Raw genomic sequence first — 68,820 nt, forward strand, 5'->3', positions numbered from 1 at the left:
GGCAATCATCAAAATCTATCTCATTACAATCTAAAGCAATGGGATTATCATCCCCAAGGTTGGAAAAAATTTCAGCACTTTTATCACAGGCAGTTTCAGCAGTTTTAGCAGTTTCAGGTAATTTTGCGCGCTTTGCACTAGGAGTAGAAGCATTGCCAACACCAATTATTTTACCATTGATAGTAGAAGGTGCAGCAACATATGAATCATTAGCATTGCTAGTGGTGGTAATGGTCCAAACTTTAGCTACATTTTCCTTTTTAGCTAGTTTTTCATTTTCTTCTCTATCCCACCTAGCACGCAGTTCAGCCATTAATCTTATATTCTCATTAATTCTAACTTGGATGGCATTTGCTGTAGTAACAATTTTATTTTCAATATCCCTATTAGGCATAACTTTCGATTTCAAAAGATCAACATCGGAGGCAAGACTATCAACTCTAGAAACAAGAATATCAATTTTATTGAGCTTTTCCTCAACAGCATTTGTTAAAGGCAGTTTGTGTACTAATAAATTCTTTAAGCATAGCCTCAAGTCCAGGGGGTGTATTCCTATTATTGTTGTAAGAATTCCCATAAGAATTAGCATAACCGTTACCATTATTATAAGGATATGGCCTATAGTTATTACTAGAATTGTTCCGATAAGCATTGTTGTTGAAATTATTATTTTTAATGAAGTTTACATCAACATGTTCTTCTTGGGCAACCAATGAAGCTAATGGAACATTATTAGGATCAACATTAGTCCTATCATTCGCAAGCATAGACATAATAGCATCAATCTTATCATTCAAGGAAGAGGATTCTTCAACAGAATTTACCTTCTTACCTTGTGGAGCTCTTTCCGTGTGCCATTCAGAGTAATTAACCATCATATTATCAAGGAGCTTTATTGCTTCACCAAGAGTGATGGACATAAAGGTACCTCCAGCAGCTAAATCCAATAAATTCCGCGAAGAAAAATTTAGTCCTGCATAGAAGGTTTGGATGATCATCCAAGTAGTCAGTCCATGGGTTGGGCAATTTTTAACCGAGAGATTTCATTCTTTCCCAAGCTTGAGCAACATGTTCATTATCTAATTGTTTAAAATTCATTATGCTACTCCTCAAAGATATAATTTTAGCAGGGGGATAATATCTACCAATAAAAGCATCCTTGCATTTAGTCCATGAATCAATACTATTCTTAGGCGAGAGATAGCAACCAATCTTTAGCTCTTCCTCTTAATGAGAAAGGAAACAATTTTAATTTTATAATGTCACCATCTACATCTTTATACTTTTGCATTTCACATAGTTCAACAAAATTATTGAGATGGGCAGCAGCATCATCGAACTAACACCAGAAAATTGCTCTCTCATGACAAGATTCAGTAAAGCAGGTTTAATTTCAAAGAATTCCGCTGTAGTAGCAGGTGGAGCAATAGGTGTGCATAAGAAATCATTATTATTTGTGCTAGTGAAGTCACACAACTTAGTATTTTCAGGGGTGGCCATTTTAGCAGTAGTAAATAAGACAAACTAGATAAAGTAAATGCAAGTAAACTAATTTTTTTGTGTTTTTGATATAGAGAACAAGACAGTAAATAAAGTAAAGCTAGCAACTAATTTTTTTGTGTTTTGATATAATGCAGCAAACAAAGTAGTAAATAAAATAAAGCAAGACAAAAACAAAGTAAAGAGATTGAGAAGTGGAGACTCCCCTTGCAGCGTGTCTTGATCTCCCCGGCAACGGCGCCAGAAAATATGCTTGGCGCGTAGTTGACGTGGGAGTTAGAAATCTTTGTGGTGTAGCTTTTCTTCGATTCCCCGGCAACGGCGCCAGAAAATATGCTTGATGGCGTGTATTTCACACGTTCGTTGGGCAACCCCAAGAGGAAGGTATGATGCGCACAGCAAGCAAGTTTTCCCTCGGAAAGAAACCAAGGTTTATCGAACCAGGAGGAGCCAAGAAGCACGTTGAAGGTTGATGGCGGCGGGATGTAGTGCGGCGCAACACCGGAGATTCCGGCGCCAACGTGGAACCTGCACAACACAACCAAAGTACTTTGCCCCAACGAAACAGTGAGGTTGTCAATCTCACCGGCTTGATGTAACAAAGGATTAACCGTATTGTGTGGAAGATGATTGTTTGCAGAGAAAATAGTAAAAACAAGTATTGCAGCAGATTTGTATTTCAGTATTAAAAGAATGGACCGGGGTCCACAGTTCACTAGAGGTGTCTCTCCCATAAGATAAAAGCATGTTGGGTGAACAAATTACAGTCGGGCAATTGACAAATAGAGAGGGCATAACAATGCACATACATGGCATGATAAGTATAGTGAGATTTAATTGGGCATTACGACAAAGTACATAGACCGCCATCCAACTGCATCTATGCCTAAAAAGTCCACCTTCAAGTTATCGTCCGAACCCCCTCCAGTATTAAGTTGCTAACAACAGACAATTGCATTAAGTATGGTGCGTAATGTAATCAACAACTACATCCTCGGACATAGCGCCAATGTTTTATCCCTAGTGGCAACAAGCACAACACAACCTTAGAACTTTCTCATCACTGTCCCAGGTGTCAATGCGAGGCATGAACCCACTATCGAGCATAAATACTCCCTCTTGGAGTTAAAAGCAAAAACTTGGCCGAGCCTCTACTAGTAACGGAGAGCATGCAAGATCATAAACAACACATATGTAATAACTTGATAATTAACATGACATGGTATTCTCTATCCATCGGATCCCGATAAACACAACATAGAGTATTACAGATAGATGATCTTGATCATGTTAGGCAGCTCACAAGATCCAACAATGAAGCACAATGAGGAGAAGACAACCATCTAGCTACTGCTATGGACCCATAGTCCAGGGGTGAACTACTCACTCATCACTCCGGAGGCGACCATGGCGGTGTAGAGTCCTCCGGGAGATGAATCCCCTCTCCGGCAGGGTGCCGGAGGAGATCTCCAGAATCCCCCGAGATGGGATCGGCGGCGGCGGCGTCTCAGTAAGGTTTTCCGTATCGTGGTTTTTCGCATCAGGGGTTTCGCGACGGAGGCTTTAAGTAGGCGGAAGGGCAGAGTCGGGGACCAGACGAGGGGGCCACACCATAGGGCGGTGCGGGCCCCCCTAGGCCGCGCCGCCTTGTGGTGTCGCCACCTCGTGGCCCCACTTCGTATGTTCTTCGGTCTTCTGGAAGCTCCGTGGAAAAATAGGCCCCTGGGTCTTCGTTTCGTCCAATTCCGAGAATATTTCGTTACTAGGATTTCGAAACCAAAAACAGCAGAAAACAGGAACCGGCACTTCGGCATCTTGTTAATAGGTTAGTTCCAGAAAATGCACGAATATGACATAAAGTGTGCATAAAACATGTAGGTATCATTAATAATATGGCATAGAACATAAGAAATTATCGATACGTCGGAGACGTATCAGTCCCCTGCTGCTCCGACGCCTGTGTCCCCAGTCTCCCGGACAGCGACACACCTCACCTCCTCGCTAGCGACAGCTACTTCCTCGCCCGAAATTGCACCGCCTGTTTCGTCTGCTGCTCCTGTTCCCCCGCCGACTGGTCCAGTGACACGCCTGCGTCGAGGTATTCAACAGCCTAAGAAGCGCACTGACGGTACAGGTTCTTGGAATTGCATTCTTCAGGCTTATTCTGCATCGAAGCATACTCAGGAACCACGGGATTATAAAGAAGCTTTGCGTATTCCGCACTGGCGTGATGCTATGGAGGCGGAGTTTTCAGCTCTACAGGATACTGGCACTTGGCGACTAGTTCCTCCTATTCCTGGTGTTAATTTGATTGATTCTAGATGGATTTTTAAAGTCAAGCTTCATGCTGATGGCTCTATTGAGCGGTACAAGGCCCGTTTGGTTGCTAAGGGATATAAACAGCGCTATGGTCTGGACTATGATGAGACTTTCAGCCCTGTGGTGAAACCTGCTACCATTCGATTATTACTTGGTATGGCTCTCTCTCACCACTGGTACCTTCGTCGACTCGACATTCGAATGCCTTTCTCCATGGTTATCCGGATGAGGAGGTTTACATGAGGCAACCTCCTGGCTTTGTTGATTCTTCTCGGCCGGATCATTACTGCCGACCGGTCAAATCACTATATGGATCGAAGCAGGCTCCTCGTGCTTGGCATGCTCGTCTCGGCTCCGTCCTTGGCTCCTTGGGCTTCTCTCCATCGGTGGCGTACACGTCTTTGTTCATTCTTCGTCGCCCGGATGTGACCATCTTCCTATTGATTTATGTTGATGATATCATTGTTCTCGGCTCCTTGGAAGGTGCTATTCCCGGATTGATTGGCAAGCTCCGGTCTGAATTTTCCGTGAAGGATCTTGGTGCTCTCCATTATTTTCCGGGTATTGAAGTGTCATCACCTTCAGCTGGTCATCTTCTTCTTCAGCAGCCGTAAGTATGCCTTGGAGCTGCCGGCACGCGCCGGTATGTTGAAGTGTGCTCCCGTGACTACTCCTATGGCATCTTCTCGAACGTCCGTGCAGCTCGGATGGTGATGCGCCTTCTCCCGAGGAGGCCACTCGATATCGCGAGTATTGTTGGAGGTCTTCGCATCTCACGGTGACACGGCCGGATTTATCTTTTGTGGTTAACAATGTCCGCCAATTCCTTCATGAGCCTCGTACACCTCATTGGTCTCGTCGTCAAGCGGATCCTTCGCTATGTGAGTCACACTATTCATTGTGGCTTGCATTTTCGGTCCTCTCCCTCCACACTACTCGTCGGCTTTCTCCGATGCCGACTGGGCCGGCAATATGGATGATCGGCGATCCACGGGGGATATGCTATATTCTATGGAGGAAATTTGATCGCCTCGGAGTGCACGGAAACAATCTACCGTCTCGAGATCGAGCACCGAGTTCGAGTATAAAGCTCTTGCCGATGCTACAGCTCGAGCTTGTTTGGGTCCAATCCTTATTGAGAGAGCTTGGTGTGATCCAACATCGACCTCCAGTCTTGTGGTGTGACAACATTGGTGCAATTTATTTGTCATCCAATCCAGTTTTTCATGCAAGGACGAAGCATATTGAGGTGGATTTTCACTTCGTTCGTGAGCGTGTGTCTCGGAAGCAACTTCGCATTCGGTTTATCTCGTCTAAAGATCAAGTTGTCTGATATCTTTACTAAACCACTCCCTTTACCTTTGTATGAGCATTGTAAGCGCAATCTCAACCTTTCATTAGTTGAGATTGAGGGAGGGTGTTAGAATAGACAAACTGTATACGTATCGTATACGTATAGGACTTGTAATTGTACCCATATATAATGAGAAGAACCCTACCCGACAAGGCATGTCGGGACGCACACATCTTACGATTCTTTCAATTTATGCATAGAGGGAGTATAGTTTCGGTCAAGTGGACGTGACGGTAGCACAGCAGTGCAAGTTGTGGCCTGCATGTACCACACGTACGTGGTCGCTCGCGTGATGGGCACTCACACTACAGTAGGGACAACATGCCCATGAAGCAGCGTTTGCCGTTGCGTGGCGCGTCGGGCGCGACTCCAGGTACCACGTGGCGCCAAGGTGAACGCTGCTCGGTGTGTACGTTTTGATCCCCAAGACAAGAGCGTGCCACATATCGAAAACGGATTTTATATCGCGCCCGCGCGCGGCGACGAGATGATACTGTAGTAAGCAGCTGGTGCGTCTTTCGGAACGCGTCACCGGTGAACGCGCGCGCTCCTCGCGGCCCCGACCGATCTACTCGAGGAAAGGCGCCTGCTCGGTCGACCGCACGGGGAAACGACGACGCCGTTCGCGGAAAGCCGCGCGCGCCGACCGGATCGCTGCTCAGCGGGCAGCCGGAAGCAGCTACAGCGGCCCGCGATTCCGATTTTGGATGGCGATCCATCGTGCGGACTCCGACCAGCCCCGGCCACGTCGGTATCTCGGGACGTCGTCCACGAACCGCGAATAAAACGAATGGACGCGACCGGCGGTGAACGGCGATGGCGCGGGCAGTCCTGGTATCCATGCATCTGTGTATGATCACAAGCGCGCTCGGTAGGGATTCGTCAATCTGCCTGTGTACGTACTGTTATACATTGTAATAGGCTTTACCTTCATACCTCTACGTATATACATATATAATACGTATTAAAAGAAGTGAAAAAGACATGGCGCGGTGATCAAACCCACGTAACAACATCACCCTAGCCACCAGCAAAAACAACTATCGAACTACAAAAAGAATTATTCAAAAGCAATGCCTCTAAAAAGAAAATAATTCACACTCATCGTCGTCGTCTGATTGAAAATCTTAGTTTTTCATTCTGGACGAAGCCCAAGTTTCTAAAAATCAGCAAAATTATTGTCAGGTACAACAATAAAAAGATATAAAAGATAGACTGTATTTTCACTCTAAAATTGCGACTCTGTTGTTAAGGGGCACCAGCATAAAATACAGTCCTCCTATGCTACATCACTCCGGCTTGTTAGGCCAATTATGAATATGATATTTTTTTCCAATTACGACCAGATCCCCTGAGACCAGCAGACAGCCGGACCCACCTGCAGTGGCCACGGTCATCCACGCCCACCGTCCGCGATATACGATCCGAACGGGCGCTCGGCCTCCGGGAGGTCCCACGTCGTCGTCGGTTTCTCGGGACGTATACGATCGAGAAGAAAACGGATGGATGAGGTGAATGGTGATCGCGTCTCTGGACAAGTGGGGCATTTCTTTCTAGCTACATAAAAGTGGAGTATTTGTGTAGGACCCCACGCGCGCTCTGTCGGTCAGCTGTCAAGTGGTGCGGGACGGCCCGCTACGCCGCAAGGCCGCCCCGCGAAATTCGCCGGCGCGGCGCCGCAACTTCGACCGCGTTGGTAGGTGCGGGATAAAGCGGTCAGCCCGCTAGGCCTGCACTGTCCCGCTAGGCCTGCACTGTTTCCTCACGCCTCGCGCTGTACGTCTCCCCACGCCTCGCGCTGTACTTCTCCCTGCGCGTACACGCACGAAAACGATTACATGCAGCAATCAGTACTTGCCTCGCGGTTCAATTATAGCAACCATGCACACATGTATTGTTCATATAAGTACGTGAGTACAAAAATCAAACTACTTTTAAGTGAAAATCCGAGTACACTACAACATACGAATATACTTACAGATCGACTACATAGAGTTACATAGAACACGCGAGTACAGCTACATATAAGAGCATCTCCACCGGCAGCCCTCAAATAGGCGCCGGCAGGACGCTCGGCACCGCAGAGATGGGGGCACCGACAGAGCATGCTCTATTTAGGGATGCTCGCTCCCACACCGGTGCACCCCATACGCCGACCCCGATAGAAAATTAAACTTAGAATGAAATTAAAAACCGAAATTCATACAAAGTTCATACGAAATTTATACAAAAGTTACTCTAATTTAAACCTAAATAAAACTTAAACTTAACTCTAATCTCATCGGCCGTCGCTGAAGCGCGCGACGGGCCTCGCCTCGTCGTCGTTCTTCCCCTTTGCCGCCCGCGTCCGTGCCCACCTCTTCGCCCTTGCTTCACGCATATGGCGGTGGAACATGGCGGCTGGCGACGCTATCCCCGCGCTGCCAGCCTTTGCTGAGAAGCCTCGTTCTGGGCGAGCCTCGCTTACTGCGGGCGAACGCCTCGGCGTGGCGATGAGCGTTCAGCTCGATGAGCTTATGTCGCTCCGTCGCCAAGAGGAGGCGTCCCGCCTCCTCCGTCGCCGCCGGCCGGCGCGAGATCTCGAGGACGTGCTCAAGGTTCGCGTCGTTGAAGAACTCCCGCTCCCCCTCCTTCAACCTTCGAAGCGCCGCACGTTCAACGACGCCAGGATCGCCGCCTGCTTCGGGTCGGCGGGTGCCTGCGGCTGCTCTCCCAACTGCACCGCCTCCTCCACCGCCTCAGCTTTTGCGTCTGCGACGTACGCCTCATCCCACACCGCGAACCGTGGGTCGACTTCGTCGTTGGAGCTGCCGTTGATGTCGTTGTTGCAGACGATGATCACTTGTCGCTTTCAAGTATTTACATTCCTAAAGATGTAATGGTTAAGCATTCGAGTTATTAAGCAATATTAAGTGTGATGTAATATTAAGCATTCGGAATCATTTATATTTATAAAGATCAACCAGCGATCTATCAGCTATTTATGAAGTTTGTACAGCGATCAACCAAGCTATCTGAGCAGTGCTTCCGTTAAATCAGCTAGCTGAGCAGTTTGTACAGCGATCAACCAAATAGCTGAGCAGTGCGTACCGACGCGGGACTAATGCGGGACCACGCGGGCTGCCGCAGTGTACGCACTGTGTACAGCGATCAATTGCGACAAGCCGCCAGATCCCGCTGAATTAGAGCTGTTCCGCGTCGCTGCGTAGCGGGCAGCCGCAACCCGCCCCGCTTGCAACAGCATCTGTCGGGATCAGTGACGCAGGGAGAAGCTCGTTAATTTGAGTGTGTACCTCGAGCTAACTATCAAGGACGTTCCACTTGGACGTGTGTGGCCGCGTATAAATCTGCAATACATTGTGGCTGCTGCTTGAAATTATTAGCTATACCAAGAAAATCAGTGGTCCGCCTTTTGGATCTGAGCTACCAGTATTATACACTCATAATAAGCCTTTCGGTTGGTTGAAAATACGACACGCTTATGGATACAGATGAGATTTCACGTATTGAAAATATATTAATATCTTGAAAATAATAATTACACATAACCTATGCACAACAAGATGCCTGAAAACATCAAGGATGGACACCACCAAAACATAAAATAAAATAGTTGAAAATAAAGAAAGGAAAAAGACTCGGCACGGTGATCAAACACACTTAACAACATCACTCTAACCACCGCCAAAGACAACATTCAGAGTATACAAAAGTTTCTTCAAAAACAATGCCTCTAATAAAAGGAACAGTACGTCATCGTCCGGTCAAAATTCTTAGGTTTTTATTCTAGACGGAGCCCAAGTTTCCAGACAATGTCTAAATTATTGTCAAGTACTACAATAAAAGGTAGACCTTGGATTTTCACTCGATAATTGTGACTCGTATTTAAAGAGTACCAGCAGAAAATACAGTCCTATTGTGCTATTACTCCGGCTTGTCAGGCCAATTATGGATGTGATATTTTTCCAATTAGAACCAAATCCCTGGGACCAGCACACACCGGCCACGGTCATCCACGCCCACTGGGCCGCGTTTCTGATTTTGGTGGCGATATACGATCCGAATGCGCGGCCTTCGGGAGGTCCCACGTCGGTATCTCGGGACGTATACGATCGGGAAGAAAACAGATGGATGCGGTGAATGATGATTCTCGCGCGTCTGGACAAGTGGGGCATTTCTTTCTAGCTAATAGTGGAGTATTTGTGTAGGACCCCACGCGCGCTTTGTCGGGATCAGTGACGCAGAGAGAAGCTCGTTAATCTGAGTGTGTACCTCGAGCTAACAATTAATACATTGCGGCTGCTGCTTGAAATTATTAGCTATACTCAGTGGTCTGCCTTTTGGATCTGAGCTACCAGTATTATACACTCATAATAAGCCTTTCGGTTGGTTGAAAATACGACACACTTATAGATACAGATGAGCTTTCACGTATTAAAAAGGCTGATACATGTAGCTGTTTTCCATTATTTTTGTTAAGAGAGGGGTGATCGGCATCGTATACCCACTCGATCATGTATTTTTGTTATTAAAGGGAAAAAATCTGAATCTGAAAAAAGTATTTGTTCATTTCGTTCATGCAACCCGTCGAATGGACTTTGACAACAGATCCCACAAAAGAGACTATGATCTTATTTTCCTCTGATAGAGGAAAAAAAAATATTTGCCCGCTCAAAGGAACAGATGCATTGTTAAGAATTAGTCGAGATATCAACATGTACACAACTAATCTAGGTTCGAAAAAAAAGCTAAAACGAAACAAAAACCATCAAAGTGATCAATGACTCTTAGAAGTTAGCAGCATGAAACAACCACCGCTAGTGATTGCCCCGAACTGCGAAAGGTGGTTCTCCAACATTAGACTACTCACAATGGGAATATCATGCACTATATGCATGAAAAATCTAACGTGTCACATCAATTAATGATGAAATAGATGATACTAGTATCATAGGTAGATATTGTATTATAGTAATAGAACTAGAAATATTAATTCCAAATAAATCCTGCACACAAATTTGTATTAAGATTCTAAAAATCAATAAATATTACTAGCCTATGATACTACTATATGGTACTATGCATTGTGGAGATAGTATTATACAGCAATATCATATATACGATACTACTATATGATACTTCCCATTGTGATTAGTCTTAACGCCTTCATGGAGGAATTCTATGGGATTCTAGTGTAAGCAATTCGGTTGGACGCGCCACTTCTAAACCATTTGGCACCATGTAACACTAATTTCCACCGTGCATGTAGGTGAGAATAGGGGGCGGCGAATGGGTAGAGGCATCACAGTGCTCACAACACATATGCCTACCATCATCTTCCACATCCCACCCATCATAGAGGAGATCGAGCCATACCTTGAAATCGTCAGTGCATACTACAGATAATTCACCACTCCATCAATAGGACGTAAGGTTTTAATCGGACATTATAATACTCCCTCCGGTTCATATTAATTGACTCTAATATAAATGTATCTAGAACTAAAATGTGTCTAGATACATCCATATTGAAATCAATTAATATGAATCGGAGATAGTAGGAAAATGATACTATGCCTCCGGGGGATGGCACACATCGTAGCCTCCGGCTTCAAGGAACGACGCGTGTCCCTTTGGTGGAGTAGGAAACGACAGATTTCCGGTGGGCCCCACCCACGTGCGGTTTCGCTTCTCAATCCCCGTCCCCATTCGATTTGAGATACCGAGCGCCGCCGCCGTAGTCCCGCTGTGGCCAGCCACCGAATTCCCGATGCGCGCCGGCGACCTTGGCACCCGCCGCCGCACCTCCTGCCGGATTCCGCAGCGCGCTCGCGTTAGAGACGAGCATGGCGAGGCGGCAGCTGGGAGAGCTCGTCCCCTCCGAGACTCCCACGCTGGATCCCGGCACGCAGAGCACGGTGACGCGGCAGCCGCCGAGCTCATACCCTCCGACCACGGCCGCTGCTAGCCGGCCATGCGATTCGCCGACATCCCAGATCCCCTCGCCAGCGAACCCGGTCGCAGCCATGCGTCCATGGCGGTACTCCTAGGCGAGGTCGCCGACGTGCGTGCTCCGGGGATATCCGGTCGTCCCACACCACACCTCGACGTCCTCTGCCGCCCCAATACATGCGTTGTTGTGAGAGGTACCGCCTGTTGGGTGTGAGCCGCGAGCGGCACCATGCGTTGCTGCGTGCGGCGCTTGGTGTTGCTACCCTCCATTAGGTGAAGTGCTACCATACGCCTGCCTAGGGGTGTTGCAAGTTAGTTTTGCTTGATGCTGTTTAGAGTATTTTTCAAATGCTACGACTATTTTGTAGTTTTGCTATAATAATATAAAAGTTTTGCTTCAAAGTCTACGATGAGGTCTCTGTTGATGTCTCTGTTATGTGAATTTTGCATCATGGGAATACTTTTTTCTATCACTTTTTTGTGTTCTTGCTACAATTGCACAATATCTTTGCTACGGGGTCTCCGGCGAGGCGTCCGGTGAGGGTCTCTGGCGAGTTCCCTGTCGATGTCTCCAACGATATCCATTTTTGCTACAATAACACATTTTTTTGCTACATGCTCTTCGGCGAGGTCCCCGACGAGTCTCCGGTGGTCTGTCCGGCGAGCTCAGCCTCTTTCTTTTATTTCGTGGGTGAACCATTTTTTGCTACACTGAAGCAAAAGCGAGATTTTTTTTGCTACCCGGCAGCAAAAAGGACACGTGTCAGCACGGGAAGCAGGAGGCAGGGAAATCAAATCCACGGGGGATTCCTAGCACTGCCCTTATAAGTATATCACCCGAATATGTATAGACCTCTATCTTCAGTGTGCCATTCCAAGCTTTAAGCATGACCTCTCTGAATGAAATATATCGTTGTAAAATACCTCAATAAATAACATTTCCCTCCGATGGATTTTGGATGGCGATCGCCAGTAGAGAACGCGCGGCCTCCCGGCAGTCTCGTGTCGGTATCTCGACGCATACGATCTGAAGAAAACGCATGGATGCGGTGAACGGTCGTTTGTATGGTGGATCATACGCGCTACCTATCGGGATCAGTGACGCACGGAGATGCTCGTTAATCCGGCTGTGTACCTGTAGCTCACAATCAACAACATATATTGAACTTGGACGCGTGCGCTGACTAGTTGTCCTTGCGTGTGTGCTGCATGCATGTACCCTTTACGAAGGCGTATAAATCTGCACTGCATTTTTTTGGCTGCTAGAAATCAGCAACAACAAGCAATCACTGATGTCCCTTTTGGATCTAGCTAAATGAACGCTAACAATAATACGCCATTTGATTGATTGAGGATACGACATAGTTGTAGATACGGATGAGCTTTCACGTATTGAAAAGGCTGCGGGTTTTTGTAAGAGACGCGTAATTGGCATTTTATAACCAGTCGTGTATTCTAATATATAGGAAAAATCAATCGAGAAATGAGAAGATATTCAGCTTGTGGATGCAACCTTCCATTGGACTTTGACAAAGTATCCAAAAATAATGTGCCCCATAAAGATAAAAAAATAATATTTTCTTAAAAATAAATATCAAAGAGATATCATTTACACCCAGCCTTTGCAGCAACATAATGGTAAGAACTACTCGAGACGCAAAGGATACACATAACCAAAAGGAAAAGAAAGAAATAAACAAAACAAGAAAAAACCCGCCGAACTGATCAATGACTCGTCTTAGCATGAAACAACCACCGCCAACGACAACACCCGGACTGCGAAAGCGGTTTCCCAAAAAACTCACAGAAAGCAACTGTCATCACTCGATCAAACCACCATAGTCAAATCATGTGTTTTCGCCTCAAAGAAAGTTACAATCTTTAGACAATACCTTCAACAAGGTACCAACAAAAGCCCCACATTAGCGGATACAACTAATGAAGATAGAACATAGAGTTTTCACCCTCCTGCAAAGTGAGCCTGCGAAGAGCAAAAAAAAAAAAAAAAAAAAAAAGTCATCTTGTGTTGCCAAACACAGTGCCGCAAAGAGCTGGTCGGCAGCCAAACATATGTCATATACGAACTGTTTTGACCGTATTCGCCCAACAATCTTATAGTCCAACCAAATTAAATCCCAAATAGCGTCCCTTTTGGATCTACCTACCTAGAGGAGCACTATTACGCCGTTTCATTGATTGAGAACACACCACACTTGTATAGATAATTAGATATACGGATGAGCTTTCGGGTACTGAAAAGGTTGCCGAGGCTCAAGCAACACATATACGTATGTGTTCTTTCTTTATTCCATTTTCCCAAGGGACGCGTAGCTGGCGTTGTATATTCGCCCGTGTACTGTGGAAAAGGAAAACAATCGAGAGCCGAAAAGTTTAATCAGCTCGTGGATGCAAAGCAATCTTGGAATGCGCCTTGACAAAGTATTCTTGCATAGATAATGCGCCACGGGAAAAGCTCCGTCCGACTTTTCTCGTGTATAGGCAAGAAAAATACTGCCTCTCCGTATCATCATAAAGACGTACAGGATAGGCAGCAGATACTCGAAGGCGTACGACCAAATCTTGATTCCTCGTGATTCGTGGAATTATTATTACTATACGGAGAGAAATGAGAACTTGATGAAGTCCAATCAAGGTCCCCGTTCTCTTCTCTTCTGATAAAAGGGAAGGAAAAACCCGCGCTCTTCACCTAACGTTCTCAGCCTCCAGTCGTCTAGCTCGCTAGCCCACCACGCACGCAGGCACGCGTTCCACCCAGCCCCTGACCTTCCCGTCCGCCGTGCGCCGCCGCTACTTCCGGCGAGCCAGGCATGGAGGCGGCGGAGGGAGCAATGCGGATGGGGAAGTACGAGATGGGGCGGACGCTGGGGGAGGGGCACTTCGGCAAGGTGCGGCTGGCGCGGCACGCCGAGAGCGGCCGCGCCTTCGCCATCAAGATCCTCGACCGCCAGCGCATCCTCGCCATGAAGATCAACGAGCAGGTCCTTTCGCCCACTTCCCTTCCAATCGATCGATTGATTACCTTCCATGTTTCCGTGCTCTTGCTCTGCTTCGCGCGCGAGCTGAAAATGGGGGCTGATTGGTCGTCGTCCTGGTTGCGCGCAGATAAAGACGGAGATCGCGACGCTGAAGCTGCTCAAGCATCCTAACGTCGTCCGGCTCTACGAGGTGAGTCCCACACATCTTCAGTACCTCCGCAGATTCCCTTTTCGTTTCTCTGTTTTCTTCCTGTTCTTGGTGCTTAAATGCTATTGGGCCATGGGTGGGGAATGATTGGGTAGGTCCGTAGCAGGAGCACCAATTGCGCGATCGGGCTCAGCTACACAGTGCCATTCAAGTTGCCGAACAAGCTGCGGCTAACTTCAATTGCTCCATTTTATTTTATTTTTCTACTCCAGGGGCATACGAGGAATTCAACATAAGAGAGGATCATCCTCCAGCCGAGTCCTCTTTGAATAACCGCCCACATGCCTAGTTAAACTGTGATTATCTCCCTTTCTTGACTGCGACATCCTTCTAGACAAATCCAACACCCCAGGCGACCAGCCAAACTAGCATAAGAGCTTTCTACCCAACCCAAGCAGGAGAGGGCAAAAGGACCCCCAGTCTCCTCGCCCTGCACTCCAACATTATCCTTCCATATTCTACCCCTGTGTTTCTTGCTGTATTATACTGCTACTCGCCTGGGAAAGCTAAGTGTATTTTAGTATCAGGACGATGGGTTCGAATTGGCTTAAGATCCAGCATTGTCGCGTGCACCACAAACAAAACTCTCGGCTGTCACACCGAATCCATCTAGTCCCAGTGGCCATTATGATATAGTAGTTGAGATCATGCCAATTTGACCTAGCCATGACGCGTGCGTGCATCTCAGCCGTAGACTCTGAAGATCCGACGACCCCCGATGTCGGCCGACCTCCGTCGACAGGGACATGCATGTTCTGACGGACGCCTGGCCCTGGTTAATTAACAATAATAACCGAGCCAATCCGGAAGCCACCAAATGGATCCTCCCAAGATGAAACGCAATCATTAGGGGCAGCCGTGTACTTATCGTTTACACGTTTCAGGCAACTCTTGGCCCTGCACGCCAAAGAAAACACGGAAGGCTGGACGGCATAGCCCACCGCTCGTATCATAAGTGCCAAACAAGCTATACTAGATGAAAGTAATTCTTGACTTTATAAGGAGTAAGTAACTTGGGTGCAACAAGTAGTTGCGTTAATGGATAAGCTCCACGTTAGGCTTACCTCTTGCAATCAGCAAAGGTTGGAAAGTGATGCCTGCACGCTGAAGGAACCATCTCCAAATTCATGAATGATATAAAAACTTCTATCTATAGAAGACACAGTACCAGCCAAGGTAGCTGAGGCCATCATCCTCCACCGAAATTATGCTTCCCTGAAACGTAAAATCGCGTGAGGAAACAGCAAACCGTATCAAATTTCAGAAAAAACAAAGTTTAGCAGCCAGGCATTTACGCATTCGACTGCTGCACGCGTCCACATTGCCTCTGGCCAGCATGAGTGCGTTACAGTTTCCCCCATCTTCTGCAGGTTTCGGCGAGTAAGACCAAGATATACATGGTCCTTGAGTATGTAAATGGAGGAGAGCTATTCGACAAAATCGTAAGGATTCTTTCTCCTTAGCTCTCACCGAACTAAGCATGCTTCAGGAACTAATGAAGCAGACTCCAGAGTTTTAATGGGCTTTTACATGCATCTCTTACACTCTACAATGCATGGCAGGCGTTAAAGGGCAAGCTGCCAGAGAAAGAAGCGAGGAAACTGTTCCAGCAGCTGATGGATGCTATAAGCTATTGCCACGAGAAGGAAGTTTACCATAGGGATCTTAAGGTAACTAACTGCACAGTGCCAACCGCTACTCTTAATTTCCAAGAGGTTTCATCTTTTGATACTCAAACAACAAGGAATGATCCATTCTTCTCCACCTCCTGTAGCCAGAGAATGTCCTGGTTGATGCAAAAGGGAACATAAAGGTTTCTGATTTCGGGCTAAGTGCCTTTTCACAGCATCAACGGGTACGGTACTTTTTTTCTTTCTTTTGGGTAAAAAGCGAGCTGAATCTTTCTCTGGTGTCTAAGATAAATCCCCATTTTCAGAAAGATGGATTACTGCATACCACATGTGGCAGCCCGAACTACATAGCACCTGAGGTAAGGACTAAACACTATTTCCCATGGGTTCGAATCTACTATTGATTCATGCCATGGAGGATAGAATTTCTGATAATGGTATATGTAGGTCCTTCTCAACAGAGGTTATGATGGCTCCATGTCAGACATTTGGTCCTGTGGTGTTATCCTGTACGTAATGCTTACAGGGAATCTTCCATTTGACGACGACAATATCGTTGTACTTTATCAGAAGGTATGAAGCAGAATCAAGGCTCACGTTAGCAAAATATGTCTTTTTTGCTGCAGCCATATCTCACGGTGTGATATTATTCTCAGATTCTGAAGGGGACTGTCCATATTCCTAAATGGCTTTCGCCAAGCGCCCAAGATATACTGCGGAAAATCCTGGATCCTAACCCCATTACCCGCTTCGGTATAGATGGAATAAGGGCACATGATTGGTTCAATCAAAGTTATACTCCGGCTGTGCCCTTTGATGATGATGACGATAATTACATTGGTGATGACAACCCACAGATGCCTAAGGTAGCATGTGTGATTTGTACTTCTGTACTGTTGTTTGCTCTACAATCTCATGCTTTTAACTTTGTACTGAATGGCAAAGACTGAACTGCATCTGATTTTTCTGAAGCACAATGGCATTCTGGACAACCCTGCGATCAACCAGATCAATGCTTTTCAACTCATTGGGATGTCCTCTTGCCTTGATTTATCTGGATTTTTCGAGAAAGAGGTGAGTCCAATCTTTATTTCTTCATCCCATCTGTTAGTGTCTGTTTGCACATTCCACTCCTCAAAATTAGTACAAAAGGACCTAAGCCCAACCCTCCACATCCAAATGACCTAACTTGGAAGGACCAAACTTGAGATCATAAGAATAGTGAAGAACAAAAATGTTACGAGAATAAAAGAAAACAATAGCATCTAGTAACCAGTGATTGACAAAATCATGAATCATCATCCTATTTATGTGCATGTAGGGGAGTTCATAGGACAGGTTGATCCGAACCCGGCCAAAACCGGTATTGCGATGACAATAGTATAGTTTCTTTTGTTACCCATGACCAAGCATCACGTTCCAGTTCAAACAATTGAACATGTCCGTTTTAACGGTTAAGTGCACCCGTTTTTAACACCCTTGTGTACATGTCCTCTGGACCATTTCTATGTCGAGACTATGGTGCCATGGACATATAAACTTCCTTCATTTCTGTAGTGACCTTCCACTAATGTCAGGTGCACAACTTTGTTGCAGGATGTCTCCGAAAGGAAAATCAGATTTGCATCAAACCATTCTCCTACTTATCTATTTGAGAAGATAGAAAGCAATGTCACAAACATGGGCTTCCAAGTGCAGAGGAACAATGGCAAGGTTAGTGATCTCAGATCTGTCTGACTTCAAACTAGACCTACTCTGCTGAAACTTATTGTTCGAATTGTTGACGTTTAAAATTATATTATCATGTCCTACAGCTAAGAGTGGTCCAAGAACGCAAGGGACCAACAAATCCAAGAGGGCATGGATCATTATTAATTTCTGCTGAGGTACTTATATCATATTAAAGATGCACATACAATACAGATTAGTTCAAAAAAGTAGTAATCCAACACAGCAACCATTCCATGGTGTGCAATGTGTTCCTATTAGACGCTGCTGCTTCTTAACATTGTTGTATTGTGATTCCAGGTGTTTGAGATCAATGAATCTCTTTATGTTGTTGAGCTAAAAAGGTCATCTGGAGATTGTTCCCTATATAGACAGGTATTGCTTCATCCTTGCTGAGTCTGTTCTCAAATCATTTATTCATTTGTTTCTACCATTTCACATTCAGCGCAAAAATCCAAATTTCATTTGTCATTCATCACATATGGCATTATTGCTGCAGGTGTGTGCCACACTCTCAGATGACTTGGGAATATGCAAAAGCCAGCAACTTTTGAAAAAGGATAGTATGAGACAAGAGCTTTATCGATTTAACAGTAGCTTTTGATACCCTACCCCGATCTCTCTGTTTCTTCTTTAGCAAGAGTACTCACTAGGTAAAAGGGCCCTCCCATTTTTAACAAGAGGACCTGGTAGGAACCAAGTACGAACATTTTCGTAAACCTAAGTTGTAAATATATGGTCGGATTGTGACGGCGATGGCTTGAGGAGACACTGCTGCGGAAGAAGTCGGCTTAGTCGTAGGTGTTTTTTCATATCTTGTAATGTTTTGGTTGTGGTTACCTTTGTTATGTACTCTGCTTAATAATTAATAAAAGGATGTGTGCATCACTTTCATGGAGCAGCCGGGGATTTCAATTCCATTTTCAAGAGAAAAAAAAATATATGAAAGCTACATGATACCACAAAGCAATGTATGGCCATTGACAAAAAAAGAAGGTTTTCTTTTCTTGCCTCTTGGGTACTTCATGAGCAATATTTGAAGTTGGATAACTCTATCTCTGTGGAAAATTTGTGCTAGTGACTATGTATTAAATACGATGTAAGCAATTGAGGTGTACATATAAGAGCTACATGGTCTCTGTTTCTCCTTTTGAAGTGATGTACTCACTGGAATGAAGCTCCGGTCATGCTTGTTCAGCTTAAAATGGCTTCCATGAATTAGGAAGAAACGTGATAAGGTGATTGTACTTCCAGTGCACATCTTTCAGATGCATGCTCAACTAAAAGAATATCTAGTAATCTTAAACTTCAGATCACTTGCAGGGCAGGAACGAAACTTTGCTGCACGAGAACTTGATCTGGTAAAAGCTTGTAACTTCACCAGTAATCCTTGCATGAGCACTTCCCTTCACTGAAATGATGGAAACGGTTTCGGTCTCTAACAACCAACTTCCGGTCATATACCAGGGATATAAGCTTAATGGCCGAGTGGCAGTCTTCACAAGCTCTGAGATTCTTTGTTATTCGAAGAGTTGACCTTGCAGGGGTGGTCAGCAGCCCAAAAGCAATTGCTAACTTCTCACTATGTTCAGCCAATGCTTGTGTCTTAGATTGCTCATCCATATCTTGCAATACCAAGCTTGTCATTGGCCTATATCCTGCTTGTCTCAACCGGTCCATCATCTCTTCCAACATTTTGTATATCTCCCCAAACCTCGGATGTGATCTATCACCAGAAACAAACTCGTGAACCGTGTTCTCCCACTCGATCGAGCTTCTTCCAGGAACCCTCTGAATGTTCTCCCTCCTAATCGTCTTTCTCATTTCTGCAACACCTTCCCACGAGTTTGCTTGTGCATATATGTTGGACAGTAACACATAGTGTCCATCAGCAAGAGGATCCAACACCCTCAACCTGGCCATAGCTTCCTCTGCAATCTCCACATTCTTATGGATGCGACAGGCTCCCAGAAGTGCTCTCCAGATAACTGCATCTGGCTCAAACGGCATGCTCCTGATTAGCTCCATTGCCTCCTCAACATGGCCCGCACGCCCCAAAAGATCCACCATGCACCCATAGTGCTCGATCCTTGGCGCCACGCCATGAACGTCGCTCATTGAGCTGAAATGCTTCTTGCCCTCACTCACTAGACCAACATGAGTACACGCGATAAGAACTCCAATGAAGGTGATCTCATTTGGCTGCAGCCCTTCCGATGTCATCTCCGAGAACAAACCGAGAGCATCATGGCCAAGCCCGTGATTGGCCAGCCCGATAACCATTGAGCTCCAAGCGAGCACGTCCTTCACCGGCATGGCACGGAACACCCTCAGCGAGCTCTCGATGTCACCGCACTTGGCATACATGTCGACGAGAGCAGTACCGAGCTTCACGTCCACCTCGACCCTGTCGTCCTCGACGAACTGGTGTACCTCCGCGCCGATGGCCAGCGCGCCCACGTCGCCGCACGCCGAGAGAACGCTCACCATGGTGATGCAGTCCGGCGCGACACGCGCCAGCCGCATCTCCCTCCACAGCTCCAGCGCCTCCTTGGAGCGGCGGCCCTTGGCGTACGCGGAGATCATCGAGCTCCAGGAGAAGGCGTCCCGGTCCGCCGTCCCGTCGAATATCTCCCGCGCCGCGCCGACGTCCCCGCTGACCGCGTAGCCGTGGATCATCGTGTTCCAGGACACCAGGTCCCTGTCCGGCATTCCGTCGAACACCTTCCGCGCCTCCGCGACGTCGCCGCGGGAGACGTAGGCGGCCAGCATGACGTTGCAGAGGAACACGTCCCGCCGCGGCGCCTCGTCGAAGGCGGCGCGCGCGAGCGCCGGGAGGCCCGTCTTGGCGTACATCTCGACGAGCGCGGTGCGGACGAAGATGTCGGCGGCCGCGAAGCCCGACTTGAGCGCGCGCGCGTGGAGCGCGGGGCCGAGCCGGGGCGGGGCTGCGGCGGGGTTTGAGGGGAGTGTGGCGGCGGCGGCGGCGCAGGACTGGAGGGCGAGGGAGAGGGAGAAGGAGTTGGCGAGGAGGCGGGGCGCGAACGGGAGGAAGCCGCGGAGGGCGAGCAGGGAATGCAAGGGGAGGGAGGCGCGGAGGTAGGCGCGCATGAGGGTGGTGACGGCGAACGCGTCGATCTTGGCTGACTTGACGAGCCGCGCGTGCGCCGCCAGGTGCTCCGGCCGCACCGCCGGCGCGGCCGCGCGCGCGCGCATCGGCGGCGAGAGCTTGCTTGTCTCGCGCTCGCTCGCGGCGGCGGCGAAGCGTTCGAGTTTGGTTGTCGCGGCAGAGCGCGCACGGTTTGGGCGGCGGTGCATGAGCACGCTCAGAGGACGCGTGTAAGCCGTCCGATTGGCTGAATCAAGATCCAGCGGCCGAGAGACCGCCACGTGTGCGGCCGCGCGTAGCAAATACGTGGAGCGGCCGTGGCTGCTGCTTCGTTTTCGTCGCTGCGTGCGCCTACCGCGACCAACCTGCCCGCCGCCGCCGCCGTCGCTGCAGCTAGTCCGGCACAACCGCGCAAGAAGGAAGCAGATGAGAAGCAGGGAGGCCATGGAGCTCCTGGGCTTCGCTCCCTACTCCCGGCCGTCCCCTTCCGAGGTATCTCTCTGACTCTCCCCAATTCAGCCCCATCCCCGTGAATCTCCAGCCCCGAGTCATCTCAGGATGCTAGTATTGCTTTGACTGCCTAGTTTCTGCGCCGATTATCGTGAATTTTAGCAGAACGGAGTGCCATCTCCGAGCCGAGTTCATCGTGCTCCTGATTTCCTGATGCAGGTTAAGGCTGCGTATAGAAGAATGGTGATGGAGTCCCACCCTGATCGTGTCCCCATGCATCAGAAGCCCCAAGCTGAGTCCAAATTCAAGCAGGTCAGGTTCAGATTGATCACGGGGTTTGATAATTCTTGTCGTAATTGTAGTTCAAATTTGAACTAAAACCACGACAAGAATTATGGAACGGAGGACTGTTAATTATGAATGTGGTTTGTGGCACGAAGATCGCAATGCATCTTCTGAACTTTCTTATTTCCCACTTGTATAACCCAGAAATACTTAGCTGTGCGTGTTTGTTTGCAGATATCAGAAGCATATTCTTGTTTGAAGGATGGTATGCTACTCTTCACTTTGATAATCAGCCTTCAATTTCAGTTAGCAGTCGGCACATACTTTGGTACTGTCTGGTTTGTCAATAGGATTATGATGATATATATGTGCTCCTTACGGTTTGCAGGCCGAAGATCTGGGAATAGGATGGAAGGTAACTTTGGTTTCACATACGCATACTCCTTCCTCTATCTTATGTAACTGTGAGATAATGAAATGCGGTGCATGATGAAATGCAGTACATGTGATGAGGTATGGTGCTCCAAGGGGATACGGAAGTTCAAATAGGACTTTGGTTAAAGCCCCCTTTCTGCTCATAATTTGTGCGGCGGTTTCCTTTGGTTCCTACAGCGCTTCAAGGTAAACCATACTTCACTTTCTCCATGATGCTTGTAAGATTGACATTCTTATAGCTGACTGAGAAATTCATTTTGGTGTTGTGAAGGGCCTACCAGCGGCAGAAGGAAGTTTGTTCCTCTCAGAACCCTTTTCTACCGTAGCGGTAATGGGATACCGTTATGCTGTGTCTAGAATAGAAGAATTGTTTGTGACATTGTACATATGTTAAGATATCTGCACTGAATAATAGTAACACCAATCACTACTTGTGGTTTCAAAGAAAAAGATGCACACTCCACTGTATGTTCTTAAGTAAAAACTATTTATACAAGGCAAGAAATCTTGGCAAGACCAGCAGCTAGCAACTCACGGTTCAAATAACCGATTTTTTTGTCAGACTGAGGCTATTTTGAATAAAGTTTTGGCTGGACATGTGAGCTTAGATCACCAATAGGTCGTTATGAACAAGGTGCCAACCATACTGGACAATGCAACTTTACAACATCACCCATTACACCATACCCAGCGTCAACTAGCAGAAGGCCAAACTAAAGAGAAATTGCATAGAAGGTAACCGTTATGGTTACAAGATGCACCTCAGCATCTGAGCTTGCAATGATCTGATAAACCTTTCGCAACATATCAAGGCAACAAAAGTAAAGCCTTGCAGCCAAGGCCGAGTACCAAAGCACACACAGCATGACAAGTCTGGCAAGGTTATTACTAAGCTGAAGGTATTTCGAATGCATTTTGTGGTTGGAGAAATAACAAAGAAAGTTTTAGTTCAGTACTCAACACAAAAAGATTCAAACCACCCAGAGCCATTGAACATCACATGATATATCCATCCATGTCTCTTACGAGTGAGAGTTTAGTAATTTACATATAAAGGAGGCTTCATTGAGCACCTTGAACAGCAGCAGCTTCTTGAGTCACTACTGAAGGCTTGACTGAAATCAACTCGTGAGATTTCGAGCATGCCTTTTAGGCCCACAGGGGAAGAGATCATAACTTCTAATATCAGGCACGTTTTTCCTGCCTGAACAAAGGAAATAACCCTTTTGTTTCCCCTTTGAGTCTTTGGTTGCAGAACCAATTGACTGACAGAAGCACCATTCTCGTAACAGTAGCCATAACCTGAGCTGCTCCCTTCGGCGTAATGGGAACAAAACCAGTAGCCTAATGACAGTTTGACTCCCACTAAGACATACGGACACGATATTGCTTTTAAAAGAAATTGTTGGCAGAACGAAGATGAGCCATGGCACTAGATAACCAGAACTCAAAGTGTCCATCCGATTTGGTCTGAGGAATGTGCCAAGGCTAAGGTTTTCCTTTAGCGCCTCGAGTAGCATCAACCACTATTATGTTCATTGATAATGGCTGCCAGCCCGAAGGGTGGGGAACAAACCACTTCATTTTATCAGTTATCGTATACGACAGCTGGATAACTTCACCAAGGGAAAGACGTTTCAAGCATGCGTTCTTTAAGAGAGTTGCAGCTTGATACCTACAAATAAAGAATAATTGAAACATATAAACCATATTCAAGAAAAATACAGAAATAGTTAACACATATTACTGGCTGTTGGACCTCACCTGGACTGGGAGTTCTTTAGCGCGGAACAGCCACCGGCAGAAGATATGTACCTATGAACAGCATCTAGCGTCTCTTTTGGGTAATGTGCGCTGGTATCCAGTACATTCACACACTTCCAGAGATTTTCATTTTTTCCTAGAAAAAATGACATATGCCCTAACTTCTTAGTGACGATGGCTTGATGCTGAATGGCAATTTCAAGAGCCTTCTTAACATCAAAACTTGGTAGATTGGCGCCTCCATAATGTATGCAATCTGATATATACTGTTCTGTTGGTGGAAGCTTCTCGGTCTTCAGTACTTCCAAAGCACTTATGATATTTCTTATCAGAATTTGAGAGTCAGAAGATGGCTGTGGACATCCGGTGTTAACTCCCCATTGTCCAGCATTTTGCATGTTGCTGGATACATTAGGTGGAGTTGGAGGTATGTAACCATAACTATTGTAAGGAGGTTGAGCAGCACCAGACTGGTTTGGGTGGTAGTTCATGTTCAAACCTTGGTAGTTGTGACCTCCTATGGGGTATCCAGCAATATTCAACTGACTCATATCAGGATAATTAACTGGTGGGGCATGATAGGGAGGAGCACTTGGCCAGGACTGCAATGGTGCAGTCGGAACACCATTTTGCCCGGCTTGTGGTGGGCATGAACTGGTTCTATGTAAATTTGATGCGTTAAATTTACCAGGTCCACTGTGAGGATGAGGAGTCACTGGATTTTGTGGGTTTGGTAGCTGAGAGGATTGGTTCTGGTGTTTTGGATGAAGGCCACCAGTACCAATGCCAGAATCAGGAGCACCAGTTTTCAGTGCAGATTCAGTTGACACACCAGACTTCTTACTACCAAAATAGTCATGGGGAGCACTATTTTGATGGGAATGGGAGGGTTTTACAGGCTTTTTAGGCTGGAAAAGGGGTGGGTTTTTTGGTTTACTCATCGGGTTCACCTTTGCCCCACCCTGCGGTTCAGAACTTGATGAAGAAGTTGATGATGATGGTGTAGAAGGCTGACTTGGCTGGTTAGTAGTGCTACCTTTAGAACTATCAGCAACTCCATCAACTGAATCTTCCTTTTTGCTTGCTGGTTTAGATACACTGTCAGTCTGGATTTTTCGAGGTTGCTTCACTTTAAACTGCTTATCTGCCTTTCCATTACCACCATTTTGATGATCACGCTGAGAAGTATTCTGCACTTGAGGGTTAGTGCTTTGAGTCGCGTCTGGAGAATTTGACGCATCCACATCATCCTTATTTCCACTTGGTATGCTGCTTATGTATGGTGACTGTGCTAATGGTGGTTCTCCAGCCACAAGGCTTTTCCAGCGCCAAACACTCTTTGCTGCGGCAGTAAGTGACTGAGACACATTTGGAGGTTGTGCCAATAGAATAGTGTACCGCTTCATCTTAAGCTTATGAAGAGCATTAGAGAAGTCCCGGTCACCAGAGATAAGCAGAAAATTTGCTGGCGGAGGGTTGTCAATAGCCCAGAACAGCATATCAACCAAGATTTTCTTATCACTTGCATCTTTAATGCCTGCAATGGTTGGGAAACAATAAAAAGAAATAAGAAAACATGCAGATCCGACAGATGCAAATGGTAACTAATCATAACAACCCGCCCACTAAATGAAGAAGACAGCTTTCTTTCACTATCTCTCATAAGAATACACATTATGCTATTCTCACATGTATCGCACATGCTCGTAATCAACCCTTGCTTATTTGGATGTCAAGATAAATTCTAAGAAAAACTCCAATAAAAACCTAGTTATGTCACAGAGAAACCAGGTCTACATTTCAGGTATACACAATCCTGCTAAGAATATATGTCATTCAGTCTAAACCCAACGCTGGTCTCAAATTTTTTAAATGCCCATGTTTACAGGCATACTAACGGTCAGGTTACAAAAGTTTGGCTTGCATACATAGACGAAGAGGTTTATATTGTTGGTAGTCTCCAATTAATTTGGAATAATAAATCCCCAAAATGATTTCTCCCAACTGGCCAATATCACCAAAGAGTTACTGTGATGGAGTTCTAGCCAATTCTACACCTTGAGATGGATATGTATTTCGAGGTGTGCAAGAACTAACATGACTCCAGAAAGTCTCCAATGTAGGACCAGATCAAGGATTGACAGAATAAACTAAAAAAAAACTCCCTTTAAATTTATGCAAGGAAACATGTCAAGTATTCCTAACCATTTCAGAACAAACCTTGGGGACACTCAAGGTACCTAAATGTATGTAAATCAAAAGAAAAACGCAGCTATTAAGACTTCCTATACCGTCTAAAAATAGGTGTCTTATTTTTGTCTAGATACGGATGTATCTAGATGCATTTTAGTTGGAGATACATCAGTATTTAGATAAAGTTGAGGCACCTATTTTTAGACGGAGAGGGAGTAGCAAAAACATAAACACAATCATTACAACTGGTGTAGCCAATGCACGCGAATATCACAAGCCCCATCAACAGATGACAAAAGAAAAACCACCAATGCGTCAAACAAACATGCAAAGCCTTAATCGATTGGTCTCTGACCCAGACACCAACACCACGATAATGTCCACAATCCTAACCCATCCGACGAAGACCGCCCTAAACCAGGAAATTCTAGCCCAAATCCTATGATTCGACTATTATCCTGACATGGTGTGACAGATCCATGGACCATACCCACCACCGCACCGGCGCAACACACATGCATTGGCGAGAGGTGAACGGATCACCACTCCGGGGTCGATTAAATAAGGGGGAGGGGTGGGTACCGGCGGGGACGTGGTGGAGGGAGACGCCGGTGCTGGAGAGGGCGTGCAGGACGGGCTGGGCGATGCCGTTGGTGTCCCCGTAGGCGGAGACGGAGATGGGGCCGACGTGGCCGGCGGTGGCGAGGGCGGAGCTGATGTTCTGCACGATGAGGTGGGGGTCGCAGTTGCGGGGCACGGCGCAGTTCTCGATGTCCCACCACACCGACGTCTTCGCCGCCGCGTACTCCCCCATGGCCGCCGCCGACAGTCCTAGTGGAAGTTTCGCCGGCGGAGACCGGGGTGGTGCTGGGGTCTTCGGGGCGGGGCCAGGAGGGTTCGCTTTTTTATGGTTTGCGACGGCGGCGGCGGCGTCGAGGTGGACTCGGGAAACTGCCCCTCCCGCTAGGCACCCAGTTTTTCTTTTCTCCAGGTGAATAAAAGGACCAACATTTGGTTGCACTTTGACACACATGACACGATTTCACGATTTGGGTTATTGACAAGCGGCTGTAGGTCCCACATGTCAGTGAGACAATAGTGCGTCATTTTGTTAAATTCATCTATATTATTGTACTCCCTCTGAACTTAATTAGTATCGAAGATTTAATACTAAGTTGGTATGACTTTTGTACTAAGTTCTGGCATTTGTTATGAATCGGTTGGAGTAGTATTAGTTTGAAAAGAAATTGTTGCATATAATTCTTACATAGAGATTTGTGAGCTACAAAGTGAGAAGCCGCCATCCAATGCTTATGGACATCCACCCAAAAATATTCGTACATAAAGTTAAGGATCCATAACCCAAACCCATGCCCTAAGTAATTACACTGGTTTCTTAGGTATATCACACAAAGTTCGTACAATTAATCCTACAATTGCGTATTGGCATCCAACACAACTAAACAAACACAGTGATAAATCCTATCGTGAGGGGTTCTTGAAACTATTTGATTGTGCATTCGAGCATGGCAAATTCAACTTCTTACCGTAGAGTAAATGCAATTCCCTAACTTAATCAAGTTGAAATTTTAATGGTTTCATATTAAATCTGGGCCGTTGAACAAAGATAGATGTAGTTTAGACTGGAGTTGCACAAACTCAATCGTATTGGTAGGATGATATAAACGCGATGGAGATACATTTTTTATGAATAACAAAAATCTACTACTCCATAACTAAAGAGAAAGAGAAAAAGGGAGACAAGAATGAGCTAAATGGTCCTCCATGACTGAAGAACGAGGACAATCAACCCCATGAAAATGTTTCTTAAGCTATGCCAGCCATTGCTGAGTTGCTTTCTGTTAGCTACTTTTTCTAATATATGCCATGGATAAAGGACATGGCAACCATTCTATCATGTGGATCATAACGCAGGTCTATAAATTTGACAAGTTATTTTCTTAACATGGTAGAAAGCAATACACAACTTTTCTGTATGACTCTATGGTTTCATTTATGCAACGGAACTGAAAAGCATTACACAACACACAGATTTTGTAAAGTTCCTCCAAAGTATGTTAACTGTGTGTAGTGTATTCCTTTGGTTATCCGTTTCTCTCCTTTTCAGCAACATGTTCTCCGGTTTATAGTGAACAAAGTATATGGGCACATTAGTGAAGTGTTGTTTCATAGTTATAACTTTCATGGCAAATGAAAATTATTGTGGCATATGGGACGACCACATGGATTTCCCATCAACAAATGGCAGAATACCATGGGCACATCACAAATGTGATTAAAAAAACAGCACATTAACATTCTCAGATTAAACTTCATTCAAGCCGGGTGCTTAATCTTCAGTTCACGCATGAACCACTTCCAGCTTTTCCACCACCACGATGCTCACCATATTGACCGTAGTATCCTCGTGAAATGCCAAGACGGTACTCGAGGGTGAGTGTGGGAAAAAAACAGCCTTGGTGATGCTCAACATGTTCATGCTTGCCTCTAGAGAAGACACTGATCTTTACAACGATCCACCTCCATAAACATCGCTAGTTTGGTAATCATGCTTGCAATGACAAAGAAATTAAACGGCAAACCTCTGTATATGTGTTTTAGGGCATCTCCAACTGAGCGACCCAAACGGACGCGTTGGGCCGTCCGTTTTGGGCCGTTTGGGTGGCCGCGCGGACGCGCGGACGGAGCCCCGCGTCCGTTTGGGTCGCACCCTGCGCCCAACGCAGCGGCCACTCATTTGGCCATTTGGCATATTTCTTTGAGAAATAGGTCATCTGGCCACGCATACTTATAAATAGTATCTAACAAATATAGAATAATATCTTGAAATTATAGAATAATATCAAATAAACTGTTGCATGATGAAGAAATGAAATGTGGCATAGTTCGAAGAAATATAAAAATTACAAATTGAGATTGTCAACTCAATTTGGGCGCTCTAGGATCTCCTTCTGCCTCTTCTCGAACCAAGCTCTCTTCGCCTCGCTCATGTTGGTCAAATCGGCGTTCATGATCAGGTTGTACTCGGCTTGCCGTTTGAGCTCAACTTCCTTCACCTTCAACTCCACCTCTTGGACCCTTGCCATTGCTATGAGCTCAATTTCTCTCTCTTTAAGCTCAATTTCTCTAGCTTTGGTCTTGGCCTTGACCTCTTCAATCTCAAGCTTCTTCTTTTGGACATCGAAGTAGTTCTTCATGTCCTCATCTTTCTCCCGGCGCCTTCTCTCATCCCTCTTGTCCGTGGACATCTCTCTGTCGGCATGCATCTCCTTCAAAGTGCCAAACAATAGCATGGACGAGGCATCACGCTTCAAGTCGGCTTTGGTTGCCTTGTGGCCGCGAGGACGACTTGCACGAGAAGCGGAGCTACCGCAAGGCTGCCCACCATCAAGGTCAATGACCGTGGGATCTTTGGCGGTCTTGTTGCCAGTCAAGGTCGCCATGTACCCCTCGAACCCCTCCTGGAACTTGGGGGGTGCCTTGGAGTTGCTTCCAACAATGAGGGAAGGCAAAGGTCTTATCTCCATTGTTGCCTTTGTACCATTCCAAAGCTTGCCACACCTAGAGCAAAGCAAGACAACAATGATAAACATATGTGCAAACATTGGATGACTAAGTTGAGGTTAAGAATCATACCAAGTCCTTCACACCCATGCCACTAACGGGGATCCGCTTCACGTGTTCATACGCCGCCTGGAACTTGTTGCATTCCGTTTGAATTGCTCCCCACCTCTTTTGGAGCAATGTCTCGCTGCGGTCGCTCTCAAATGGCTCATGTCCGTATTTGCGATGTTCATGGAAGTAATCATAGATCCGGCGCCAGAATACGGTCCCCTTCTGCTCGGCACCCGTCAATGCATCTTGCCCGATGGTCAACCATCCATCGACGAGCACCTTGACCTCCTTCTCCGTGTAGTTGCTGGTTCTTTTGCTTACGCGGCGACCTCGAGCTTGTGCAGCTGCGGCTTGCGTGAGCTCCTGACCGAACAACGGCTCGTCCTCGATGTTAATGCTCCCGGACGAAGCGCTGCTGTCCTCGTCGTGTGTCAATGGGAGGTGGCCGGGGAGCCTGCTCGGTTGAAGCATACGGCATGGTGGTCGGCATTGTCCGCGTGTAGGACGGAGGGGCCTCGCACGGTGGACGGTGCCGGCATCGGAGGCGGCGCGCGCTCGGCCGACAAATCGTCGAGCAGGTTGCGTGCTCCGGCCTTCGCTGCTGATCCCATGTGCTTGGGGCCTTTGGAGTTCACCGGCGCACGGTTCAGGTCAATGGACGAAGGAGACGGCCCCGTGAAGGACTCGCCCACCTCCGGTGACCCATCCCATGACGGGTACGCGTACCGCGCCGACTGCGCCCCCAATTCCTGCGCGCCGGGCGTGTACCCAAACGGGGCAGTCGGCAGGGATGTCGACCTTGGAGGAAGGGGCCGGGTCACGGCCGAGGCCGAGCTCCCCCCCGAGGCCGTGCCGGCGCCCGGGAGGATCAAGTGCTGAGCGAGCGTTGTGTGGCCGTAAAAGAGCATGGCATGCTCTTGCATGACGTTCGCCTTCGCCTCCGTCTTGAGTTGGAGGAGCTGCTCCGCCGCCCGCTGCCGCTCCTCCGCCGCAGCGACATCCCTCTTCCGTTGCTCGAGCGCCCTCGGCGCCGCCCCGCTTCTTGCTCTCGATCTTCCTCTCGCTCCGCGGCGAGGTCGGGCTTCGCCTTCTTCGTCGCCGCCCGGGCTCCACGACCACCGGAGCATCCGGTGCCGAGAGCCTCCGACACGGGAGGAGCGGCAACGTCCGCGAGCTGTGCCTCGTCTCCGATGGTGGCGGTGCTGGCGGTGGCGGCGGCAGTCGCTTCGTCGGCCATCTCTAGGTTTTGGGAGTGGAGTGGAGTGTTTCTGTTTTGGGAGACAGACAGGCGGGCCAGGGGCGGACAAGGGGTGGACGCGAGCGACCAACATTCGACGTCCGCGGCCACGCAAACTCGTCCCAGATTTGGGCCGGGTTTGGGTCATCCCGGACGCCGTGGCCATCCGTTTTAGGGATGGGTCCGCGCGCTGGGCCGCGTTTTTGTCCGGTTCGACCCATCCGGACGCGCGGGCACGGTTTGGGTCGCCCCGTTGGAGATGCCCTATAGATCCTCGTATCATGCATGATAGGAGGGAATGTAACAAGCCGGCGCATGTGATGGCTACTTTGGGTGTTGGAGATGTTCAGAACACCCACGCTAGTTGACAGTGAACTATCCGTTGGTTGTAACCCGTGCGGTGACTGGTGATCTCACCGTATCTTAATGGAACAGTGTTCCATATCAAAAGAAGAAAAAAAGCCATAGAGGTATAATGTGGTGACTACTGACTCATATAGACTCGACGACTAAACTCCTACACTTTCTCCAATACTTACAGTTTTTTACAAGCTTCTACAAAACTAGAGAGCAGGTGTCTACCCTTTGTCCTTAATGAAATATAAGTATATAACTACCTCTTGTCGGAATGTCGGTGATAAATTTGTCCTCAACATAGCCTACTGGAACCATACTTCCCTCTCGTAGGAACATTGCTGCTCCCTCAGACCCTAAATACTTTTAGCACATCGAGTAATACTTTTAACACATCAAGTCACATACGCAGATACATAGACTTGCGGTTTTCATTACCAACCACCTCTTGTCCTATTTTACATATGGCGCATATGCATGTTAATAAATCCACTTTGAACATAAATTTGACCAACAAAATATGTGTCATATACTAAAAGAACTATATCATTTAATTCATGATAGAAAAAGTCCTAATAGTATGATTTTTATGACACTTATCTCATGTATTACTAGCCAAATTGATGGTCAAATTTACATCATCAACAACAGTGATGCCTGTAGATGAAGACCTAGGGAGTAAATAAACAAACACTATTTGAGCACATTGTTTTTTTTTTGGTATATCATCTAATGTATATCTTTGTCTTGTGACCATGTATGATTTGCTTGGAGGTTCATGCACCTTTACCTTATCTCTCCCCTCCTCTCCTATGTTGCCATTCCCTGCTCTTAAATTATCCCCGGGGCTACAACTCCGTCTCCACCACCACCCAACTCAGCCACGCTTGCACGCCCCTTCAAGCAAATTGACGGCTCCGTGTCATCACCTTGCTTCTCATCAGACCCAGTGAAGATGTAGGCGGTGGGTGCCTACATGACAAAAAAAGAAGCAAGAACAATCAGTCGAAGATGGTGCACTTCTACAGTTCAACAAACTCTGACCATTTTTACGCTATGATAGTTGAAACAGCAATGAAACTTCCGGTCAACATGCATAAATTGTTCAGGTTTCACATCAACTGAAATATCAGCAAATGAAGTGGATATTTTTTCTGACACCCACATCATCTTGCACTAGAATAAGGCATGAAAACAACGAATGTTGTAAGGCCGGAAGAGAAAACTGAAAAGCTGAGCTACAAAGAAAGAAACCGAAACCATAACACAAAGCCAGGCCAAAGACTCGAAGAATACAAAAACTGTCCAGCTATTTTTCTATGCAAATGAAGTTAAACATCAGCACAGCATATCCTTCAATGGATATGATTTGCGAGTAGACACCAAAATGTCCAGTAAAAAAGGCAAACGGTAAAAAGCACATAACCATATCCACCCAATTCAGCCTTCACTAGGGCCATCAATATCAGGTGGATTCTTTGCAAATGTAACTGAAAAATTCTAGGGAGGCAGTTGGTAATCCACTACCTTCAGCCCTGACCTGCATTAGAAAAGCACTGAAGCTGGAATACTTAAACACCGCCTGTGATCGGTGTTTTTACTGAATATGTGACATCATAAATTCACAAAAAAAAGGCAAGTCCCCCAGCCTCTGCATCTCAAGTGAATGCACACAGCCATCATGGCCCTTCATGTTGATTATCTAATATATCTTGACGGGAACATGTCTCAGTCAACACAACCTAACACACTACTAACATAAGAAAGCATTTTCACATAAAAGGAATGACATCGAGAACTTTGGCACCACATCTAATTTTAGTAACAGTAAGTAGATGCTGAGAAACAGGATGCAGCAAGAAATAAACAAATGGAGAACTCATGAATACTGGAGTAGGAATCCATATGTCACAGCTGAGGACATCGACACGAGTGAAGATACTCGGCAATGCTATAATACCCCGGCTATGGACAAGCTGAACTGCTACCACACACTCCAGATCAGAACAACAATATTTCACCGAGAAATTTCGGCAAAACCTTCCGTAAACATGCTTATATTGGCAAACAAATGCAACAACTGATAATATGCAGATCCTAAAAACAATGTGAGAGCAAACATTCCACATAAAGAATTCAATATTAAGTTTAAGACGCATAGGATACTCGAGCATGTGATCACTGCTACCCCCAACAGTAATACGAGTGACACGTGGGGTTCCAGGTAAACATATCTTTCCTACTTCTAAAGATTTGAGTTGGTGATCATCCATCACTCTTTCTTGCCTTTCTTGTCTCAGTACAGATATACTGGGATAATGCAAATCTACAAGCATGGCATCAAACATCATTACATCTGGCGCTACTGATAAAAGAAAGCACCAAAACAAATTAATTTTAGGTTACGTTGACCCCTCCCCGGACCCTGCGCAAAGCGGGACCTTCATGCACCGGGCTGCACTGGCGGAGCTTCGTTGGGGCCGAACTGGGCCATGGCCAGCCCAGGTTTTTGGCAAAAAAGTAAGTAACCCCTGTGCATCCGAGGCCCAGCCCAATAACAAGAACGACCATCCCCTGTATGCTGCCTTCGAGTCAATTGTTCCTCTCGACTTGACGGAAGCCACGGCCGTGAGATCTCCTCGCTAGGTTTAGCAATGTGACAGAAAAGGTTGGGAAGCCATGAAGCAGACCAACGGAGGACCCACAGCAGCGCCGCGCCGCCTCCGGCAGCCAGGGGGTCGCCGCAGCCGGCAAGCATGGCCGCCATACATGGCCACGGGGCCGGCATGAGTTCCAGCAATTTTCTTTCTTTCCCCAAATTCTTAGTTAGCAATTTTATAGCATCTATTGTTTCATTGTTCACTGATTTGTGAACTCCTTCAGTTTTGCAAATTATAGCAGCCAACAGGCAACAGCCATGGAAAGAGCAGTTAGACAAGTTCTCTTTTGCCTTTTTTAAGGCTGGCCCTCCCATGGATTTTCATCAAGCTCCGCTACTGCCGGGATGCCCTTTTTTTCAAGTTGACGTATAAGTATATAACCTGAGCAAACTATGCTCCCAAGCGTACCACCGCGGTATTACTAGTATAAGAACCTAGGCCGAGTGGGGCAACCAGTGACTACTGCCTTGGGCCTTCACCTAAGCATGCAAGATTCGGAAAATAACCTTCAATGGCCTAGCTACTAAATATAGCGTGGTAACAAGGCTTTAAACTAATCACGTCACAAAAAGTACTCTAGCAAATGATCACGTGAGTGGCCTTGTGAGTGTTTGCATGGGCATAGATCATGTGCTATTCTCCTCCAGTAAGTTGCTTGAATAATCACCTAGCCATCGACGGAAACATGGCAAGAATATGTGTTCACAAGACTTCGTAAATACACCAAATGAAAAGACATCATATGGAAGCAGAAGATGTTCTCACAGCAATAGCCCATTTGCAACTAGACTACCACAATTCAATTGTTTTCCAATTTTTGACAACCATTCAATGCTCAAATGTATGCATGTCAAAACATAGATCTTAGCTATCTCAAATAAATAAAAAATCCATAAATAGCATCCATAGCTTATGCCAAGCATAACTATAATGACACCCTTCTATGTCCCACCCTCATCCACACCATGGCATCCGGGTTTTCGAAACTGGTGGACTACCCTCCAGCCTGTAGATGTTCGTAACCAAGGTCTCGAACCGTGGAATGCATATGCAGAAAATTAAAAATTTCTCATTATAGCCATAAGCGTGAACCATAATCTATTTTCCATTAATACGGGTAATTATTTTCAACATAATAAGCATGAACCGTTAGCCATATTCTGTGAACATAGACAACAAAAAGGAACTTCTCAAGAATCCCTATATGACGAATAACAAAGAGCAAAACATAAGCAAATATTCAAAGGTGCCAATGGTGGTGTGCACCCATTGACTGCCAATACACATGTGCTTGCCTCAGTCACAAAGTGCAATGTGTCATTCCAAAGCATTAAAATCAATTAAAAAAAATCTCTAACACTATCGTCCAACCCCTTCTTGTCGACAATCCACCTCAGTCCTCCAAGGTGAAGCCCAACTAAAAGAGTCCTCCAAGGTGAAGCCCAACTAAAAGCATTAGAATCCAAGAAAACATGTTATGAGGTGGGTGACTAACTTACCATGCAACTATATTTGGGATTTATCATGAAGAGTGTGCTTTGAAAGCCTGAGTTTCGCCTCAAGCTACTGTTTGGTTGATCATAATTCTTAGCCAACTTTGGAAACCGATATAAATTTCACATGTTGATGGCGCTTTAAGCATATATGGCCTACGAAGCACCGATACTTCAAACTCCGCTGTGTCCGCGTACAATCCTTCGCTCATACTCCGATACTCTATCCCAGGAGTATCGTATTTTCTGATTTAAAAAGAAAGAAAATAAATGCCGATACTCGGTCGATACGCGTATGCCAGGAGTATCGTCTTTTCCTATTTAAAAAGAAAGAAAAAGATGTTGATATGTCGCTGGGGACATTGTCGACAGGGCTGAGACACGTGAAGCCCAGCCAAAGCTCACTACTAACCCTAATAACCAGTGCACTCTCTATCTATTCGGTCGATTGACCATCACAGCAGATCAGGAGCAGCGCCGTGGCTGTTGTTGCAAGTCTTGCTTGCTCCTAGGTGTGTGTGCTTGCTTGCTGCCAGGCTGTCCTGTGTGGTGTTGCTTGCTGCTGGTGTTGGGCGCTGATGCCATTGATGTATTTTGCAAGCACGAATGGGGCAGTATAATGATTGAGGAAATTGATGAGATAATCATTCGGCCATCAAGGACTTAAAACAGACATGTCGGCAACAAATGGGACATATTTTCATAGAATTCAATTATTCTTTGTCTAAATCATATGGATTTATATTAATTTATATATGTATACTCGCCGTATCGCTGTATTTCTATTTCTAGAAATTGTCGTATCCCGTGTCCCCGTATCCGTATCGTTGTATCTGTCTCGCCGTATCGGTGCTTCGTAGTATATGGCGCTTTAAGCATATACAGACTATAAGCTTCAACTTCCATGTTTTTCCATATTTTTAATCTGATTCTATAATGAGTTATTTTAGTGCTCGCAGTGACAATTGAACAATCAAAATATGACAGAAATCCTGCAGAGGCTGCTATTTTTTAATTTAACTTCAAATTAGGGAAAAAAAACACTTACTGGACAGCTAGTGAAAACCTCCTCCACCCCTTTTTCCTCATATCCCTCCTTCTCTCTTTCCCCTCTTGCCTGGCTGAAGCAAAGAGCATACAAAGGATCAACTGGGAGTATACTTCTCACCATGGCCTGCCGAAGGGGAAGGGGAAGGGCATGGGGTAGGCTCCATAGTGAGCTGGCCTAGGAGAAGCTGCAACGCCTGGTTGTGGCAGCATGGGAGTCACGGGGGGAGCCGGCAGTGGAGACGGCACAACAGGGGCCGCTTGCCAGAAGTACCCTGGGTGCTGTGTCCAAGCTGGAAGCAGCTGAGAGCTACCTACTTGATGATGTTGTCCCAGGACTGGTCGGTAAGCTAGACCAGCCGTAGGAGGACGAAGGGCTGAAGATGTCGGTTGTGGCACTACGTCTGGTTTACCCAACGACACAGCAGTCGGCGTGGCAGAGACTCCAGGCCGAGCTGGGGTAGAAGAATCTGTGACACCCCTGTGTGGCGGTGCAGGAGTCGCAGGAGTTGGAGATGGAGCTGGCACAGCAGGATTCGCCTGCAAGAAGCACCCCAGGGGTGGTGTCCAAGTTTGGTGCAACTGAGAAGCGGGAGCGGTCATGTGGACGGACCCCTGCGAGGACATAGCTAAGGCGTATGCATGCAATTGCTCCCACTTGATGATGCTATCAGGGTTCTCTTTGCACACTCTCTCCATGTGGCCTGCTTGGTGACAACGGCGGCAGGAACCGATATACGTGCACTGAGCAGCACAGTGTCCAACAACACCGCACTTGAAGCAGAGCATGCCCTGCCCTTGGCTTGGTCGGTAAGCTGGAACCGCCATAGGAGGATGAGGCACGGATGTGGTTTGTTGCGCCATGCCTCCCCTACCCACTTGCACAGCTGTTGGCTTGGCGCAGACTCCAGAATGAGCTGGGACAGAAGAAGGTCCCCCACCCATCTTTGGCGGTGCAGGAGCCATGGGAGGAACTGGAGATGGAGATGGAACACCAGGGGACACCTGCTGGGAGCATTCCAAGGGTGATGAGCAAGTTGGGTGCAATTGAGAAGCAGAGTTCATTACATGGACAGACCCCGGAGAGGATGTGGCCAAGTCTTGTGCATGCGCAGGCATCCACTTGACAATGCTGTCAGGATTCTCTTTGCACACTCGGTCCTTGTGGCCAGGTTTGCCACAACGGCAGCAGTCACCGTCAAAAGTGCAGTCTGCAGCACGGTGTCCCTCACCACACCTATAGCAGATCAAGGGCTGCCCAGGGACTGCTTTTACTTGTCCTATCCTTGGTTGCTTGAACTTGGACTGTTCTGTGCTATCAATACCTCCCTTGGACTTCTTGGAAACAGTTTGCTTAGTAAACCCGCTTCCACCAGGGTTACTCCTCTTCTTCGGTAATCTCCTTGTTGGTTTGGACTTGCCTGTCTGCACTTCTCGAGGATGCTTAACTTCATATTTCTTATCTGCATTGCTGTTAGCACCACTTTGATGATCACACAAAATATTCTGCACTGCAGAATTGGTATCTTGAGTCATGTCTGAAGAACTTGAAATTATGTTCTTTGAAGTATCCAAATCATCCTTATTGCCACTTGACGTGCTGCTTATGTATGGTGACTCTGCTAATGGTGGTTCTCCAGCCACAAGGCTTCTCCAGAGCCAAACATTATTTGCTGCAGCAGTAAGGGTTTGAGATACACTTTGAGGTTGTGCCAATAAAATATTGTATCGCCTCATTTTAAGCTTATGAATGGCGTTAGAGAAGTCCCGGTCACCAGAGATAAGCAGATAATTTGCTGGTGGAGGATTGTCAATAGCCCAGAACAGCATGTCAACCAAGATCTTCTTATCGCTTGCATCTTTAATGCCTGCATTCGCTAGGAAATAATAAAAATGAGAAGATCTGTTCAAATATCTAGCATGCTACACATGTAACTCCAAATGCAATGCAATCAGAGCCAGAGCTTTTGCCAAGAGTAATATTTGAGATACAGACCTATAGTGGTAAGTTGGGTTGATCTTCAAACTGGAAGAGGTCCAACACAACTATTTATGTGACTAATTGAAATGACAACAAATCACAAAATCTTCCTAGGTACTTGTTATAATGAAATGAAGAAATTAATTACTCATAAGAATATATGGCATTCACATGCAGGACACATGCTTGCAATTAACCCTCACTTATTTGGATGTCTGGATAAACCTTAGGAAAATACAAAGAAAACCAACATGAAGAATCAATGAGAACCAACATAACTTTCTATCCAGACAAAACAATGCCCGACTGTTTTATAAGATTAGCTAACATTCAAATCAATATAGAATAATATTTAAATAAGGGAGTTATTTAGATAGGAAGAGATGAGATTAGAGATAGAGGTTGAATCTGTATCCTTATGTTTTGGATTATTACTTGGTGGTCAGGTAAGTACTATATAAGTGACCACGTATGTGTCCATCCTCAATCAAGCAATACGAGAATAGTTTACCGATCCATCATCTCTCTGGTTCGTGCTTACATAATTACTTGGGGGTCAGTTAGGAGTCTGTGTCAACCTTGGTTTCTTTCTTCTACAATTACCAACTCCCTGGCAAGCTTCCGCTACCTAGATGGCAAGGGAAAGGTGCCTATGTTTCCCAAGCTAAGGTAAATAAGAAGAAGGTGAAGGAGACGCCAAAGAAAGCTCAAGACAGCGTCCTCTGGATGAAGCTTTGGGCCAAAGTTAATGTTGATGCCAGCTGAGAGGCTAGCTCTGGACAGGCAGGACTCAGGGACATCATCCGTGATCATCAGGAGAAGGTATTCCTTGCTTCTTGGACATTCATACCAACTGAAGGTGCAGAAATCTTGGCTTGCCTCTAAGGTCCCCAGCTTTCTAGCGGTGGCGATGAACTGGCTGGTGGTGCTTGAGTCGGACTATGCCCGTGCGGTGCATGGGGTTACATCCTGTATGATCATTTAGGAAGCTGGTGTCTTAAAAAAGAGGTGAAGGCGTTGATGTTTCTTCTTCTAGAGGTTAATGTGTCTTGTAAAGGAGGCAAAGGCGTTAATGTTTCTTCCTCTGGAGGTCAAGGTGTGTCAGTCCCACGGGTGACAGCAACCAGGGGTCGCAAAATGTTTAACTCATCACTTAGGTGAGCTTGAGCCGAGTTGTGATGTGCTACATGCGTCAGGTCCAATCGGCATGCTGGGATGCCCATGCGTGAATGCAAGAACACTATTTCGTAATCAATTAACCTAACCTATTAGTAACTAAGATAGAAAGCACAAGCCCAAGCCTGAAATCCTGGAGACGAAGCACACCCCTAAAGCATGGAACTTTGACTATTACCGTCCCCCGAAAATTACGCCAGATCCATCAGTCAAATCATACCCACAAGGAAGCATATATCTGGACCAAATAGCGCGGCAATCCCAGAGACGGGCAACCAAAACGGCGCAAATCACTTTGCACTGGCGAGGTAGACCGTTGACCAAGTGATAAGATTAGGGATCAGAGCAGATTTGCTGGCAGGGCGTGGGGTTCCGTACCGGCGGGGACGTGGTTGAGCGAGACGCCGGTGCTGGAGAGGGCGTGCTGCACGTTGTGGGGGATCTGGTGGGTGTCCCCGTAGGCGGAGACGGAGATGGGGCCCCTGTAGCCGGCGGCGGCGAGCGCGGAGCTCATGTTCTGGACGATGAGCTGCGGGTCGCAGCTGCGGGGGACGCAGCAATTCTCGATGTCCCACCACACCGACGTCTTGGCCACCGCGTACTCCCCCATCGCCGGCCGCCGCTGGCCCCCTTAGGATTTCGTCGGCCGGGAGGTGCGAGGAGTCTTGGGGGCGTTTGTGAATTGTGAATTGCGAACCGAATGCGGCGGCGGCGGCGGCCTTCACGTGGGCTCGCGAAAAAGATACGGTTGGTGACAAGACAACACGTCAGATAAGTTTCGGCGATTCAGATACTCACGTCACACTGACTTTGCATGGCCGACGGGTGGATCCTTCCTCAACTAAGGGCATCTCCAACGGGGCGCGCGACGCATTTCGCACCCTCAAAATGTCGGCGAATGTCCGTTTGTGTCGCGTGACGAACGCGCAAATGGTCGCGCGTCCGTTTGCGTCTAGGGCTAGCTCCAGCGGGACGACGCATTTTGGCGCAGGCCAGATTTCAAAAAAGAGATTGTAGCCTCAAATTTGCACGAAATTACAGCCTCAAATTGAGGTCTGCAATATGTTCATCACACTTTGCACAAGGTACGACGCAAAGTGGAGCAAAAGGGGCACAACAAGGACTGAACAGCAATAAAAAAAATTCCAAAAGGAGGTCAAGGTGTTGGGCGCATGGCGATGGCGATCAGGCGTCTCGCGTGCGGATTTCGGCCGCCTCTTCATGAACCATGCCCTGGTGTCGTCGTCGACGCCGCTCAAGTCGGCAAGCATGATCCTTGTGTCTTCTGCACGGGTCTTGACCTTGGCGTCCATCCTCCTCGCCTCGGCGTCACGCAATTTGGCCTCGGCGTCTACCTTTTTGGCCTCAACGTCCATCCTTTGGACCTCACCTTCGCGAGGTTGTGGTAGATGGCAGTTGCGGCCTCTTTTTCCAGACGCCTCTTCTCGTCCCTAGTAGCCAAGATGGCAAGATTCCCGGCCATTAGCTTCTCCATGCTCTGGGTGAACGCAATGGCCTGCGCCTCCCGGGCTAGATCGGCCTTGGTAGCCTTATGTCCTCGGGGACGAGGTGGAAGGGCTGGACGGCCTTGATCGCCGTCGAGGTTGACCGCTGTCCCATTCCTCACATCTTCGTTGTAGGACGCAAAACTTGTCTTCCACTTCTGCGCGTCCTTGAGCACGTCCCAGCAATGGACCATATGGAAGCCCTTCTTATGCGTCGCCCTGAACTTCTCCAAGGCGCGAGATACCTGCAATCATAGCCGCCAATGATGTACATAGAATGATGCAAATAGTGTAGAATGATGATGGTTGTATCGTGTTTACCACTGTCATGACACCGGCGCCGCTTACGGGATGGTTCTTAGCATGTTCGACTGCCGAGCAGAACTTCCTTGTCTCTTGTTTGATGTAGTTCCATCTTTTTCGGAGGGACTCTTCCGTCCGAGGGCTTGGCATATGGTAGGGCGGGTGCATCTTGGTCTCGTTGTACTGCTGCATGACCTTGGCCCAATAGACCTTGCCCTTTTGCTGCGCGTCATTAATACAGTCATGGCTCGTTGCCAGCCACGCTTCGCACAAACACTTGTCCTCGTCATCGATGAAGCCTTGTGTCCTGTGGCTCTCCCCCTTCTTCTTGGTAGCAATGTCCGTGGGGACAGGCTGTGTTGGCGCGTCGTCGAAGTCGTCGACGCACACGGGTGTTGGCTGCGTCTGCTGGGTGGCGAACAGCCGTGCGGCTTCGATGTCCTCCGCATCTTGCGTCGGTGTCCACTCATCATGCGGTCTTGTCCCGGCCCCGGCGTCGCCAACGAAGCCGCCACCGAAGATCATGGCCTCGATGTCTTTGTCATGCCGGTCAATCCAATAGGCCTACGAATGACTGGACGTCAGACGCATGATACACGGCAGTCGCACACATTGAGAGAGCTCACGTACAGGGTCGTCCATTGTCGGGGCAGGCGGCGCCATTTCGTCGAACAGGATGCGGGGAACCGGCATGCTCTCCTCCGGCACCTGGCGTGTCTTGTGTGTCACGCCCGGGCAGGAGTCACCGCTTCTAGGCGTCCGGTTGAGATCGGGAACCGCCGCCCCGGTGAACTGCTCCGACGCCCCGGTCAACTGCACCGGCGGCACGCCGGAGGCGAACCGCGACGCCGGGTGGACCTGCAAGGGAGCGGGAGTTCTAGGATGCAGCTGGGAACTTACCGAGCTCACCGACGAGGCCAGAGGAGCGACGCCGGCGATCCTCTCTCTCTCTCTCTCTCTCTCTCTCTCTCTCTCTCTCTTGACGAGCATGTAGCCCTCCGCTAAGGTCGGATGCAGGGCTACTTGCACGACGCCGGTGTTGATCTGCATCTGTCAGGCGTGCTGGTTGGCGGCCGCGGCATTCTTGTTCTTCTGGTTCTTGCGCCGGTCGCAACGCTTCGCGGCCTCAATGATTTTCTGCTCCGCGGAGAGCACCTTCTTTGCCGCATTCGACTTTACCTCCCGGCCGCCGCCGGTGGCGGCCCTCTTTGCTTCCGCCGGAGCTGCACCCTCCATTGTGGCTATGGTCGTGGCTACGAGGGAGTGTGGGGCGGCGGCGGGTGCGAGGGTTTTCTCCGCATCCATGGTGGTGGTTGCGGCGACGAGGACGTCCATCGCCTCTGGACTGCTCACGCCGGTCTAGTTTGATATTTCGCGTGGGGAATGGCCACTGGCGGGAATAATATCGGCCTCCCTGCCACTGACGCGCGGGTCCTACGTCTTTTTTGGTGGACACTCGGCGCGACCGCGGAGCGTCCGCGGAGACGCAAACCTGGCGCATATTTGGGCCAGGTTTGCGTCTTCGCGGACGGCCCGGTCACTTTGCGTCGCCCCGCTGGAGCAGGGCCGAGACGCATTTCCGGTCATGGCGGACGCAAACGGTCGCTTAGCGTCCGTTTGCGTCGCGCCGTTGTCCGTGGGCGTCCGTTTGCGTCACCTGGTGGACGCGGAAATTGTCGTGCGTCCGTTTGCGTCTCGGGGTGGCTCCAGCGAGGCGACGCATTTTCGGCGCGGGCCAAAATTCAAAAAAGAGGTTGTAGCCTCAAATTTGCACGAAATTACAACCTCAATTTGAGGTCTGAAATTAGTTTATCACACTTTGCACATGGTACGACGCAAAGTGGATTCTAAAAGGGGCAAACAAGGCCTGGACAGCAATAAAAAAAAGTCCAAAAGAAGGCCAAGGTGTTGGGCGCATGGCACCGGCGATCAGGCGTCTCGCGTGCGGATTTCGGCGCGCCTCTTCATGAATCAGGCCCTGGTGTCGGCGTCGACGCCGCTCAATTCGGCTAGCATGATCCTTGTGTCTTCTGCATGGGTCTTGGCCTCGCGTCCATCCTCCTGGCCTCGGCGTCACGCAATTTGGCCTCGGCGTCTGCTTTTTTGGCCTCGACGTCCATCCTTTGGACCTCAATGACCTCTTTCGTGAGGTTGAGGTAGATGACAGCTGCGGTCTCTTTTTCCAGACGCCTCTTCTCGTCCCTAGCAGCCAAGGTGGCATGATTCTCGGCCATCATCTTCTCCAGGCTGCGGTGAACGCAATGGCCTGTGCCTCCCGGGCTAGATCGGCTTTGGTTGCCTTATGGCCTCGGGGACGAGGTGGAAGGGCTTGACGGCCTTGATCGTCGTCTTCGCCGTCGAGATTGACCGATGTCCCATTCTTCACAGCTTCATCGTAGGCCGCAAAGCTTGTCTTCCACTTCTCCGCGTCCTTGAGCTTGTCCCAGCAATGGACCATATGGAAGCCCTTCTTAGAGCATCTCCAACAGCCGCGCTAAATCTTGGCGCTATAAAAGCGCTTTCCAGCGTGCTACATCCATGTTTTGCGCGTGAAGCCATATTCACCTCCAACAGAAGCTCTAAATTTTGGAGATGTAAAAATGGATAGTTGTTTCTGCGCGTGAATTATACCGTGCGCTCTTTCCGGCGCGGTAGATATAGTGCACGACATAGCGCTTTTGCCCCAAGCTATATTTTACAGCGCCGCTTGCAGCATCTATTGGAGCATCAATTTGCGTCCGCGCACTAAACCAGTCACTTTTTTGGATACAGCGCTGGATAGAGCGCCTGTTGGAGATGCTCTTATGCACTGCCTTGAACCTCTCCAAGGCCCGGGGTACCTGCAATCACGCCAAAGCCGCCAATGATTTACATAGAATAATGTAAATAGAATAGAATGATGATGGTTGTATCTTGTTTACCACTGTCATGACACCGGCGCCGCTTACGGGATGGTTCTTAGCATGTTCGACTGCCGAGCAGAACTTGCTTGTCTCTTGTTTGATGTAGTTCCATCTTTTTCGGAGGGACTCTTCCGTCCGAGGGCTTGGGATGTGGTAGGGCGGGTGCATCTTGGTCTCGTTGTACTCCTGCATGACCTTGGCCCAATATACATTGCCCTTTTATTGGTTGCCATTAATACAGTCATGGCTTGTTGCCAGCCACGCGTCGCACAAATACTTGTCCTCGTCGTCGATGAATCCTTGTGTCCTGTGGTTCTCCCCCTTCTTCTTGGTACCATTGTCCGTGGTGAGGGCAGGCTGTGTTGGCGCGTCGTCAAAGTCATCGACGCACACGGGTGTTGGCTACGTGGGCTGGGTGGAGAACAGCCGTGCGTTATCGATATCCTCCGCATCTTGCGTCGGTGCCCACTCATCCAGTGGGCCTGTCCCAGCCCGATCGTCGCCAACGAAGCCGCCGCCGAAGATCATGGCATGGATGTCTGTCTCATGGCGGTCCTTCCAATAGGCCTACGAATGACCGCAAGGCAGACGCATGATACACGGAAGTCGCACACATTGAGAGAGCTCACGTACCGGGTCATCCATCGTCGGGGCAGGCGGTGCCATTTCGTCAAATAGGATGCGGGGGCTCCGGCATGCTCTCCTCTGGCAGCTGGCGCGTCTTGTGTGTCGCGCCCGGGCATGAGTCACCGCTTCTAGGCGTCCGATTGAGGTCGGGAACCGGGGCCCCGTTGAACTGCTACGGCGCCACGCCGGAGGCGAACCGCGACGCCAGGTGGCCCTTCAAGGGAGTGGGAGTTCCAGACGTAGCTGGGAACTTACCGAGCTCATCGACGAGGCCAGAGGAGCGACGCCGGCGATCCCCTCTCGCTTGACGAGCATGTAGCCCTCCGCTAAGCTTGGATGAAGGGCTACTTGCGAGACGCCGGCTTTCATCTGCATCTGCCACGCCTGCTGGTTGGCGGCCGCAGCAGTCTTCTCCTTCAGGTTCCTGCGCCGGTCGTGATGCTTCGCAGCCTCGACGCATTTCTCCTCCTTGGAGAGCACCTTCTTTGCCGCCTTCGGCTTTGCCTCCTGGCCGCCGGTGGCGTCCCTCTTTGCTTCCGCCGGAGCTGCAACCTCCATTGTGGCTATGGTCGTGGCTACGGGGGAGTGTGGGGCGGCGACGGGTGCGAGGGTTTGCTCGGCATCCACGGTGGTGGCTGCGGCAGCGAGGACGTCCATCGCTTCTGGACTGCTCGCGCTGGTCTACTTTGATTTTTCGCGCGGGAAATGGTCACTGGCGGGAATAATATCGGCCTTCCTGCCACTGACGCGTGGGTCCTACGTCTTTTTCGGCGAACACTCTGCGCGACCGCGGAGCGTCCGCGAGACGCAAACCTGGCGCATATCTGGGCCAGGTTTGCGTCGCCGCGGACGGCCCGGTCACTTTGTGTCGCCCCGCTGGAGCAGTGTGCCTAGACGCATTTCCGGTCACGGCGGACACAAACGTTTGCCCAGCGTCCGTTTGCGTCGCGCCGTTGGAGATGCCCTAAGAGCATCTCCACCTGCTGCCCCGATAGCAGCTCCGACAGCATTTTGGAGGCCGGCAGCGAAAATAGGCTCACACCGGTGCGCCCCAAACGGCGCCGGCGGTTTTTGGAGCCCAATAGAAGCGCCATCAACCCCGTGTCGGCCCCTTGGCCAAGGGCGCGAATCGGGCACACCGGCGCCTCGCGGAACGACGGTTTTCGCGGGTGGGGGTGCCTTGTCAGCGAGAGGACGCGGCGGTTCGCATCGAAAACGGCGCGGGGAGGTTGGTCGCCCGCGTTAATGGCCTCCCGCGCGGAAACCCAAGCGGCGAAGAGGGCGGCGACTAGCCACGCGGCGAGCACCTACCATACCCACGGGCCTCCAATGCGCGTCCGCCCCCTCCCTTAAAACCACACCGGCGCGCACTTCTCTCTGGTCCCCACCTTTCAACCCTAGCTGTCGCCGTCCAACCGCCGCGCAAACCTCCCACACACCCACCGACAATGGCGCACATCGACGAGGCCGGCGGCAGCGGCGACGGCGTGCTCCGCTCGTTGCAGCTCAGCCTCGATGAGGCCGACGTATTGTACTAACACCACATCTCGTCCTAGTGCAGTACAAACTGCCGCACGACTGGCACGTCTCCAACAGCGGCTTCGACGTGCCGCCGCCACCCATAGGAGCACAGACGCGAGCCCTCGCGAGGGAACGGCGGAATCGGATGACGCCGGCGGAGAGGAGCTTACCGGGAAACGTCGTCGAAAGCCTGACCTGGCAGCGGCGCTTTGAAGATGAGCGCGTCGTCGAGCTCCCGCTGGCGGCCAACCACTCACGCGATCGTTTCAACAACGCCGGCCGCCGTGCCTGGTGGTACGGCCGCGATGTCGACACCACGCTGCGCGAGTACGGCTACCACCAGCGCGTCCGCGGTGACCCGCCGCGCGACCCACTGCACTTCCCGTAGGCGTCCTGCATGGCGCAGGCGGCGCCGACTCTACAGAGGCTGCCGGAGAGGATCGCGGCGTCAAGAGGCTCGCGCACCGGATCTTCATCGACTGTCGCCCCGCACGCGCTCGGCCGCACCCGTGCCTCCTTCCGGATGCATCGTCATCCGCGATGTGGGGGGGAGGGGCGAGGCGCATGTTCTTGATACGTCTCAAACGTATCTATAATTTTTGATGCTCCATGCTTGTTTTACACCAATTCATATATGTTTTGCTTACACTTCGTTGCCCTTTTACATAATTTCCAGCACTAACCTATTAACAAAATGCCACAGTGCCAGTTCCCTGTTTTCTGTTGTTTTTGTATTTCAAAAAAAGTTATACATGAAATATTCTCAGAATTGGACGAAACAAAAGCCGAAGTCAATATTTTACTGAAACGACCTGCGCGACAACGCCGCCATGGCTATATATGGTGGACACCGGCGGCGGTGACGGGCACACCTCAAGCTAAACCCTAGCATCCATCCATGGCCGAGCACAACCTTAGGTGGGATCAGGTTGTTCAGATGTGCCGCCAGACCCACCCGGAGGAGAACGAGCAGCTAGTCACCGCCGCGTTTCAGGCCGACCAGCTGGACCTGGAGACGGCGGAGGCGGAGGTTGCAGAGGCGGAGGCGGCAGAGCGCGCGCAAGGGCGTGAGCGCCTCGCGGCGGCCAGGACGGAAATCGCCGACGCCAGGGCCGAGCTCGCCGATGCGAGGGCGGCGCTCACGGAGGCGCGAGCGGCGATGGCGGCCCCTCCGTCGGCCCCTCTGGCGGTCCCACCCGTGAACGCCATCATCCATGACATCGCCGCTGACGACGACGTCGTACCCGGCCGCTTCGACTACAACGGCGGCCAGTTCATTCTGGTCGCGTCCTTCGAGACCCTGGCTGGGGACGGCCTGCGCCGTCAGCCTTGGACAGCGGAGGAGGAAGTCCACAGCTATGCGGTCGCCATGGCTCGGGGGTACATGTGCTCCGACCTGGATTCGCTCCAGCGGAGGGCCCCTTCTCCCGCGCGGGTCGAGCAGGAGAACCGAGAGCTAGCGGGCGCCATCGCCGCCAGGGACGAAGCAGTGGCGGAGGTGGCTAGAGACAAGGCCCACTTCCACGCCCAGCTGGTGGGGTTGCAGGCGGCGACGGCCCAGGCGGACGAGGCGGCGGCGTAGGCCAACTCTATGGCCAAGAGAGTCATGTGGGACTCCTCTGGCCGAGGCCGTCGAACGCTGCAAGCGGCAAGATGATATGTCCGATCGCCGGCGTGCGCGCCGCGCGGAGTGCGTGAAGCGCTCCCGCTTCGACGATGGCACTGAACCCTCCGACGGCCAGTAGTAGGCCACGCGACTGCGAGTAACCCAGGTCGTGGTAGGCCGCACGACGTCGAGTAAGGTACGACCGTTGTAGTTTAAGTTAACTCGACTAACCATCTATATAAAGGTGATCCTTTTTAGCCAATCAATAGTAATGAAGAAATATTTTGGTTAGCCGACCGGCCCAGATGCAAACCTGACGCATATTTGAACCTGGTTTGCGTCGCCGCAGAGACGCAAACGTGACGCATATTTGAACCAGATTTGCGTCGCCGCCGCAGACGGCCCGATTACTATGCGTCGGCCCGCCCCTAAAAATAAGTATCTCACCTCTTAATGGAGCAAATAAGTATCTCACCTCTTAATGGAGCGACGCTAATGGAGAGGAACTGCAAACGGTGATTGGCTGCTGATGGAACAATATGGTGTGGCTGGCGCAGCAAGAGTCTGCTTGCCCATCAGCGGGACTGCATACTCAAACTCAAATATCTACTACAACAATGAAAACCCACCGTTCCATCTAGCCGAACTACTCAAAATCAAATAGCTACAATACGTGTATTCACAGGTACAAAATAAATATCAATTTCTCAGCTGGACTGTGAGTATGTCGCAGTTCACTATAGAAATCTAATGTTTTTGTTGTGGCAACATCACTATAAAATCCAAGAGTACTGAATAACCAACCAAAGACCATCGGGAAAGGCAAATCTTTCAATCAAATCTCAAGGCAATTCAGTTTTCAGGAGGCAAGCTAGCCCAAGAAATTGCAGTAGCATTTGGTTTCTCCATAGCTTCGTGTGCTCCATACTCTCCATATATGGTGGATTTCTCTAGCTGGTGGGAGGAGGCGACATGGAATAAAAGGTAAGTTAAGAAGAACTGGATCTGCAATTCATAAGAAAAAAGCCACCAAGAAAAGAAACGGATCTGGATCCAAGAACAACAACAAAAGGTTCTGACATATCTATCTGCATTCTCTCCTTTTGTATCTATCCTGCTTCCTTACTTCCTTGAACTGCTTTACTTTATCGTTAACACTTTCTGAAGATAAGCATGCGGTGTTAATTTGGGAGATATATGTGAATATAATTTACTGATCTAATTAGTTATCAGTAAAAGAAGAACAGAGATATAGTTTATTGATCTAGCTAGCTAGTCACAATAAAAGAAGAACAGAGAGTTGCATTTTCTACATACACATGGTGTCTTCAAAATGGCATCAATCTGTAAGAAGTGAATTGAGCAAAAGTGTTCCAACAATATTTTTTACTACATCTAGAACAACACCACCATTTTGAAGGTGAAATAAAAGGAAATCACTTGGATATAGAAGTTCGGAGTTATACATGGCCGTCGCCCGCTCGGATGTATTACCACAGTATAACAAACAAAAACCACCCTTACTACGTCTGACCCATTTGGCATCAGCAATAATGAACTTTGACGTGCAAGGAGCTTGCCTTACAGCACCAATATTAAGAGCCAATAAAAGGCTAGCAAGAAGGTCGATAACAATAATAAACATTGGTTGACCTAAAATTACTCAACATGCAATTCAGTAAGCATATCAGGAAACCTGGTCGCTACTAATACTGTTAATTCATACTACTCCACTACCGGCAATTCTGATTCGCTAATATTCCGGCTAAACAAAATTATAAAAAAATTGAGATATATCATATGGCATAATTACACTTCCTAGGTACTCTTGGATTTAAAAGTATTTGTTATGATTAATCTCTAGTTTTTTTATAAACCTGCAATTCAAATTTTCCAACAGTTATTTGAACATCTTCTTTTCGCGAACAGCTTTCCAACATATAAATTTCTTACAATCATGCTGAATAATATTTTGCAAGTTCACCTAAAATATTGTGAGAAGAAGACATAATGAAATTACATTTGGGAACGATTCATCGGAAGAACCTTACCTTTCAACAAATGAATCAATTCAGCAGACCATGGCAATTGGCAATTGAAAGGGCTCTGGCTGACGAAGAGCATATGGATGTATGGAGATCCCTGATGTCGATTCTGCTCATGGGCGTAAATAGCGTGCAAACCCACTGTATGACCATTAGCTTGTTAGCAACTTATGCTTACTAAATTTGATTGTGTTCATATTGCTGATATATAAACAGTAGGTGGTTGCCATACCAGAGAAGGACGACACAACTAACATCTAAGAATTGAGTTCTGAATAACTTGGCGAGCTTACTGAATGCCACCGACACAATTTGCAGCCTGAAAATACATTGCTCAAGAATTAATTTTAGGAGTACAAATATGACAGTAGCTATTAAAATTTTAAAAACAGTATACCTGCAGAATCATGTCTGAGCTTTTCATGTGTTTATCCTGAAGTCCATAAGCCACAAAGCCTGTCATATTTCAGAAGGCTCTGCCGGTTAGACATAAATATGTTCTAAGGCTAACAGCGAATGCAGCAAGCTAACAATTGTTATCAATGTTGAATATATACATGATCAGTACTGTTCATCTATGAACAAAGCTGCTCCTCATGTGCCATCTTCGTAGGGTCAATTCTCTCAAACCACTTCATCTAGGCTCTGAACAAAGCATCATGAATCCCAACCAGAAGTACAGGCCGTGAAGAAAAAAAATCACCTTGCCTCAAGTAAGCGCGGAAAAAAGCTGCCCGCCCCGGAGCAGGGGATCTGCCCCGCCTTTCTCGTCCAACAACAGGAGGCCTAACCGTCCTAGAACACTCCGGGGCTCCAGGCCTGTCCGGCTCGACAGCGGAGGATGCCAAGCTGAAGGAGACAGTTCACCGGGGGCCAACAACACACTGACCACTTAGGAACCAAAGCACATGAACCTGCATTCAGAAGAACAATCTTCTATGAAACAAAGAATAACAACAACAAAATAAGCTGAATGTAAACAAACAGAATTCACGGAAAAGGGCTTACCCTCAAGACAACCACGCCAAGAAAATATTGATGAAGATGCAAGACAAAGAAGATGAACAGAGGACATGAATCAGGGCATCATCTACAGTCTCCACACAGGAGATTGGAGGAGAAAATAAAAGCAGATATGTGGAGAAGCAAAGTAAGCAGGCAGCAGGACTGCTGCCCTGCTGTCCCCGGCATCTGGGAGGAGCCGACTCAGTCCACGACCGCCTCGCGGAGAAGAGAATTCAGACTGAAAAAGGTGGGGGTGCGCGCCGCTCAGGGCAGGAGGAGGTCCGTGAAGATGGAGTTAAATCATTGGCCCATGGCCATGGAGGCCAACGGCTGGCCTCGTGAAACCCTCCGGCACGCAGACGGTGGCAGTCCCCAGCCTGCCTCCCTCCGACGCTAGGCGACGCCCAGGCGCTGCTCCTCCTGTCACGGGATCGCAGCGCATCGGCCCGTGGCCGTGGCGGCCAGCCGCCAGCAAAGACCTCCTGTAGACAGGCGCACGAACCCTCCCCTCCCTTTACCGAGGATAATTTTTTTGACAGCCACTTTACCGAAGACGGTGGATTTGAGGAGATCTTATCCTTGGAAATCTACGGAAGCCACCCAACTCGAATCCATAGGGACTCGGGAGGAGGATGAGTCTGTGCGCTACGATGCCAAAACAAAAAACAATGGAGATGCTCGTGATGGGACACGCATGCAGCACCGCTTTGACTTGCTGAACCAACACGTGAAGAAACAGCACGCGACTACAGTTACACCAGCGACACCGACACATCAGAAGGCGGTGTGCAATCAGAACTTCACCAAAAAATATTAGAGAGAACCTAAACTGCACACAGAGAAAACCAGCAGAAACTAAACCCTTGAAACATGTTACGTGTCAATACCACGTTTATTCAGAGTAGGCCTCAAAATTCCGACAAAAGCGAAGTTGTTCCCTCTTAGTATATTAGATATGATAGTGAAAAGTGCAAATAACTTGAAACTTGTCAAGATGCATAAATTGTTCAGGGTTCGCGTCAACTGAATATCAGGAAATGAAGTGAAACATTTTCAAATCAAACCCAAGTGAACATCATCTTGTACTAAGAAGGCATCAAAACAACATAAGTCTTCTACAACCAAAAACAACCTGAGAAGAAAACTAAAATTCTGAGCTACAGCGAAAGATACCAAAACCATAACGTAAAGCAGGCCAAAAACTCAACGATACCAAAACTGTACAGCCTACACAAATAATTAGCGCACAATATCCTTCAACAGATATGATTTGCATGCGGCAACCAAAATATCGAGTAAAAAGGCCAAAGGCTAGAAGCACGTAACCATATACAGCCAGTTACGCCTTCACTAGAGGGCCATCAATATCAGGTGGATTCTTTGCAGAGATAAACGCAAAATTATAGGGATGGTATTCATCCCTGAGCTGTATTAGCAAAGCATTTAGGCTGAAATACATAAACACCACCTGGAATTGATGTATTTAATGAAAACGTGACCTCATGTTTTTTTTTTCCATAAAGGGAGAACCTCCCGGCCTCTGCATCAAGGAATGCACACAGCCATCATGATCTCAGTAGAGAAAACCTAACATACTATAAGAAATCATTTATCACATAGAAGGATTGGCATGAGAACTTTCACGTCACATCTAATTTTAGTAACAGTAAGTACATGTCGAGGAACAAGATGCAGCAAGAGAATAAACTGAGCATAAATAGGAATTAGGAGATCGATGCGAGTGAAAATACTCAGCAATGATGTAATACCGGCTATGCACAAGCAGAGATGCTATCACACACTCCAGCTCAAAACAACAATATTCCACTAAAAAAATTGGCAAAACCTCCCATAAACATGCTTATATGGACACGGATGAGACAATCGAAAGTATGCAGATCCTAGACAAATGTGAGAGCAAACATTCCACTGCAAAACATATATGGCACTCGAGCCTGTGATCACTACTACCCCACGGAAAAGAGGGCGAGCCACACGAAACTGTCCCACGTAAATTCCGGCGGCGCTCGCCTGTCCTCTCCATCCCCTCACCGCCGCCGGAGCTCACCGCTGGGCAAAGCCCAGAGGGTGACGGCGGCGGCGAGGTCCTTCCCTCATGTGGCGGCGAGGTGCTGCGGCATCCCCGCGGCGAACAGGGAACATCGGCATTACAGGGTGTGCGGCTCCCACGCGGTGTAGTACCCACTTGATGATACTGACCACCCAGGACTGGTCTGTAAGCTAGAACAGCCGCAGGAGGATGAAGAGATGAAGATGTCAGTTAATGCACGGCGTCTGGTTTACCACATGACACATCAGTTGGGTGGCACAGACTCAATACTGAGCTGGTGTAGAAGAAACAGCAACGCCGATATGTGGGGGCTGTGTCCAATCAGGAAGCAGCTGAGAAGTACCCACTTGATGATACTTACCAGGATTGGTCGGTAAGCTAGAAGAGACGTAGCAATACAAAGGGCTGAAGATGTCGATCATGGCACCACGTCTGGTTTACCCAACCACACAGAAGTCAGCATGGCACAGACTCCAGATTGAGTTGGGGAAGAAGAAGCTGCAACACCTGTATGTGGCTGTATGTGGCAGTGCAGGAGCCGCAGAAGTCAGGGATGGAGTTGGTACAGCAGGAGTCACATGCAAGAAGCACCCCAGGGACGGTGCCCAAGTTTGGTGCAGCTAAGAAGCATGAACAGTCATGTGGACCGACCCCTGAAAGGACTTAGCATTGCCGTCTGCATGTACTTGTACTTGCTCCCACTTAATGATGCTATCAGGGTTCTGTCTACACACACTCTCCATGTGGCCTAAATGGCCACAATGGTCGCAGGAACCGATATAGGTGCATTTGGCACCACAGTGTCCAACAACACCGCACTTGAAGCAGATCATCCCCTGCCCTTGGCTTGGTCGGTAATGTGGAATCCGCCTCACAATTCTGTGCGGGTTCTCTCTGCACAATAGGTCCTTGTGGCCAGGTTTTCCACACCACTGACAGTCACCGCTAAAGGTGCACTCTACAGCGCAGTGTCTATCACCACACCTAAAGCAGATCAAGCGCTTCCTTTTAGCTCTCTTGGCCTTCTTGGACTTCTTGGACTTCTTGAAAACAGTTTGCTTAGTAAGCTCGCTTCCCCCAGGGTTACTCCTCTTCAGCTGCTTTCTCCTTGCTGCTTTGGACAGTTTGTCTGTCTTCATTTCTCGAGGTTGCTCAACTTCAGATTTCTTATCTGCCTTGCCATTGGCATCGCTTTGAGGATCGCACAAAATATTCGGCACCTCATGGTTGGTAACTTGAGTCGCGTCTGATGAACTTAAAACTATGTTCTTTGACTTATCCAAATCAACCTTATTGCCACTTGATGTGCTGCTTATGTATGGTGACTGTGCTAATGGTGGTTCTCCAGCGACAAGGCTTTTCCAGAGCCAAACACTCTTTGCTGCAGCAATAAGGGTTTGAGACACATTTGGAGGATTTGCCAATAAAATATTGTATCGCCTCATTTTAAGCTTATGAATGGCATTAGAGAAGTCCCGGTCACCGGAGATGAGCAGATAATTTGCTGGTGGAGGATTGTCAAGAGCCCAGAACAGCATGTCAACCAAGATTTTCTTATCACTTGCATCTTTTTTTTTTTTTTTTGCGGGGGAAAGGACTAAACTAGATCATAGATGGATTACAATCAAGAGCATTTGCTGCAACAGCTTCTGCTGGGAAGTTTGCAAGCCAAAATGCAGTGCGCTTCTGAACTCTGCCCATCCTAGCTAAGGAGTGACCCACACCATTAGCCACTCTGCCAATCTTAGCTATATAAATATTCCTTTCCCGGATTAGGTCTCGAATAACATTTACTCTGAAGGCATAAGCTGATAGATTAGGCGTTCTTTCCTTTATCAGCTCCAGGGCCTCTAGGCAATCCGTCTCCAAGCTGAACTCCAGATTCGACCACTGAAGCGCCAGTTTCAGGCCTTCCTCGATGGCCATAAGTTCAGCCTCTGTGGCATCACGGCAGCTCGCTCCCGGATGACGGCAAGCCGCATAGATCATCCTGCCCGAAGAATCTCTGAGCACCATGCCTGCACCTGCACTCGCCGGATCATAGGCACCATCAACATTCAGCTTCGCTTTACCTCGATCGGGTGGTACCCAACTTTGGTTCTTAGCCCCATTTATGTTGGTCCCAGCTTGGTTCCTTTCTAAACCCTTGGTCATGCGAGATGACCATTTTTCCTTTAGCCACGTCCTTCTCCGGCCATTGCTTGATCATCAGGAGGGAGTTAAGATAGCTCACTAAGAACCGCCGCGATCCTTCAATAGAGGGACATGGCTTGTCATGAGTCATCTCATTGTGGCCATGCCATATGCGCCAGATGGTCATCAATGTCATAGCGCGCTGTATCTCAGTCAAGTTCTGTAGCAGCTGTAGCAGCCATTCTCTGCCTGTGTTCTTCAGCATCTCATCAGGGGGTAGTTCCCACACTTCTCTCATAGCCGCCCAAAGGCTTCGGCATGCGGGCATCGGACAAAGATATGAAAGGAATCCTCTTCTTCGTACCACAAACTTGGCGGATGGCCGTAGTCGCCATCTTTCGCCTATACATATTGCTTTGTGTGGCGATAGCATTTGCGCATATTTTCCATGCCGGATTTTTCATTTTAGGGGGTATTGGACAAGACCGGATCACTTTCCAACATGGCCGAGTGCTCGTGGGTCTTGAACTTGTCGCTCCCCTACCGTGCCGCATCATCCGGTCATCTAAACCCGATCCGTAGGCGGATTTGACTGAAAACACTCCACGTTTATCCGGGTACCACGACAAGAAGTCATTTTCATTTCTTCTAGATGTCTGTATCTTGAGGATCTGCACAACGTCCTCCTCTGAAAAATATTGCCGCAGTCTTGGCTCATTCCAGCAACCATCAGCCTCAAGAAAGTCTGCCACCCAACGGTATCTGCATCTCCCGCGTGCAGTACTTGGCCTATGGTTCACCGTGCCAGGGATCCAGGGATCCCTCCAGGTCCTGACCGCAGCACCATTGCCAATGCACCAAATCATCCCTTTCTTTAGGAGCTCAAGACCATGAACAATAGCCAGCCAGGACGACGAGCCATTACCAGTAAAAACTGTATCCAGCAGAGCACCATCAGGGTAATATTTAGCTTTAAGGATCTGGGCACAAAGTGTCTGTGGTGCGTTTATGAGCCTCCAAGCCTGCCGAGCGAGAAGCGCCTGGTTGAAGAGACGCATGTCTCTAAACCCTACGCCACCATGATCCTTTGGCCTTAGCATAATATCCCATGATATCCAAGTGTGTCTTCCTCTTTCCGTGTTCGGCTCCCACCGATATCGTCGAATCATCTTCGTTAGTTCGTCACATAAACCCGCTGGTAATCTGAAAACCCCCATGACATAAACAGGTAGCGCCTGAGCAATGGCTTTTATAAGTACTTCTTTGGCCGCTTGAGACATTTGCTGGTTATCATCCCATTCAATCAAATACTGTGCCATCTTTGCTTGCAAACTCTGAAACTTCCCCTTTGTCATTCTGCCTCGGGGTGGGTAGTCCAAGGTACTTGGATTCAAAAGCCTCTTGTGTAACTTGGAGGGTCTCCTTGATCACTACTCTGGTGTCCGCTGGACACGACTCGCCAAACAAAATGGAGCATTTCCCCGGATTAATTAACTGACCCGTGCTTGTGGCATACAGATCCAACACTTCCTTCACCCTGACTGCCTGTGCTTCCCGTGCTTTAAAAAATAGCAAACTATCATCGACGAATAACGGGTGTGACACACACGGAGCCCGGCGACAAATTTGGATAGGAACAATACCATTTGTAGTTACTTCCCTTTGCGGTAAGTAAGATAGACCGTCGGCCACAAACAAGAACAAAAAGGGGGATAGAGGATCACCTTGTCGAAGACCACGAGAAGGCGAAAACGATTCCAATAGGGTTCCATTAAATTTTACTTGGTAACTCACCGTGGTGACGCAAGCCATTGTCCGAGTCAATCCACCGGGAGCGAAACCCAATCCGACCATCGCTTTCTTTAAAAAATCCCAATCCACCCTATCGTATGCTTTGGATAGGTCCAACTTATATGCACGAAATTTTTGTCCTGATTTATGTTATGCTCGATAAAATGCAGACACTCGAATGCAACTAGGGCATTATCAGTAATAAGCCTACCAGGGACAAACGCACTCTGATTTATGGAAATGATATCACCCAATATTGGTCTCAATCTATTTACCATGCATTTAGCAATAACCTTATAGATAACTGTGCATAAACTAATAGGCCTAAAATCTTTAAGTGTCTCAGGATCACTATTTTTTGGAATTAAGACAATAGCTGTCTTATTAATGCCCTCTGGCATATGGCCAGTGAGAAAGAAAAGTTTCACACCATTTATTACCTCCTCTTTCAGGGTAGCCCAATTGCGTCGGTAAAACCTTGTCGGGAAGCCATCCACACCGAGGAGCTTTTAGAGGCCCAATGCGGAATAAAGCATCGCTAATTTCCTCCTCGGTGAAGTCCTTGCATAGATCATCATTCATAATCCCATCCACTTTTTCCGTATAAGAGACACGAGGAGATCGGCATTGAGTGAAGGATCCTTAGTAAACAACTCTTGGAAGTAGGAAGTAGCCATGCGCTCCATATCGGTGGGGACATCCTTCCAAATACCATCGACATCTTTAAGCTTCTTGATTTTATTCTTCCTAGCCTCGCCATACGACCTTGCGGTGGAAGAATCCGGTATTCCTATCACCTTCTTTTAACCAGACTCACTCTAGACCTTTGTAACCAAAGCATTTCTTCTCTCGTACATGAGCTCATTCATCCTATCACTAACCCCACGGATATCTCTTTGGTCGGCGTTATTAAGCCGCAAAGTTTCCAGTTCCTTCCTTGTCTTTTCCGGCTCTCGCGGAACATTTCCGAATTTCCGTTTGCTCCAGGCCCGAAGATCATCCATAACCTCGGTCAAGGCCGGACATGATATCACGCGGATCGGTTTTTTGCCTCGCTTCCTTCCGGGCATTAGCAATCTTTTCCGTTAGCTCGACCTCCCTTTCCCGGAAAATTTCATATTGGCGCTTTGGTCGCTTTGGAACGAGAGCGCACTTCCTGCGACACCTTAACAAGGATCGGGCAATGATCCGAGACCGGCGAAACCAGTGCTTGGACCCTATTATCTTCGAATAAATCACGCCAAGCTCGGGCATGCCACCGCCCTATCCGGACGGACCTTCACGTTTGCTCTACCGGCTCTCTTATTGTCATAAGTGTACGGAATACCGAAAAACCAAGGTCGGTTAGATTGCGATCAAACAAAACCTCACGAAAAGCCTCCATCCGATTAACGGGCCTTGGTGTATTAGACATGTGTTCCTCCCGCCAAAGCGCTTCATTAAAATCCCCAAAAACCAGCCAAGGGAGGTTCGAAACATTTTTTAAATTTCTCGCAGTATCCCACATAAGGTGGCGATCTTCAACACGTGGCTCACCATATACGCAAGTTAAGCGCCATTGTGGAGCAGAGGGGGACTCACGAACATACGCATCAATATATCTATTATTTATAGCCTGAACTTCCACACAGATACTCTCATGCCAAAATAAAGCAAGGCCACCACTAAGACCATCGCTACTAAAACCCTCAAAACCTTTTAAACCTAATCTATGGCGCGAGCGGCGCATCTTATTTTTATTCTGTCTAGTCTCACAAAGGAAAAAAATACGAAGACTCCAAACTTGGGAAATGGCAGCTAAATCTCTCACTTGTCGGAGCATTTCCCACACCCCAGCCGATTGAAGGACACACAATTCATTGCGCCCGACGAGACCACACATTCGGTCTCGTCGAGGTGGCCTGTTAGCTTATGACCGGAAGGGGCCCGGTTCTTGTTCCTCGAATAGAAATGCGCCACGGGACGTTGCCCGGCCCGGCTCCAACTCCTTCTCCCGCATTCTTCCTTTCTTCGGAGTGCCCCCGCTCTTCTTCCGCCCATAATTCATACCAAGGGATAGGTCCAGCTGTTCCCCCTGCACCTCCTGTTCATCCGCGGCCCGTTTCCCCAATACGATGATCTGCGACTCGCATAGAGACATCATTTACCGAGCCAAAAGAGACTCGTAGACTAGACGGACCCCGCAAGGCCGGTATCATGTCACTTCTGCCTAGGGCCAAAGCTTTGGCTCATCTGTCTTTCTTGCGGCACTTGGTGTGCTCGGCTTTGTGCTTGTTGGAGCTTCGCGAGCATATCCTTAGTCATAGTGACTCGGACCTCGGTCCGTATGGCCAACAGCTGCTTCCTCCTCCTCATCCGGGAACTCTACTAATGGCGGGGAAGCGTCTTTCGACGAGATTTGGTTCCCTTGCGTTTGAACACACAAAGGTTTAACACTCGTACCCGGGCTCGTGTGTATCCATTTGCATTGCTTCGACCTTGGCCGCAAGGCGTGTCTCCTCCTCCCGCTCCGTCGTATCTTGGCCAACACGGTTCCCGTACGCATCAATCACGCCGGGGATAATATCATCTTCCAGTCGGGGGCATCTCATCGGAGGAAGCCGGGCTTGTCCGTTTACTAGCAGCCATACCCCGATTCCTCCTAGATACATCATCATGCTCCTGGCTGAAAACCTTCCGTGACTCCGCGCTGCCAAAAGCCGGAAAAACTCAGGACTTTCCGAGCTGATGGGTGTCCTGGTGCGGGAATGGAGTGGCTGCGGTACTCAAACTTCTTATACGGGCTACACCTCAGTTCAACAGTATCATAATCCAGGGAAGGGGTACCCATCTTCTTCTTCTCGCACTCATCCTTCTTATGACCCATAAAGCCGCAATGTGAGCAGTAGTAAGGCACTCGCTCATATTTCAGCTTGAACACCTTGTTTGTCCATGGTTTTCCTTTGATTCCTGTTGATATCTGCGTCCGCAATCTTCTATCATATGGCAGGTTGACCACGACCCGCAAAAATCCATGTTTCTTCGGTTCCGATGCTCGGAACATCGACCTCCAACGCCTCACCCAAACCATTACCGTACCTCATACCCCGGGCTCGTCCCGTTTCTCAAACGGCACGTCATAGATACGTACCCACACAGTATCGCATCCAATTTAATTTCGGATGGCTGCAGGGATTTGTCATAATCCTTCACTATCGGGCATTCTCGCTTGAAAGTCCAAGGCCCTCCTTTCTTCACAAAATCATAATCTCCCTTTGAATACAGAGTAATCATGTAGATGTTCGCCCCTTTTCCGCATAGTCAATGCGTGTTCGTAGATGCCAAGCTTCCTCAGTGAAAAAGGTGAACATAGCCTTTGTATTTGGTTTAAAATTGGCCATATACCTTGCAACAAGCATCCAACCTACAGGTTCATCTGGTTTCTGCTCCATCTCCTCATCCTCCTCCTCAAATTCAAGGTGTACATCATCCTCCATGTCCACAATGCCACAGACTTGCACAGCTGCACCTTGCCTGAACCCTGACGCATCGTCATTGTCTCCGCCGTCCCAATTTCCTGCATCCGCTTCATCTCTTTCCGCCTCCAGGAACGCCCGTTGGCGCAGCAGCGGAACTGCCCCGACACCACCGGAGGGCTTCGGGCGGGTAGGCCTCTCATCGAGTCCCCCTTGTTCGCCCCCACCCCCCGGCGCCGCCATTAGCAGTCCCACCGGAGTTGGCGCCGCGCGTGCACTCCCGGGATGTGATCCGCCGCCAGCGGCTCCGCCCCGACGCCGCTGCTCTGTTCCAGCCATGATCCCGCACGCCCTCTCCTGGTTCATCTTCGCTCCCTTTAGATCCACCGCCTTGCTCTTCATGGGAATCAAACAATCTAGTGGATCGGAACTATGATCTAGGTTTGCTGGTTGACTTGGTTTTATGGCGGCAGCTTCCGCCTCTCCCAACTTGTACTCGGGCCGGACTCCTCCAGGCCCCTCCTTCCGTGAGCGACGCGTGATGCGTACGGACTCTCTCATCGCCTTGCGGCGCATCGATGGACTCTCATACGGTGGCGGCGGCGGCGGTCGGGCAGGATCGCCCATCTCGTCGCCAGAGCCGAGACGTATAGAGTTGACTTTCGTTTAGCTACTATCGATACCCAACGCTGTGTTTTATCACTTGCATCTTTAACGCCTGCATTCTCTAGGAAACAATACAAAATGAGAAGATATCCTTGCATATATATATTGTTAGACATGTAACTCGAAATGCAATGCCATCAGAGCAGAACGTTTGCCAGCTTGAAGAATAATATTTCAGATACAGACCTATAGTGGTAAGCTGGGTCATTCTTCGAACCGGAAAAGATCTTATACAACTATTGACGTGAGTACATGACAAAGGGAAATGATAACTAATCACAAAATCTCGCTAGCTACTTGTTATAATGAAACGAAGAAATCAGTTACTCGTCATAAGAGTATTTGTGATTCACACATGCTTGCAATCAACCCTCACTTATTTGGATGCCTGGATAAGCCCCAAGGAAAATAGAAAGAAAACCAATATTAAGAATCATTGAGTCATACTGTGCCCGTGCGGTGCATGGGTTTACGTCCTCTAGAGTGGACCGTTCATTGAGCTGGTGTGTTCTAAAGAAGGTGAATGTGTTAATGTTTCTTCTTCTGAAGGTTAAGGTGTGCCACTCCCACAGGTGAGCAACCAGGGGTTGCGCATCGTTTAACTCATTTAGGTGAGCTTGAGCCGAGTTGTGATGTGTTACATGAGGCAGGTCCAACCCGCGTGTTGGAACCACTCATGCGTGAATGTAATACTCCCTCCGATCCATATTAGTTACAACTAATATAGATGTATCTAGACCTACTTTAGTTCTAGGTACATCCATACTAGTGTCAAGTAATATGAATCGGAGGGAGTAACATTATTCCGCAAAGCCATTAAGCTCACTCATTCACTATAAAATCAATTAGACGAAGTACACCCTAAAGCAGGGAACTCCAAGACCCTAAGATTCCACTATTATCGACCCAAATTGCGCCAGATCCATCAATCATAATCACACGGAAGCATATGTCTGAACCAAATAGCCCCGAAATCCAAGAGACAGACGAAACGGCGCCATCCAGTTCTCACGGGCGAGAGGTAGACCGCTGACGAAGCGATAAGATTGGGGACCAGAGCAGAGTTTTCGGTGAGGATAGGGGTTCCGTGTTAGTATCTCTAGCCTCACTTTCATGAAGAAGAGGATGACACTAGGAGAGTTGGGGCAATTTTTGTTGGTTTATTTCACACACATCTCACACAAATGCCATACCAGACTGAGGGCACGGGGTTACAGATTTATAGCTGCCAGCCAGCCAGAATATGCTAGTCTAAAAGATGCTAACTACCCGTCCTTGATGCCCCTAAAAGCAGTCAAAGATCAGGGGATGCTATCCTATCCTAACAGCCTAACAGTACAGTCCTTCACAAAGGACCATGTGTGCTGCAGTCCTATCCTAACAGCCTAACAGACAGTCCTTCACAAAGGACCATGTGTGCTGCAGTAGCTCCACAAAGACCAGAATACAATGACTTATTCATCATTCTCCCCCTAAGTCTTGTACGCCGTCTTGCGGGAGCGCTGAGCCATCCCGATCCGGGAGCAAAGCTCGAGGAACTTGACCCTCCCAAGAGGCTTGGTGAGCAGATCTGCGAGCTGATCCGTGGTGTTGACGTAGCTTGCATGGATGCTCCCTTCCTCCAAGCAGTCTCGGATGAAGTGGTACCTCAACCGAATGTGCTTGCTCCGTTCATGAAAAACGGGGTTCTTTGCCCGGGCCAGAGCAGACTTGCTGTCCACCAAGAGCTGCACTGGTCTAGTGTCTCGACCAAGGAGATCACCAAGCAGTCGAGCGAGCCAGAGCGCCTGAGTGCAAGCGGTGGAGGCTGCTATGTACTCAGCCTCACAGCTGGACATGGCCACCACCTGCCGCTTGATCGACCGCCGCCTCACGAGGCACTTGCCGAGGAAGACGAGGATCCCGCTCGTGCTCTTGCCGGTGTCGATGTCGCCGGCATGGTCGCCGTCGCTGTACCCGACGAAGTGCGCCGCCCCGAGACACCTAGGGTAGTGGAGGCCATGGTCGAGAGTCCCCGCAATGTAGCGGATGATCCTCTTCACAGCACCGCGAGTGCTCCGTCGTCGGTCGCTCCATGAAGCGACTAACGTAGCCGACGGAGAAGGCCAAGTCCGGCCGTGTGTGGGCAAGGTAGCGAAGGCTCCCCACAAGACGCCGGTATTGTGTGGCGTCCACTTCCTCCGTCGTGCTGTCGCGGCTCAATTTCAGCCTCTCCTCCATTGGAGTGAGGGCTGGGTTGCATCCAGTGAGCCCAGCTAGCTCAACGATGTGCTTGGCGTAGGCGGTCTGCCGAAGCGTGATCCCGGAGTGGTCCTGGTGCACCTCGATCCCTAGATAGAAGGAGAGGAGCCCCAGATCACTGATCTGGAAGGTGGCCTTCATCTCTTCCTTGAACGCCGCCACCTCTGCATCCTTGATGCCGGTGATCACCAAGTCGTCGACATAGACGCCTACCAACAGGGTGTTTCCTCAACTCCCCGTCGGTAGACGGCCGCCTCGTGCGGGCTTTGCTTGAAGCCCATTGCCTTCGGCGTGGAATCCAGCCTTGGCATTCCACGCCCGTGGTGCCCGCCGCGAGCCATAGAGAGCCTTGCGCGAGCGGAGTACCTTGCCCTCCCGACCGGGAATCGCAAATCCCGGCGGCTGCCGCACGTAGACCTCCTCCTTCAAGTCGCCATTGAGGAAGGCGGACTTGACATCCATGTGATGGACGCGCCAGCCCTCCTGGGCAGCGAGCGCAAGGAGGAGTCGCACGGACTCCATCCGTGCCACGGGAGCGAAGGCATCGTCGAAGTCGACCCCCTCCTGCTGCAAGAAGCCTCGTGCCACCAAGCGAGCCTTGTGCTTGACGATGGCGCCGGCTTCATCCCTCTTCAGCTTGAACACCCATTTGAGGGTGATCGCGCGGTGACCACGAGGGAGGTCAGCAAGCTGCCAGGTGCGGTTCTTCTCGACCGCATCCATCTCCAACTGCATGGCGGCGTGCCATGCCTGCGTCTCTCTCGGCCTCCGCAAAGGACCGAGGCTCGCCGTCGTCACGCGCAAGCCGCAGCTGCGCCTCCGAGTCGCGTGGCACCTGTCCCGGCACCGGCTGGTCGCCGAGAAGGTTCTCCATCGTACGGTACCGCAGCGGCTCGCCGCCATGATACGCGTCGATGCGCTCCCCATCGTGGAGAGAGCGGGGAATCGAACTCCACCGGGCTGTGCTCAACATGAGCCGGTGTAGACGTGCCCGGAGGAGTGACTCGCCGGTGCTCGGAGTACGTGGTGACGCCGGCCGTGGTGGTGTAGCAACCACCGGGGTCGATGGAGACTTGGGGACCGAGGTAGGCGAGCTTGTTGAAGAAGAGCCGCCTACTCCCCGGCTGCCTCGAAGTGGACGTACTCGACAATGAAGTCGTCATACGTTGGAGTCGAGCTGTCCTCCACCGCCTTGCCCCATGCCCACCCTCGCCCTTCGTTGAACACGACGTCGCGCGACGTGCGCACACGCTGTTTCTTGGGGTCGAGGATGCGGTAGGCCTTCGAGCCCTCCGAGTAGCCAATGAACACTCCGGAGTGCTCCGTCGTCGAGCTTGCCGATGTGGCTGAGCTCCTTGGCGAATGCGAGGCAGCCAAAGACCCGCAGGTGCGAGACCGCCGGCTTTCGCCCATGCCGAGCCTCGTACGGCGTCCTGCCGTCAAGCGCCTTAGTAGGCGAGCGGTTGAGGATGTAGACGGCCGTCAGCACCGCCTCTCCCCAGAAGACAGCCGGCATCTCTCTCTGCTTGAGGAGGGCCCGAGCCATCCCCACAACCGTCTGGTTGCGCCGCTCGACGACGCCGTTCTGCTGCGGGCCGTAAGGCGCGGAGTAGTGGCGCCGGATGCCTTCCTCGGCGCGATGCACGACGCGACCCGGCCGATGTGAATTCGCCGCCGTTGTCGGTACGCAAGCACGCGCGGCCTTGCGGCCGCACTCCGCCTCCGCAAGCAACCTCGCGAGCGCTCGATGGCGTCCGCTGCCTCTCCCTTGCTGCCGAGGAGCACCACCCACATGTAGCGGGAGAGGTCATCGACGAGCAGCAGGAAGTAGCGTCGTCCTCCTGGTGTGGCCGGTGTCACCGGGCCACACAAGTCCCCGTGCACGAGCTCGAGCTTCTCCTTGGCTCTGAAGCTCGCCTGGCCGGGGAAAGGGAGTCGTCTCGCTTCGTCACAACGCGGACGTCGCGAACCGCTCCACATGGTCAAGGCACGGCATGCCTCGCACCATCTCCATGGTACCGAGCCGCCTCGTGGCCTCGAAGTGAAGGTGCCCGAAGCGCTCGTGCCATCGCCACGCCTCGTCCTCCCGACGAGCGGCGAGACAGAGGGGTTGTGCCACCTGCACATCAAGAACATAGAGGCGATTTGTGCCTCCGGTTACCTTGGCAAGCGGGTGACGGTGGCGATCCCATATGCGCAGAACTCCGCTCTCGATCAGCACGCGGGAGCCGTTCTCATCCAGCTGTCCCAGGCTGATGATGGAGTTCCTCAGTGCGGGGATGTAGTAGACACCGGTGAGCAGCCGGTGCTCTCCAGTCTTGGCGGCGAAGATGACGGAACCGACGCCCTTGATCTCCACGGCGGAGGCATCCCCAAACTTGACGGAGCCTCGCACGTCGGAGTCGAGCTCGGCGAAGAACTCGTCGGCCGGTCATGTGGTGGGTGGCGCCGGTGTCGAGGCACCAACCGCCAGCCTTGTCGTTGCCGGAGCAATCGCCGAGAAGGGCGTGTGCTTTCGGCTCGTCAAGGTGGAGGAGAGTGGTACGGTGGAGAGCCGCTGCGGTCGGTGCCGCCGGAGACAGACTCGATGCGGCATGCGCCATGAACGAGCCGGCTCCTCCTCCCCGCCCGTGCGACGTGGGCTTGGCCACGTCGTGGTCGTCCGCACTCGTTGGCCCAGGTGACCAAGCTTGCCGCAGCTGTGGCGGGCGTCGTCCTTTGCCGGCTTGGGCTTGCCGGCGGCGCCTCCGCCGCATCACCTTGCGCCTTGGCATGGCCATCCTTCCGCGCCTTGCGTGGCTTGCCGCGCTTGCGGCCGCTCGTCGAGGAAGAAGGCTCCCCTTCTTCCTCGTCACCGTGGCCGACATCCCACTGCTCCCGAGTGAGGAGCAGCTTCCCGCCGGTGGTGATGGGCCCCGACGAAGACTGTGGCTCGTCGGTGTCGACGACCTTGAGGCGACCTATCGCCTCCTCGATCGTCATGGTGGAGAGGTCCAGCAGGGACTCGATCGAGCGAGCCATCTGCTTGTACTTCTCGGGACGCAGCGAAAGAGCTTCTCGACAGCCTCTCTCCTCGTCGTAGGCGTCATCGCCGAACCGCACCATCTTCTGCGGTAGAGTGTTAAGACGGAGAGCAAAGTCATCAACGTCCTCACCGGCTTGAAGGCCGGGTTCTCCCACTCCTTGCGAAGTGCCTCGCAGGTGTGGACTTGCGAGCACGGCCGCCGCCGATGCGTGCCGCGGCGATGGCGTCCCAAGCCTCCTTGGCGGTCCGCTGTGGGAGAGCGAGAACCGCATCTCGGCCGGGATCGCGGCGATGAGGGCGTCCGGCGCCCGTCGATCCTCATGATGGTCGACGTCGCCGTCGTGGGCTCGCCTCCCACATGTGCCGCACTCGGAGCCCGATCTTCATGATCGCGGCCCACTCGACGTAGTTGGTTTTGGTGAGGGTAGGCCACCCAACACCGGGACCAACATCCACGACCACCGTCCGGACCCCGTAGAGGCCGCGGTCTTGGTCATCCCGGCCCGCCACCGCCGGTGCGCGCCTCCTCCGGGAGCGCCATCCCGAGGTGCGCGGGCGTGCTCGGCTGCCCACCGCGCCGCCCGGCCGCGCCGCCCGTGGCGCGCCGCTGCGTCGGCGCCGCCATCGCCAGGAACGGAGCCGTTGGCGGCCGCCGCGCAGCACCTCGACCTCCGCCGCCGCCGCACGTGCCGCCTCCGCCGCCTCGCCGCTTCTACCTCCGCTCCGGCCGCCGCCAACTCCGCCGCCGCCGGCCTCGATGCCCTTGCTTTCGCCGCGGCGGCCGCCGCGGCCACTCGTTCCACGCTCCTCCGCCGCGGCGCGATCGGCCTCCCTGCCGACGCCGCGTGCCGGAGGTAGCCGTGTGCTGAGAGTGGCCGTCGGACATGGCTCGCTGCCGTGGCCTGAGCGGCTGCTTCCGACGAGCTGCCGCTCGACAACCCGGACGGAGGAAGTAACCAGGGGCAGCTGAGGCTGCTATCGGTTGGGGCTGCTCCCTTCCCTGTGAAGGGGAGGAGCAGGAGATGCTCAGGCTGCAAGACAACCTTGCTCTGATACCACTTGTTAGTATCTCTAGCCTCACTTTCATGAAGAAGAGGATGACACTAGGAGAGTTGGGGCAATTTTTGTTGGTTTATTTCACACACATCTCACACAAATGCCATACCAGACTGAGGACACGGGGTTACAGATTTATAGCTGCCAGCCAGCCAGAATATGCTAGTCTAAAAGATGCTAACTACCCGTCCTTGATGCCCCTAAAAGCAGTCAAAGATCAGGGGATGCTATCCTATCCTAACAGCCTAACAGACAGTCCTTCACAAAGGACCATGTGTGCTGCAGTAGCTCCACAAAGACCAGAATACAATGACTTATTCATCATTCCGTACCGGCGGGGACGTGGTTGAGCGAGACGCCGGTGCTGGAGAGGGCGTGCAGGACGGGCTGGGAGATGCCGTTGGTGTCCCCGTAGGCGGAGACGGAGATGGGGCCTCTGTAGCCGGCGGCGGCGAGGGCGGAGCTCATGTTCTGGACGATGAGCTGCGGGTCGCAGCTGCGTGGGACGCAGCAATTCTCGATGTCCCACCACACCGACGTCTTGGCCGCCGCGAACTCCCCCATCGCCGGCCGCCGCTGCGCCCCCGAAGGATTTCGCCGGCGGAGAGGTGCGTGAGCCTTCGGGGCGTAGTGGCGTACGGGGCGTTTGTGAATTGCGAATTGATTTGCGGCGGCCGGCTGACTTGGCGTGGATTCGCAAGGGAAACGACGATATGCCTGTTGACAAGACAACACGTCAGATAGTTTTGGAGATGGAAATCACTCTGAGGTGGTGTTTTGGCACGGAAACTATTTAATTAAACGTATTATAAAAGCTTAAATTTCTTATTTTCAGAGAATAGACGCTTTATTGATTCTTTTTTGGGGAAAGACGTAAAAATAGGCGACTTATTGATTAACTCACAATACTCCGGACAACAGAATTGAAAATACAAGTAGAATCAGCTAACAAACTTGAGTTAGGTAAGTTATGCGTCGCCTCATTCAGATTTCTCTTCCCGTGGTAGAAAGATGGTGACGAGAAATGATGCACCAAACCTTGATATCAGCCACCAAAATACCAACATCGGACCTACATTCTCAAAGTTTAGAGCATCTCTAACAGAGCCTGTAAAAACGTGAACTGAAAACCCGGAGTTCAGTTCCCCGAACTCGCGTTTACGGGTCGAAAAAACGCTGGCGCAGAACAGACCCCATATACGAAAACTGTAAAATGGAATATTCTCTAAATATGCCAAGAAGACCCACCTGTCAGTCATTTTTTCTTTTTTTCCCTTTTTTTTCTCCCATGTCTTCTTCTTCCTTGGGCAGGGCACCAGCTCTCCCCGGCCGGCCACCAGCGGCAGGGCCCCCGTCGCG

At 49.5% G+C, this 68,820-nt stretch overlaps 6 protein-coding genes and 1 long non-coding RNA gene across 12 annotated transcripts; 2 read left to right on the forward strand and 5 right to left on the reverse strand.

Annotated features, from left to right (window-relative positions):
• Positions 1-13,953: 13,953 nt before the first annotated feature.
• Positions 13,954-18,437, forward strand: LOC124678536 (CBL-interacting protein kinase 21-like). The gene is made up of 13 exons (XM_047214410.1): positions 13,954-14,124; positions 14,249-14,311; positions 15,700-15,771; positions 15,892-15,999; positions 16,104-16,184; positions 16,266-16,319; positions 16,408-16,533; positions 16,617-16,826; positions 16,933-17,034; positions 17,557-17,673; positions 17,775-17,846; positions 17,989-18,063; positions 18,188-18,437. Exons 1-13 carry the CDS (start codon positions 13,954-13,956, stop codon positions 18,290-18,292), a joined length of 1,356 nt encoding a protein of 451 aa, XP_047070366.1. The 3' UTR covers positions 18,293-18,437.
• A 610-nt stretch (positions 18,438-19,047) lies between these two features.
• LOC124678535 (pentatricopeptide repeat-containing protein ELI1, chloroplastic-like) lies at positions 19,048-20,460 on the reverse strand. Its single transcript, XM_047214409.1, has one exon. The coding sequence runs from the start codon at positions 20,458-20,460 to the stop codon at positions 19,066-19,068; it is 1,395 nt and encodes a 464-aa protein (XP_047070365.1). The 3' UTR covers positions 19,048-19,065.
• A 744-nt stretch (positions 20,461-21,204) lies between these two features.
• LOC124678537 (chaperone protein DnaJ) lies at positions 21,205-22,376 on the forward strand. Its single transcript, XM_047214411.1, has 6 exons — positions 21,205-21,289; positions 21,467-21,559; positions 21,767-21,797; positions 21,921-21,947; positions 22,033-22,153; positions 22,239-22,376. The coding sequence occupies exons 1-6, from the start codon at positions 21,224-21,226 to the stop codon at positions 22,291-22,293; spliced, it is 393 nt and encodes a 130-aa protein (XP_047070367.1). The 5' UTR covers positions 21,205-21,223; the 3' UTR covers positions 22,294-22,376.
• A 557-nt stretch (positions 22,377-22,933) lies between these two features.
• On the reverse strand, positions 22,934-26,830 carry LOC124678534 (meiosis regulator and mRNA stability factor 1). The gene is made up of 3 exons (XM_047214408.1): positions 26,507-26,830; positions 23,732-25,268; positions 22,934-23,642 (listed from the first exon to the last, which is right to left on the reverse strand). The coding sequence occupies exons 1-3, from the start codon at positions 26,736-26,738 to the stop codon at positions 23,456-23,458; spliced, it is 1,956 nt and encodes a 651-aa protein (XP_047070364.1). The 5' UTR covers positions 26,739-26,830; the 3' UTR covers positions 22,934-23,455.
• A 4,848-nt stretch (positions 26,831-31,678) lies between these two features.
• LOC124678533 lies at positions 31,679-40,132 on the reverse strand. Of its 3 annotated transcripts, none has more exons than XM_047214405.1 (3): positions 39,887-40,132; positions 36,353-38,219; positions 31,679-32,123 (listed from the first exon to the last, which is right to left on the reverse strand). In XM_047214405.1, exons 1-2 carry the CDS (start codon positions 40,116-40,118, stop codon positions 36,469-36,471), a joined length of 1,983 nt encoding a protein of 660 aa, XP_047070361.1. In that variant the 5' UTR covers positions 40,119-40,132; the 3' UTR covers positions 31,679-32,123; positions 36,353-36,468. The 3 variants fall into 3 exon arrangements, with proteins under 3 accessions (XP_047070361.1, XP_047070362.1, XP_047070363.1); XM_047214406.1 differs by lacking the exon at positions 31,679-32,123 and adding an exon at positions 34,924-35,228; XM_047214407.1 differs by lacking the exon at positions 31,679-32,123 and adding an exon at positions 34,924-35,257.
• Positions 40,133-48,520: 8,388 nt separating this feature from the next.
• LOC124676004 lies at positions 48,521-50,740 on the reverse strand. Of its 3 annotated transcripts, none has more exons than XR_006993488.1 (5): positions 50,722-50,740; positions 50,416-50,474; positions 50,251-50,337; positions 50,025-50,159; positions 48,521-48,927 (listed from the first exon to the last, which is right to left on the reverse strand). It is a non-coding gene; the product is annotated as an uncharacterized LOC124676004 (long non-coding RNA). The 3 variants fall into 3 exon arrangements; XR_006993487.1 differs by having other exon boundaries at positions 48,521-48,978; XR_006993489.1 differs by lacking the exon at positions 50,722-50,740 and adding an exon at positions 50,576-50,640 and having other exon boundaries at positions 48,521-48,978.
• Positions 50,741-52,977: 2,237 nt separating this feature from the next.
• On the reverse strand, positions 52,978-68,082 carry LOC124674328. Of its 2 annotated transcripts, none has more exons than XM_047210365.1 (3): positions 67,794-68,082; positions 61,183-61,191; positions 52,978-54,661 (listed from the first exon to the last, which is right to left on the reverse strand). In XM_047210365.1, exons 1-3 carry the CDS (start codon positions 68,023-68,025, stop codon positions 53,715-53,717), a joined length of 1,188 nt encoding a protein of 395 aa, XP_047066321.1. In that variant the 5' UTR covers positions 68,026-68,082; the 3' UTR covers positions 52,978-53,714. The 2 variants fall into 2 exon arrangements, with proteins under 2 accessions (XP_047066321.1, XP_047066319.1); XM_047210363.1 differs by having other exon boundaries at positions 61,183-61,200.
• Positions 68,083-68,820: the final 738 nt, after the last annotated feature.

The sequence above is a fragment of the Lolium rigidum genome, chromosome 7 (genome assembly GCF_022539505.1).
Source record: "Lolium rigidum isolate FL_2022 chromosome 7, APGP_CSIRO_Lrig_0.1, whole genome shotgun sequence".
Classification (NCBI taxonomy): domain Eukaryota; kingdom Viridiplantae; phylum Streptophyta; class Magnoliopsida; order Poales; family Poaceae; genus Lolium; species Lolium rigidum.

What these genes read in the sequence shown, in the direction of transcription:
- LOC124678536 (XM_047214410.1), top strand. Translation starts at nt 13,954, where the DNA reads ATGGAGGCGGCGGAGGGAGCAATGCGGATGGGGAAGTACGAGATGGGG. An exon ending in TGCAGAGGAACAATGGCAAG is followed by an intron (nt 17,674 to 17,774) that starts GTTAGTGATCTC and finishes CATGTCCTACAG; the next exon opens with CTAAGAGTGGTCCAAGAACG. An exon ending in ATTGTTCCCTATATAGACAG is followed by an intron (nt 18,064 to 18,187) that starts GTATTGCTTCAT and finishes TTATTGCTGCAG; the next exon opens with GTGTGTGCCACACTCTCAGA.
- LOC124678535 (XM_047214409.1), bottom strand. Translation starts at nt 20,460, where the DNA reads ATGCTGGCCGCCTACGTCTCCCGCGGCGACGTCGCGGAGGCGCGGAAG.
- LOC124678537 (XM_047214411.1), top strand. Translation starts at nt 21,224, where the DNA reads ATGAGAAGCAGGGAGGCCATGGAGCTCCTGGGCTTCGCTCCCTACTCC. An exon ending in CTGAGTCCAAATTCAAGCAG is followed by an intron (nt 21,560 to 21,766) that starts GTCAGGTTCAGA and finishes GTTTGTTTGCAG; the next exon opens with ATATCAGAAGCATATTCTTG. An exon ending in GGTTCCTACAGCGCTTCAAG is followed by an intron (nt 22,154 to 22,238) that starts GTAAACCATACT and finishes GGTGTTGTGAAG; the next exon opens with GGCCTACCAGCGGCAGAAGG.
- LOC124678534 (XM_047214408.1), bottom strand. Translation starts at nt 26,738, where the DNA reads ATGGGGGAGTACGCGGCGGCGAAGACGTCGGTGTGGTGGGACATCGAG. An exon ending in CCTCCACCACGTCCCCGCCG is followed by an intron (nt 25,269 to 26,506) that starts GTACCCACCCCT and finishes CAACCATTGCAG; the next exon opens with GCATTAAAGATGCAAGTGAT. An exon ending in CTAAAGAACTCCCAGTCCAG is followed by an intron (nt 23,643 to 23,731) that starts GTGAGGTCCAAC and finishes CTTTATTTGTAG; the next exon opens with GTATCAAGCTGCAACTCTCT.
- LOC124678533 (XM_047214405.1), bottom strand. Translation starts at nt 40,118, where the DNA reads ATGGGGGAGTACGCGGTGGCCAAGACGTCGGTGTGGTGGGACATCGAG. An exon ending in GCTCAACCACGTCCCCGCCG is followed by an intron (nt 38,220 to 39,886) that starts GTACGGAACCCC and finishes TAGCGAATGCAG; the next exon opens with GCATTAAAGATGCAAGCGAT.
- LOC124674328 (XM_047210363.1), bottom strand. Translation starts at nt 68,025, where the DNA reads ATGGGGGAGTTCGCGGCGGCCAAGACGTCGGTGTGGTGGGACATCGAG.